Source organism: Podarcis raffonei, chromosome 2 (genome assembly GCF_027172205.1).
Source record: "Podarcis raffonei isolate rPodRaf1 chromosome 2, rPodRaf1.pri, whole genome shotgun sequence".
Classification (NCBI taxonomy): Eukaryota; Metazoa; Chordata; class Lepidosauria; order Squamata; family Lacertidae; genus Podarcis; species Podarcis raffonei.
Genome location: NC_070603.1, coordinates 41,476,422 through 41,538,014, shown reverse-complemented (window position 1 = coordinate 41,538,014; position 61,593 = coordinate 41,476,422). Strand labels below are relative to the sequence as shown.

The following is a 61,593-nucleotide window of genomic DNA, read 5'->3' as shown; positions in this document are numbered from 1 at the left end:
ACAGTTCACTAAATGTGGGTCAGGAATAGGGAGTATGCAAGAAGGTCCTTAACATGTACCATATGGCACCAGTCTAGTTAAACTTTGATGAGTCCCCAAATGCTTTGTAGAAGAAAGGAGGAGAGTTGATGATTTCAGAAAGGCAGTAGGAGTGCCACTTCCACCCTCCTCCCAGTCCCCCTCTTGTTGACAATAGCCTAACTTTACTTTATCTCCTGCTCAATTTATGTACATCAAGCTGTTATCAAAGGCACTGTTGTTGTTTTTTACAGTGATAATACCAGGCAGAAGAAATGCTTACAAGGATTATTTGATGCTCATGCATCAAAAGAATAAACAGATTTATTGCTTCAAACACAGCCAGTATGTTGTGCATTAACAGTGGTTAACATCCAGATATCACTGAAGGCTGAAATCCTATGTATACTTACTTGGGATTAAATCCCATTGAACTCTAGGACTGGCATCTATGAAAACATGCACAGGTTAGAGATACAGGAGAGGATTGCACAATTCATTAGTTGCAAATAGCATACCCTACTCTGATCATTTGAAGTTTCAGAATCACTGCTATGGACTTAGACTAGGGAGACTTGGATTCAGATCCCCACACAACCAGAAAATTTACAGGGTGGATTATATCCCAACCTACCTTACATTACAACAGAGGTTTCGTTAGGCCACAGCAACCTTTTCCTGTGTCTGATGTCATTTATGTCCCTAGCTGTAGGAAACTTCAAGCAACAGCTGTAATGAAGAATCAAGAGCACACACTCTGCTCCCAATTCTTCCTGTGAATAAAAAAATCTGCTTCTTTTTCAATTCAGTACCTTTTCATGTTGCCCTGTATGGGACACTCCTGGGTTACCAGGTTGTTGTGAGGGTAAAAAGGGGAGAACCATGTATGCCATCCTGAGCTCCTTTGATGAAGGCTGGGTTAAATAATAATATTGGCGTTCCTTAATAATTCTGCAATAAGAGTTTTCAACACATATAAACTTAACATTTACAGCCTGTTACCAGAAAAATCCGAGGGCTCCCTTGGACAAAAAGCAAAGACACCAACCAGAGTAAATTGAAGCAAATCAGCAGCCTGTAGGCTTGGTCTTTATTGAAGAAAGACTGTCGCGACAGGGTGCTCCCCTCACTTGCAGGTGAGAGGAAAGACCCAGAAAAATGGTGTGCAAGACCTTATAAAAACTTTTGAAATTCCCACCCTGTAGGTCAAGCCCACCCCCAGAAACATCATGCATACATTACAGAAAGGAGGGGTTGAGGGAGGAGTTGTGGTGGTAACCTGAGTGTCCTGTCACCTGGCTGATTCCCTTCTCTCCCCCTCCCCACGAGTCACTTCCAGGAGACAAAGGGGAGTTGGCAGTTTCCTGCCCCCCAGAGGGAAGATCTGATCATTGTCCTTTGTTTCAGTCCATGCTGAATCCACTCCCATATGCAAGTTCTTTGTGATCTTGATTGTCTTCTGTCTAGGACCATCAGGGTTGGCATAGCAACTGGGCAGGGCTCCTGTGGATGTGCAGGGATGGTGAAGGGATTATGGCTGGCCTGTATCAAACCTTCCCCATTTTGTAGTCCTTCCTTCATGGAGTAAAATAAAAGTGGAACAGTGCAAATACGATGTATGGTTGATTTTCTATGAATTTATAACAGAAGCGTAGCGTATGTAGTGTGTGAGTGTGAGTGTGTGTGAAGTTTGTACAAACTGAATGATGGGGGGGGGGGGTTTCCTGCTACAAGCCATCCATGGCAGAGCAAAGACCTTAGCTCCATGTGAAAAGGGGGAACAGTAGGCCATGGAGGGGGATGTACACTGAAAAAGGTTCCTGTTGTGTGTGTTCAGAGTAGAGTGTGTAGTCCTCATGGTGGATGGAAGTGGTGCATTATGCCAGTCACTGAGCACAGAAAAGGGTTAAACAAGCATAAATGGATACCTATTAAATCATGGGTGTCAAATACCCTTTGTATGTGAAACTCTCACACCTTATCTTCAGTAAGCCTCCTGTTTCAGCTTGATCGTATCATCATGTGGCAGTCTGCTTAAGTACATTCATGACAATCAAGAAGTTAATAATCATTAACAGGGCATTTTGGCATCTCTCTGGTGCTTGAAAGCAACCAGTTAAGAGTTTAACAGCAGCAATGTTTACAGAAGTGAACTATATCCTCAGTTCACATTTTTTGGCATCTGTTGCCTTGCAACATTCCCATCCCATTGCTCATTTCCTGTAGTAAGGTAAATCTATGTTATTTTGCTGATGCTTTAGAAATAGGTAAACAAGTGAAAGCAACTGCTTTAGGGTGTACAGTACAAAGTATTTTACACTTACAGCCACACTCCATGTTACAGTAAATGAGTTGTTGCACTGGGGGGGGGGAGCTGCCAAGAGGACCTCTGATCAGGATCATGGCCTGAGAAAGGGAAAGGGACCTTAACTCTCCCTCCCCGTCATGGTCTCAACAAAACTTACTCATCTGAAGCTGCTACTTGTATTGAGAGGGAAGGCTGTAGCTCAGGGATAGAGCACCTACTTTACATGCCGAAGGCCCCAGGTTCAAATCCTGATATTTCCCGGTAGGGTTGGGAAAGACTTCTTTCTGAAGCTATGGAGAGCGTCTGCCAGTCATAGTGAAGATCTTTCTGCACCCATTTACCCACAGGACAAGTCTATAGGGCGAGGAGGCTTGCAGCTAATGGTAAGGTAAAGGTAAAGGTACCCCTGCCCGTACGGGCCAGTCGTGTCCGACTCTGGGGTTGCGCGCCCATCTCGCTTAAGAGGCCGGGCGCCAGCGCTGTCCGAAAACACTTCCGGGTCACGTGGCCAGCGTGACAAGCTGCATCTGGCGAGCCAGCGCAGCACATGGAAACGCCGTTTACCTTCCCACTAGTAAGCGGTCCCTATTTATCTACTTGCACCCGGGGGTGCTTTCAAACTGCTAGGTTGGCAGGTGCTGGGACCGAGCAACGGGAGTGCACCCCACCGCGGGGATTCGAACCACCGACCTGACGATCGGCAAGTCCTAGGCGCTGAGGTTTTACCCACAGCGCCACCCGCGTCCCAGCTAATGGTAGGTGCAACCAAAACCCAAAGAGGGCAGAGCCGGCAAGCTTGTAACTCTTTTACTTCTTTCTCCCTCTTGCTCAGTGTGGTCCAGAGATGAAGAGTGGGGCCACAGCATCTGCTGGGCCACTTGAAATGAGTCAGGGGGGTGTAACTGGTTACCCATCACTAGTGTAGACAATGCTGAGCCATAGCTGTCAACTTACAGATTTGAAAATAAGGGACCAGCAGCCTCGAAAATAAGGGATTTTCAGAGCACAGGTATGTTCAACTTCTGAGCCCCTCCGAGCCAAAGGCAGAAAGCCCAGCCAGCAGCCAAACAAAGCGTCAAGCGGTGGTTCCCACAGCGCAGCAACCCAGCAAAGGGGATACAGCAAGGAAATCCACAGTCACCTCTCCGCTGGGAAGCACTGAGCAAAGGCGAGTCCCCAGGCAACACGGCTGATTTGATCGGCACAAGGCACGCAAGCTCCACCCCCCAGTCGTTCTTAGACTCCTTATTGGGTGAGCAACGCAGCCAAGCAACACAGTTGGAGCCTCCCTCCTCCCTGGCCAGCAGGGAGGGAGAGGAGCTGCTTCCTTTGAAACCCGGGAAATTTAAGGGACATCATCAATATGGGACAGCAGCGGGACACGGCGCTCGGATAAGGGACTTTCCTGCCAAATAAGGGACAGTTGACAGCTATGTGTTGAGCTAGATGACAAAAGGTGGTTGATATTATCCAACAAGCCTTCTATGAGCTGCCTCCTAGATGTAAATAGCACTGCACAGCACCTCTTTCAAGAAGGAGGCTAGGCTTATTGACCTGATGGCTGACAACAGATCGTTTGAACGAGCATCTCCCAGTTTGACAATTGAAGCCCAGCAATCTTAATCCACTTCCCTTACCTGATCCTCCCTCTGAACTGAATTCATGACTGTTCCTATTCTTCCATGTATTTATAAACAACCTTTATTTTGTTTTATTTAGGCATTTCTGCACCACACAATCGGCTGTGTGCTCTGGACGGTTCACAATTGAAAATCAATAAAATGCAAGTACAGGATTAAGAACAATCCATGCAGAAAAGCACTGCCAGCTCAAAGTTAATAAAAAGCAGCATGAAACCACCCAACAGCATAAAATCAGTAAGCAGCACTTAGGAAATAGCAAGCGGAAGGCAAAATAGTTCTAAGGACTAAAATAATGGGATGTAATATTTATCTGGAGAGCCATTCCATAATGGGAGACTTGATTTGAAAATTCTCTTGTCTTCTTAGCATAGGAGAATACTGTTTACTGGCTTTGGTAAGGAGCTCTTTCTGGTCAGTCTATTTTTGGACTTCCCTGCTCTTCCTCATTAATTCTTCAATAAACGATTTTTCCTCACACTCACACCCTGGAATCACAGAAACAGTGAAGCTTTTCCTTTGCGTGTCCATCATAATTTACAGAATGCAGGATGATTTGTTTTGGTAAACAAAGGGCAGGATGCTGATTAAGCTTCACAGGACAGGAGAGGCATGATTAATCCAGAATGAGTGTTTGCTCACTTGACAGTAACATCAACCACAAGAAGAAAAATATTTAGTGCCCTTTTCATGAGTTAAATGACAGTATTTATTTTACTCATCAGTTTTTACATTGAAAGCTGAACCTGAGAGATTATGACACACCCAAGGTCACACAATGGTTTGCACATAGTGATGTAAACCATGGTCCATTAATCTATGGTTTATTAAGCCATGGCTTAGTGCTCTGTGTAAATCCAGCCCAGCAGAGTAACTATTGTTTATTAACTATGTTTAAAGGTTGCCCATTAAAGAATGTTTGTAGTTGGTTCATAAACCTTCATTAATGTTAATCATAGCTTAGCGTTACATGTAACCACCTCTTTAAAAAGGAAATTATAGAAGGCATAAAAAGTATACATTTCCTACTGAGCCACCACTACCCATAAGCTACAGAACTGTGACTAAAGGGTGGTGAAATTTTTTTCAAACCCTCCCAAGGCTCAGCTGTTATCATTGGTGCTTTTAATTGCTCTATGATGTAATAAACAATATTTAAGTGACTGAGGCCTCAGCTTTAACTATGGTTACCATTAAAACCATGGTTTAGTATTCTGTGCAAACCAACTCAATGAATCCATGCTGAGCATGATTTATTCATTCTATTTTTATCCCTCCATTACTTTAAGCTGTGCAAGCCCACAGAAAAAGGTACCATATTCAAAAAGACCAACACGACAATGCAACAACAGGAAGCACTGGTTCTTCCTTTTAGCCTTGGCTTGAAAATTTGAGCAGTGGCTTGAACTTTCATGTGCCTGATTTAATATGTGATGTCAGGTCAGGAAAGCTGCAAGGCATTTGCCTAAAACAGTTTGGTGGGCCAACCTTCAAGGCCTGATGGATGACTAAGAATTTGAACCTAGATCTCCTTGGTCCTAGTCCAACACTCTAAACACTACAGCACAGTATTATGGTATCATTCAAGGCTCTTGTCCCAAGCTAGCTACCCAACCTTATTTTACCCAGAAGTTAAGTCTCACTGAATTCAATAAGATAAGCAGATCCTTAACCCAGTGTGCACTGGACTTTGTGGGGAGGGGGCTTTGCTGCTGCAGAAGCCTACACTGGACCCATAGGAAGCATGGTAGAGCACACACTATTATTGCTGTTGGCCATAATCATTGTGGGGTCCTGAAAGAGCAGGGGCAATTGTGGAAACAACATACCCAACTATGCCCCCTCCTGGCTTCCACCCTGGCCAGGCTGCATATGTCCCTGTTAGGCTTGCTTCGTTACTTTCCATAAATGTGCATTGAACTGTATCCTACCTACAACCAAGCCCACTGGATTCTCCATGCTACTGTCAGGACACGTACATCATGAAACACTGATCAACTGATTACTCTGCTAGTGGCAGTAGTGTCTTCTCTCTCTCTCTCTCTCTCTCTCTCTCTCTCTCTCTCTCTCTCTCTCTCCTTGTAGTAGAATTGGTCTTAACACACCATGCAGCAGTTTTCTGTTTCCGCTTCACTTTTCTGAACCCTTTAGCAAAGTGGATTGAAGAAGATGCTGGGCTCAATTCCTGTCTTTGCACATTTGACATGAAGTAATCATGAAATATTCATCATGTTCAGCTGCATTCCTCATTGGGAGGGAATGGGGCCTCTGCATATTTCATTTCTTCCCCATTAAATTTTAAGAAAGAGTGATCCCTTGCTCACAATTCTTTAATTAGTTCTTTTTATCCACCTCCATTTGGCTTGCTTCGATTCATCTAGAAGAAGGCAACCTTCCAGATTGCTGCATGTCAAGAATATGCGAGGAAGAATGCATTTTGGCACTCTTCTCAATGTAGGCTTGGTCAGTGGCACTTACTTCTGAGTAAACATGCAACACATCAGGATGCACATGATGCAAACAGCAAGAACGTGTGGGGCAGATATTAGTTTCATTGTTTGGGGCCATTAGGTAGCAACAGGTGCTACTTTTATTTAACTAGTCTCATTCCTGTTCTCTTAAAATCAGCTTAATCTATAAAAATTAGTAGATGATAATGTTTATCTCTACAGGCTGTGAAATGCTCAGCCAATTAACATGCTGTTAAAGGCACAGACATATACCAGACTGTGTTTTTCTGATCAGCTCTAGGGCTAGAAATGAATGGTTTGAAAATGTTTGCAGGGAGAAGGTTGTGCTGTGATTAGGAGGGATGGAATACTGTTGCATACCACCCTAATCCAGATTCCAGGGGTTCCATGCAAGTACCCAGGGATTGGGTTTCCTCAGAATGAGGGATAGCAGGGACTGTGGTATCTCTATGATACATGGTTTATTTATGCATATATACAACCTGCAGATTGATGTATTACACACATTAGCAGCAGGAGGGCACTCTGATGGCGAATAATTCCCAATCATTATATTCCCATCCTATCAGTCCCACCTTCTTTCTCAGTGCAGGTATAGCAGTCACTTCAGAACTTGTCCTGCTTTCCTAGGTTAGACAAAACTCAAACAACAGCCCTGTGCTTATTATATTCCACTCAAAATTAAAACTGTTTATACATGTACCTTTAAAGAACATTGAAATTACATTCTTTGCCTTGGAGAATTCTGGGCACCGTAGTTTACCTCTCACAGAGTTACAATTCCCAGCAACCCTTAACAAATTACAGTGCCCAGAATTCTTTGAGGGAAGGCATGAGCTTTGAATGTGCTTTAAAGGTGTAGTGTGTATGCAGCCTGTGTAAACAAAAGGCCTCCCCAGTGTAGCTCTGTGGTACATTTATAACAGCTTTCCCCTTTGTTTTTATACACTCTGAACCTCACAGCTTCGTCAGTTAAAACACTTGGCATTCACTGTTCACATGATTCTATTTCTATCTTCAAGTAGAAACAAAGGAACCAGCAGGAAGCAGTTGGAGAGCCAGTTTTGTTGTTTATGTTCTATCCTTTCAAGGACGTTTAAACAAGGACAGAAATCGAGAGACACCCCTACTTCCCCTCCCCTCTCCTCTGTATATTGGTATGTTTGTTTTTCTGGTACACATGGGACTCGTTTTCTTGTGATATTGCAAGGACCACACAGGGAAATAAAGTTTACCCTTGGAAAAATAAATGAGCCTTTTTAATGGTCCTGATGATATTTTGATCAGTATCTTGCCTATTTACATCCTGCTTGTCAGAGAGGCATATGGCAGGCATGAATGAGTGAGTAGGTGGGGGAACGTTTTACTAGTGTTTACACCAAATAAGCATCTCCTTCGGGGAGGAGCTGGCTGCACAGGAGGCCTCGGGCCCAATAAATGAGGCACAGGAGCAAAGCTTCAACCAGGTCATTCGAGCAAGGACAAGGGATGCTGCAGATTGGGCTGAGTTATACCAGCCCCACTGGGGCCCCCAGAGCAGATGTCCCTCTGGACAAAGCAAGGGCAAGGAAAACAGCAAACACCCTGATGGGTGAGCTAAAGGAAGGCAACCTGGAGACCACACAAGGTAAGACATCTCCAATCAACCTTGCAGATCATCAGGGAACAAAAGTATAGAGTCAGCTTGGATTTTACTTGTATCTATATACCAGAAGGTGGCTTGAGCAGCCCAGGCTAGCAAGCTGTTCACCTGGATGGAAGTGTTATTTGCTCTTAACGAGTAGGTAGTTGTAATAGTGCATTAGATCCAAGTGTTGCAGGGTTTTGCATTTGGCTGGGGTAGACCCGATGTCTGTTCTCTTCCTAGGGCTAGTACACAAACTGTGTGGCCACAGGTTTTCCACACCTGAACTACATACAGCAACTACATACAGCTTTAAAGCTCTAGGCCCTCAATTTAGCATGCTCCCTGAGATGTGCTGGACAGAGGGAAGCATGCATTTACAGGCTGTTTCTGTTTCATTTCGTTCTTTTATTATGCATGTTTTATTTGCATAATAGGGTTACAATGTACTGTACTAAAGAAAGCAAGACTTTCAGCAATTCAGCTTGTGTATGCATTATCAGTTTAAAATGCTAGTCGTTCTTTTTTGTAATTCAGATTGAAGCTGGTTTGGAGGAAATGAATCAAATCGCAGCAGTTCTCAAGAAATGACAGTGTGTACACAGCTTCAGTCTAACCAGGCCCTTATTTCTGGATAGAGGCAAGGCATGTAGATATCACAAGCAGGAAGCTTTCTGTTGTATAAGCTAGCTTTACTAACATAGTTTAAAAATCCTAACTACAGAACAGCACAAGCTGCAGAACATAATGTTATCTGAGATATATTTATTTATCCATGTGCTGTTAAAAGACAACAACACTTCCTAAAAACACTTAACCACAAGTTTCAGTACTGATGAAGCCACAATTTTTCAGCAATTGCAAAACATTCCTTCCAACTACTCTTAGGTCATCATTAACTAACTCTTTTCAGCAATTGCACAGTATTTCCCCCAGGGGGACTAAACTTCAACAGCAGGGCTAAAGAACTTGCCCACAGCACACATTTAATTTCAGAGGTTTTCATCTAATGCAGGAGTTTTAGGCACACCTCAGGTCTGTAGACAACTATAATGACCTTCCCTGGCACAGTTTAGCCTCTCCAGTTGTCCCTTTTATCTCTTGATCCATTTTCTCCAACATGTTTTGTATATGTTTTCCCTTGCCATGTAACTCCTTTGTTCCCAGGACTTTCTATATGGTTTATCCCAGCAATGCGTAAGGACACCCCCCCACACACTCTCTAGATCATTCCCACCACAGCTGCAAGCCTTTCTTCTTCATTTCTTTCTTGCTCTCTGTTCTTTGGTTTCTATATTCTGAGCTGCTCCCTGCTTTCCAAGTGGTAAGAACACGGCCAGCCCCATTATAATGCAAAGTAGATCTAGCCAATTAGGGAAAGAGAATGTGACATACTCCTTGGTTCATTTTAAGGTGTGTCTGTGTGTGTCTTCCCTGGTGAAAATGTCATTGCTGCCCCACAGAATGAAGCTCAGAAATCCAGGGTGATAGCGTAACTGCATTTATGAATTTTCTAACTCCAGCTTGTTTGTTTTAAATTTGTATACCATCCATAAGTGCTGACTTATGTGGAACCCTGGTGCCCAAGTACCCACAAATTTTTAATGAAGCTCCCCCCCTCAAGGTTCCACTCCACGGAGTGAGCATACCACAGGGCAGGTGCATGTGACTTTGGCACGCCCCCACTACATATGTGAGTAATGTCAGCATGCTTCTGGGCATGCTGATGTCTTGTACTCATGCCACAGGGCATGCTGACACTACACAGGCACACTGCGATGGTGTCAGCATGTCCCAGGCACCCACTGTTTTGGGGCCAAGGTGGCGCGCCTGATACCACCCTTCATCCGAAGATCTCAGGGCAGTTCACAGCATAAAATGCGTATTTAAGACGTGATTCTCCCCTTCCCCGAAACTTGTAAGAACGAAAGAGAAAACCTTCCCAATGCAGAGAAATCCATCATTATTATACCCATACAGTGGTACCTCGGGTTACAGATGCTTCAGGTTACAGATGCTTCAGGTTAGACTCCGCTAACCCAGAAACAGTACCTCGGGTTAAGAACTTTACCTCAGGATGAGAACAGAAATCATGCGGCGGCAGTGGGAGGCCCCATTAGCTAAAGTGGTACCTCAGGTTAAGAACAGTTTCAGGTTAAGAACCGACCTCCAGAACGAATTAAGTTCTTAACCCGAGGTACCACTGTATTTCTGGGTGTGGGGAGGTTGAGAGGATATGGTTTGTATCAGTCCTGCACCCAGTGTTGCTTTACCCACTTTACTGGAGGGACAGCGAAGTTAAGAGTGTTGTATGACAACCCTGCTGTTGTTATTCTGGTTTGTTGCTGCTGTTGTTAAAGGGAAATGCAGGATGGACTGTGAAATTGGTTGTAGCAGCTGAAAAATTAATTAAAGGTACAGGGGTGAAGGGAGCTAGGGGAAAAAGTTTCAGTTCTGGGTGGAAGGACGTTATGTAGATACCAGACATAGACAGAAAGGCTAGCCATTTAGAGAGCAAGATGGGCGTAGACATGGTGCATAAGTTTCTTAGAGGCCAGGCCTATCCAGCTTTGATGACTATTTTTCACCAGATCTATCAGAAATGGTAGACATGTTCTTTGGTGTTAGTTCTGTATGCATGTATACACCCCCCAGCACCTAAAATATTCCTGCAGACACCAGTGAACTGGAGTGTGTCACTTTCCCAGACCCTGAAGGATATTACATCCCCAGGCTAGAAATAAAAAGCCAGGGATCAAATACATTAACATTATTTTGTTAAGTGCCTGAGACCCATCATTTGGGGGAAACCATAGCTACAGACTCTGTAACTGCAATCAGGGCCTCCAAACTAACACCACCCTCTTCAGCTCTGAGGAGAGCAACAACTTCAAGATGGTTTTTTGCATTTGATTGTCACTCGCTACTCTCCCCCCCCCTTCTTTCCCCAAGCAATGAGCCATTGCAGCTGACACCCGTGTTTCTGTTCTGGCATTTCTATTTCTGTAGCATCTCTGCAGTACAAATTAATAATATAACAATGCTATAAATTGTTAGGCGACAGGTGTTAACTGAATGCTAAGCATTAGCACAGTTTAACTTGCAGCCATTATGAAGGATTCTGGGAAAACAGTTCTGGACCTTATCAGCTCCAAACCTACAACAGCAAGTGTGCACCCAACTGTTATCTCTCCTCCCTGCAGGACCATGCAAAATCACAGTGATATCACTCCCAGTATATTTCAGCTTTAACTATTCAGCCTCTAAGGTGCTCTTCCCAATGTATCTTCTAAACCTAATGCAGGGATGAATAGCATTAGGATCTGGGCAGCCATTCTTGGAGGCATGCTATTCGGAACAGATTTTGGTAAAAAACTTGCAAGTTCTTATTTTATCATGTTATCAGAGATGTCAACAGGATTTCCTGTAAACAGTAAACTGTATAGGGATTAGGGTCCCTGCATCCCAACCCCCAATCTATTGACAAGAACTGCTGCTTTGGCAGATAGATTAATGTAACCTAGCCTAATTTAGAGGGCTGTTGCAAATGTAAAATGGGGAGGGGAGGAAAACATACACAATCTTGTGCTCTTGGGTAGAAAAGCAAAATGCAAATATATGCTACACAGCACATAGTTATCTGAAGAAGTGTGCATACACACGAAAGCTTATACCCAGAACAAACTTAGTTGGTCTCTAAGGTATCTGAAGAAGTGTGCATGCACACGAAAGCTTATACAGTGGTACCTTGGGTTACAGACGCTTCAGGTTACATACGCTTCAGGTTACAGACTCTGCTAACCCAGAAACAGTACCTCTGGTTAAGAACTTTGCTTCAGGATGAGAACAGGAATCGCACGGCGGTGGCACGGCGGCAGTGGGAGGCCCCATTAGCTAAAGTGGTACCTCAGGTTAAGAACAGTTTCAGATTGAGAATGGACCTCCAGAACAAATTAAGTTCTTAACCCGAGGTACCACTGTACCCAGAACAAACTTAGTTGGTCTCTAAGGTACCTGAAGAAGTGTGCATGCACACGAAAGCTTATGCCCAGAACAAACTTAGTTGGTCTCTAAGGTGCTACTGGACATTCTTATTTTTTATTTCTTATTTTAACTGCATCAGATCAACATGGCTACGTACCTGAATCTAGAAGCACATAGTTAAATTATGGAATAAACGCCCATGGGAAGCAGTGTTGGGATGTAGATGGCCATCAACTTAGATGGAAATAAAAAGAGGATTAGATAAATTGATGGAACATAAAGCTACTAGCCACAATGACTAGGATATGCTTTCATTGTATCCTTCGGAATACTAGTTACTTGAAACCATAGGAGGGGAGAGTGCTGCTGCATTTAGGTCTTGTGTTTAGCTTCCCACAGGCATCTGGCTGGCCACTGTAAAAACAGGATGCTGGACTAGATGGGCCATTGGCCTGAACTGGCAGGGCTCTTATGTTCTTACATCATTGCATTCACACACATCACATAAATACTGTAACACTATAAAAGTAGCCTCCTTGCTCTAACTGCAATGTTTCACAATCCAGATATTTACAGCAAGATACCCAGGCAAACAAAATGTTTGACAAACCTGATAGCTAACACAGAAAGCTGTATACATTATTTAACAATACATTGCATGGGACATTCCAACCTAAATTTTATTTTATTACTTATGTTTTAGCAGATCAGGAAGCAGGATCAATTAAGTATTAAACACACTGTGATTAATGTGACCTATATTCACCATGATTTCTAACGTTTCACCAGTTTTACGTTCTGTCTTCTATTTTAGAAAGCCCTAAACTCCACCATGGGGAGAATGAGCAAAGTAACCCATCTGTTTATTTTATGGCTGTCATCTGCAGCTGCAGGCATGGCATCTCTTTTCTCCTGAGGAGGCCTTCGCAGGAAGTGGTTATTAATTGCCTGCCTGCCTGCCTGTCCCCACCTCTCTCTCATTTAAATGATAATCTACCTTGTTACTTGAAGAAGATGCAGTTGCCTGGCTCAGATTGCATGATGTTATTCACGCCTTGATTGGCTTTTCACAAGCCTGCCTCTGGAACATTGAACGGCCCATATCATCAAGCAGGTGGATACCCTTTTGCCCATGCCAACAATTTCACATTAGGAGATTCTGATTTCAGATCTAAATGGAGTTGAAGCTTTCTGAAGGAAGCTTATGGAATACTTCCTAGGTTCCTGACCTCCTTACTCCCTCAGAGAATATGTGCTTGGGTGATTTTAGGCTCCAAATACAGTCTGGGAAAATGCACTTTGAAAATCCTGTTGCTATGCAAATAGTTCATTTTGCCTTTTCGTACCACTTTAAGATAAAGTGTGGTTTATAAATCAGTTTTAGAATACCATTTATTCATTCTAACAATGCCTAATGATTTTGATTTCCTGACCAACAAGCCTCTGTTTATATGTTGCATAATGTGTACATGGATCTACATTCTCTGTGCCAGGGATTGGAAACCCCTTTTCAGCCCAAGGGCCACATCCCCTTCTGGGGGCCACATGCCATTGCTGAGCAAGGCCAGAGGCAAGCATGGGTGGGGCAATGAATGGAAGTTTTACCCTTGGGCAGTAGGCTAGTTTCTACACATGCTCTCACACCCTTTATCTCTGCTCCACCCAAGGAAGTAAGAGTTAAAAGACACATTCCAGCTTGGCAAAAACACTCAAGGAGGGTGAGAAGCAAGGCTAATGGTGGGTATGGCTTTGAGAGAGTCCCAGGGACCAGACAGAGAGACTTGAAGGGCCACATTCAGCCCGCCAGGCCTGAGGTCCACCACCCTTGCTCTATGCTTAAAGGTAAAGGTAAAGGGACCCCTGACCATTATGTCCAGTCGTGACCGACTCTGGGGTTGCGGCGCTCATCTGGCTTTATTGGCCGAGGGAGCCAGCGTATAGCTTCCGGGTCATGTGGCCAGCATGACTAAGCTGCTTCTGGCGAACCAGAGCAGCACATGGAAACGCCGTTTACCTTCCCGCCGGAGTGGTACCTATTTATCTACTTGCACTTTGATGTGCTTTCAAACTGCTAGGTTGGCAGGAGCAGGGACCGAGCAATGGGAGCTCACCCCGTCATGGGGATTCGAACCACCGACCTTCTGATCGGCAATTCCTAGGCTCTGTGGTTTAACCCACAGCGCCACCCGCGTCCCTGTGTTCTATGCTTACTCAAATTTAAATATTTTGTTGTTCTACCTTTTTAACTAATGATGAGCAGATAGCTTTTATTTACATGAGAGATGGAAGCATCCCCAAATACTGTACCTGGTAAATGAAAGTTTATGAGGTGACAAGTGATAACTATGACTGGTGCTTGTGTTTAAATTTTAAGTGGGAATTGTCTGTGGTTGCAATTCCCAAGAGACTGGATAAAATCCCAGTGCTTTTCACCCACGGTTGTCAGGAACAGTTTAAGCAATCTGCCCAATGGTGAGATGTGAGTCGTGCTGAACCATGGTGCTTTTGCTCCACAGAGACCACCGATCTATCTAAGGCCTCCTTGCAAATCCCTTCGGTAGTTGCGATGGACATGGACGCAGCCTCCTGCTTACGCTGTAGCGAATTTGTGGACCAGAACAAGATGCCCAAGCTGAACGAGCAGCAGGACAGTCAGGAGCACCTGTTTGGCAAGTCTATGAAGGAGCTCAAAAAGCTGGCGAGGGAAGGGCGCTGGGCAGGAAGTCACGCTCTGAGGGCGCAGGCTTATCAGCATGTAATCCAGCACATACCGTGCAGGCTCATGACCCCTGACGCCGAAGTCTACAGAGATGTTGCCAGCAAGCTGTTTGAAGCCCCGAACGAGAGCTTCGACCCATTACCTGAATTCCTGGAAGGAAGCATCATGCCCGAATACTGCCTCTCTGAAGAAGGGGTAATTGCAGTGAAAAGGATACTCATCTGCATTTCCAGCTTGTACCCCGACATCACCTACTGCCCCCTGCTTCCCGCTGTGACTGCCCTGATGCTCCATTACAGCCAAGGCGAGGCCCAGTGCTTTGAGGACACTTGCCGGCTCCTCTACTGCAATGCTCCCCACACCTCCTACATTGACCACTCCTTCCTCACCCACGAGGCTTCGTGCATGACCTTTGGGGACCTGGCCAACAAACACTGCCCAGCTGCCCACCGCCTGATAGCGAGCTCATCGGACAACATCTTTGAGGTGTATTCTGACTGGCTGGTCTGGCTTTTCGATGGCCTCCCGTTCGATTATGTCATCCGCATTTTTGACGTGTACCTTCTGGAGGGGCAGAAAGTCCTCTACCGGATCGCGCTGGCCCTGCTCAAGCAGTTCCAGCTGTCTGTGGCTTCACAAGGCTTGGATGTGGTAGATATCAAAGGGAGCTTGTGGGGTTTCATGCGGGGCATTCGTGAGCATATGACCACCGACAAGCTTCTGGAAAAGGCGTTCAGCATCCGGCTTTTCTCCCGCAAAGAAATCTGGCTCCTTCAAATGGCTAACAGGAAGGCATTAGTGGAGAAAGGAGTGACCGCAGTGCAGCACAGGTACAAAAGGCCATGAGGCACCATCCAGTAGATCAGTCAGTAGAACATGAGACTCTTAATCTCAAGGTTGTGGGTTCAAAAGATTCCTGCATTGCAGGGGGTTGGACTAGAGGACCCTCATGGTCCCTTCCAACTCTACTTTAGATATTGCACATTCTCTTTTGGGAAGCACTCCACCAAACACTATGGCTAAGTCAATTACAGAGCACTCTACAGTACAGCTACAGATGACCAGAGACATTCAATCTCCATAGGATAATCTCATACAGATTTTTTTCCTGCTAGCACTATGGTTCCCACTTTAAACAGTCATGACCTGCAACTAAAGAATTCTGGGAGCTGTAGTTTGTTAAAGGTGCTGAAAGTTGAAAGCAGCCCCCTGTTCCCTTCCTAGAATTATAATTTGCAGAGTTCCCCGGGGATTGATTGTTAAACTACTCTGGAAATAGTAGCTCTGGGAGAGGAACAGGACTCTCCCAACAACTCTCAGCACCTTTAACTAATTACAGCTCCCATAATCCTTTGGGGGGATCATGACTGATAGTGCTTCAAATGTGTGATTGTGGCCTCAGTATAGAAGCACAAAAAGGACCAGGATTGTCCCAAGTGACAAAGGGATTTAGGAAGCACAAAGGCACATGGCATTGGTAAAGTGATATTTCTGGATCAGCTGCTTTAGAATTAATCTATACCACATTGCCAATTGTTGCATTAGTTCTCTCCAACGGTAGGAAAAAGTAATTGCCTTGACTAATTTTGAATCTCATTCTTTGGAACTGACACAACATTCTGTTATGTCTACTACCATTGGACATAACATATGACGAGCTGACTGTGTGTTTGGTTAGTAGTATCTTTGGAAGAAAAATCTTTGTCCTCAGGATCAGGATCTATGGAGCTCTTTACAGTACAGGATTAATTATTTTTCCCTTCTCTCCTCTACTGTACAGGCAACCATTTCACCTCACTGTGAATGCCCACAATTTCTCTTCCACCATTGTTACTGCTCAGGAAATGCGTGTTGTCTGGTCCTGGATCCCTGAACGATTTTCTTTGTTCTCACCTGTTCAGATATTCTCAACTTCGGAAAATGGATACAGCTTGCAGAGGTAAGTTGGCATCTGCACAGTGAGTTTCAAACCATCAGAATTCTCAACAGGATAAAAAGGTTAAAACATTTGGGGCTTTTTAGTTTAGTTATAAGGCAAGTAATGGGAGACATGATAAGGTTTTATCAAATTATGCATGGTGAGAAGCAAAACTTTTTTTCATCTCTCCTAATACTAGAACCTGGGGCCATACAGTGAAGCTGAATGTGGGAAGTTTCAAGATGCATAAAAGGAAATATATAGTACATAGCTAAACCAGTGGAGAGAGATTTTTCTCCCTCTTCCATAATACTAGAACTTGGGACTATCCAGTGAAGACTCAGGGCAGTCCTTTGCACAGTGCATAGCTAACCTATGGAATGACCACTAATTTGGATGGCTTTAGAAGGAAATGAGAAAAAAAATCATGGATATGGGTATCAATAGTTACGAGCCACAACAGGGCTAGTTCATTCAGGGAGGCTTGGGGAATAATTCAAGGTTGTGCAGGAAATGAGGTAATATCCTGTGAAGTGTTAGTGTGCCTTGGAATGGTGCGTTGCTTCTGGGTTTGGGTTTATTATGTATTTTGTGTTCTCACTTTGTATTTTTATGTTGTGAACCACCCCGTGACCTTCAGATGAACAGAGCAGTGCCAGATTTATGTATAAGCTAAACAAGCTATAGCTTAGGGCCCCACTCTCTTGCCCCCCCCCCGAAAATGTAAAGTGAAAAAACTGGATGTACATTTCCAAAATATAAGATAAAAAACAAATAAAATAAAACCTACATACAGCAACAGTGTTTTGTGTTGTGTAGGCTCCTATGATGTGTAAGTAATGGGCCCTGCCTGCCAGCCTGCTCCCTAAAATATTCAACACAAAAAACAGTGCAATTTGTTGTTGACAAAGGACAGCTGGACATATAAAGGGCCCCATTACCTTCAGTAGCTTAAAAGGTAAAGGGACCCCTGAATGTTAGGTCCAGTTGCGGACGACTCTGGGGTTGCAGTGCTCATCTCATTTTACTGGCTGAGGGAGCTGGCATACAGCTTCTGGGTCATGTGGCCAGCATGACTAAGCCTCTTCTGGTGAACCAGAGCAGCGCACGGAAATGCCGTTTACCTTCCTGCCAGAGTGGTACCTATTTATCTACTTGCACTTCATGCTTTTGAATTGCTAGATTGGCAGGAGCTGACACCGAGCAATGGGAGCTCACCCCGTCACGGGGATTCAAACCATGACCTTCTGATCGGCAAGCCCTAGACTCTGTGGTTCAACCCACAGCGCCACCCTTGTCCCTTCAGTAGTTAGGGCCTCATCAAACCTAAATCTGGCCCTGGAAGGAAGGCACACAAATTTAATAAATAACAACAAGTTATCTGTTGGAGGCAGTATGCCTCTCAATGCCAGTTTCTGGGAATCACAAGTGTGGAGCCTACTGTTGCACTCAGCTTTTGCTTGTGAGCTTCCCTGAAGCAACTAGTTGGCTACTGTGAGAACAGGCTGCTGGACTATTGCTTATTATTCAGGGAATTTATCTAGGCTTAAGAATTAATTTGAGAACGTACCCCAATGAATTATTATTATTATTTTGCATAGGAATTGCCACAGTGGTAATGTTTGTTTGAAATATTTTTTCAGCCAAAAGGGCTCCCAGGGTAGCTGACATGAGATCAATAATAGTGTGTGCCCTCAGACTAGCATGGCACAATGTGATAAAAAGGGAATAAGAAAACTCCAGGAGCAGTTTTTAAAGTTTGTATAAGGATCAGTTGGGATGGAAACAGCTGAGGAAGAGAAGGAGCAAAATGGAGCTGATCTCTCTGGAGTGGCCTTGCTTCCCTTCTCTTCTTCTGCTGCAGGCTGATGGAAAGGAAGTGGTCCTATGCTTCTGACCCATAACATTTATGTTGCTTGGAGAGAAGCCTTCTGGAAACAGGACTGACTAAAAGCAAAAGGCAAAAAAACTGTACAATATCATGTTAGGATTCCAATGCAACACACAAATAAGCGAGGGGAAATACTACTTAAATTTGCTGCATGGATCATTTGGATGCCAGTGTTGTCCCCGCCCCCCCTGCTGTTTTGAAAATGTGCATGCAGAAGCGGCTATAGGGATGCAGCCTGCTAACGTCAGAAGGGTCAACCATGAATTTGTGATGACTACCTTGGAAAGTTCCCAGGACTCGCTTTACAGGCCATGCATCTCATACTAGCACCTGGCCATTCTGTCATTACAAAGAGATGGGCCTCGAGCTATTTTCTATTGACATTTCCAAATAAAATAACGTCAATATTGAAGTCTGGCCAGGTACACTGGGACACATGTAACAACAGCAAATCTTGTTAGAAAACAGCCCTGATGGTCTGCTTGGTAGAAGTGTGAAAGCTCCCCCTGCCCTCTCAGAAGATATATAGTAGGATCTGATCAGTGTCACAGTCCTGGGGCAAATAATAGTTAAGACACACCCACATCCAAAGAAATATACTTTCACAATCACAATTAAGTTGCCTGATTTCAGACCTAGGAATCGTATGTCAAGATCCTGCATGTACCCCTGAGATTATGTTGTGCTTAAAATTTTATCTGAGCAATTACCTGCACCACTGAGCAAAAATTCTGGCTTCAAATTCCACATAGCATGCCAACTTTGCCTGTTATTACACATCCCTAAACAATACTGAAAATGAACGAAGGAGTGTTTTTGCCACCTCTCCTTTATGAGTTTGCAAAGGCTGCCTGTTTAACACAGCAATGGTAAGCACAAGAAGATTGATGACCGTCACTACGTACTGCTATTCCTCCAGGTATTTAAACTAGTAACGTCCAGACCTATCGAAAGAGATGCACAGACAGATTTCTCAGTGATGCATGAAAACACCAAAGGGATGAAGTTACGTCCAACTTCTGCAGAGACCTTGCAGTATCAGTGTTGCAACTCAGAGCTATCCCATCTCCTCCCTGCGTTACTTCTTCTTGCACCAGCCGTGGACTTAATCCAGAAAATCCTCCCCCAAACCCAGGCAGGAGGATGCAAAGCATCATGGGGTCCAGCCCAAGAAGAAACAGAAGAGCATAGAGTGCAACAGGCAGTTTGGGTGGATTACATGAGACTTTGGCCTGATCCAGCACGACTTTTGTTCTTAATGTGGAAAGCATGCAGTGGATCTGGATGATTATGCAGGAAGCCTCTTTTGCTTGCACCTTGATGCTTTCATTGCCCCAGGCTTCCTAGTAATGCACTAAAGTAGAAAGTACTGTGCTGACAGGTCACAGTCCATTCAACTTCCACCTCAGTGCTATAATGGGATTGCTTTCCCTGACATTAGCTCATCCTTCTTCCATCTTTGTTTCTTGCAGGTTTTATTCCTGCTGTGAAGGCTACGAACCAACGGTACTGCTGTTAAAAACCACACTGGGGGAAGTAAGTCTCTTCTGAGCATCCGAGAGACCTGCGGGTCGGGCCTTTCTTCTATGGGTCTAGGCTGAAAACGCAAATAACAAATGTCAGAAACCATCGGCAGAGTACTCTGTACATGCTGCCTGGACTAGCAACAAGTTCCAAAGTTCTCTGTTGAAGGATGCTCGCTGAATAGTGAACACAAGCATTTGTTCGTTCATATCTGTAACTCACTCTAATGCTTGCCAAATCGGGAAGAGTGGGGATGGTGGAGGCAAATTGAGATCTGGGTCAGAATGGTTAGTAAGGCTATAAAGAGCATCTGTTTCAAGACACGGGACAGTACAGGTTCCCTTACCCCCAGGTGAAAGGGATGCTTCCAAACAGTACTGTTCTTTCAGAATTGATAGAAGGCACTATTACGTTTCTTGGGTCACTCTTAAGGACAGCAATACTGGGCAGGCAAAGCTATTTTGTCGTAACAAATGAATGAGTGTATTTATTTGTAACCGTGCTACTTTGGATGTCACTTACATGCCAGTTGCATATCTATTTCACTCCTGAGAAAGGAAAAAGAACCACAACTGAGTTCTGTTCCACCAAGTTTTCATACTCGATAGGGAGCTGGAGCCAAGGACAATGCATTGCTTTCCACTCACAATCTTAAGTGTACACTTCAAAATGTAACACATGAAATGGTCCAGGCTTTCCTTTAACTAGATTAAAGTGACATTGACACATTGTGGGTGGTGCTTATCTTCATGGCTGGGTACCTGAAGGAACACTTGCTTCCACCTCAACCTGCTCAGGCCCCCCTCTCTGTCTAGGTCAGCCTTTCTCAACCTGTGGGTCCCCAGATGTTGTTGAACTACAACTCCTATCACCCCTACCTAGCAAGGCCAGAGCTCAGGGATGATAGGAGTTGTAGTCCAACAACATCTGAGGACCCACAGGTTGAGAACCACTGGCCTAGGTGATCAGAGGTGAGTGAGGAGAGGCCTTTTCTGTTGTGGTGCTTTGCCTCTACAATCTTCTCTCCAAGAAGGCTCAGCCTTCAGAACTTTTCTGGAGAATTTTATGGTGCTCTTTAAAGTTTTTAACTTTTTAATGTTCTGGTTTCATGCTGTTTAGCTTAAAACTTTTTAAAAGAAGGCTTGAATTATAGCGTGTAATTCATGTTTCTTTGATTTGTTAGACACCCCAGATCTGCATGTCATTGAAGGGAAGACACATTTTAAAATTTAGTTTAATTAACAGCGAGAGATCACAAATTACAAACCTTAAGCTCTCTGTCAATCCAAAGTCCCTATCCTAATATTTGCTCCAGTTTTATCTGCTTATTATGCTGTCATAAAATGGCTAAAAGACTGTGATAGTATCTCATTTTGTGACACTACTCTATTTGGTACATAGCCATATCCAATTATGGCTGTGCTGCTCCAATTAAAGCGTTCGAAGGGAGTGACCCTATCAATCTTCTGTGATAAAATATATATATTTGGCTCCTCAGCTTTTTCTGAGATCCTCTAGGAATGACAAATGACAGAATTCATTGCTTCTTGCCTCTTCCTTCCATGCAGGTGTGTGGAGCATTTCTGTCCTCCGACTGGAGCGAAAGGAAAAAAAGTGGGGGGACATCAAGTTTCTTTGGCACAGGAGAATGCTTTGTTTTCACAGTGAGTCTAAAATTTATTCCCGCAATGGAGATTGGGTTGATTTTTACAATTTTTAAAGTCCTTTTATTCATTGGCCTTCAACTGGTAGGTCACAGCCTGACCAATACTGGATCACAGTTCGAACTAAAGTGGATCCCACCAGCAGCACCAACACCATATAAATAAGCAGTAAAAATTAAATGTGGGCCTCAAAATGCATTTTCAGGCTTAAGTTGAAGCCCACTCTGCCTATCCCAAAATGTAGCTGTGAGTCTCAACACCCCTAACTAGGTAAGGCGGCCAGCCGGCTGTAGAAGAGTTGCAATTTCCTCTTCCTTGTTCTGAAAGTGCAGCATGGCATGTGAACACAGTGAGCTTCCTGCATGTACAGAAGTTGCCAGAGCAGCTTCACCAAGTAGTGAACCAACCAATTCACTACTAGGAGTCTGGGTGCTGCAGCCAACTACAACCACTGCTTAATAACTGTGACATACCCTCCTTCATTGGTAGTATTTAAGCAGAGGCTGGATGGCTATCTATGCCCTGGCTTCCCTTCTCAGACACAGTACATGGACACTGGGCTTCATTGCTACCAAAGGCTTCATTCCACAGTTCACTGCATGGCCTAAACATAAATCAGGGTGCAGGTTACACAGTTCATAAGCAGAGTTCTAAGTTCATGGCCAGGTGGTCTCAACCCCTGTCATGCCTCCTTGGCTTTCTGTTTGAAGAATAGGGCAGGCACAGCCATTTGTGTGGATCCAAGTAACACAACTGGGCAAGCAAGTAGGCACTCCTGTGAGCAGGCTGTGTCTGCTCACAGTAGCATTCATGTTGGGAGATGGGAGATGGAGTCTGGTTCACTGCCTGGCCAAAATTCAGGCACCTCCCTGGTTTCTGGGGAATTGTCATTAGCTGGAAGTGGGTTGGGGGCTGAGTTGGGCAGCTCCCCCTCTTCAGTTCAGATATCTGCCACTTTCAGGGTAGGAATGACTCCAAAATAATGACTCAGTCCTGTCCCCACCAGGTCCTGCTTGGCACCTCCTAGACCACTTGGCCCCTTCCCAGGACCCAGCTCAACCATCATATCTCAACCCTCCTCCAAGCAGCCCTGCCAAGAAGTCTCCTCAGGGCTCATGACAACCTGAAATTGCAACATTCCACTTGCGCTAATCAGGGAGCTGGTCTACGTCAGGGTTTCCCAAACTTGCTTCATCAGCTCTTTTTGGACTACAACTCCTATCTTCCCTAGCTAGCAGGACCAGTGGTCAAGGCTGACTGGGACTGTAGTCCAAAATCAGCTGGAGACCCAAGTTTGGAAAACCCTAGTCTATATTATCTTGAAGTTTCCCTCCAAGCCTTAAATTCTATGTGCACTATGTTCATATTGAGGTTACCAGGAGCTCAGTTGAACCAGTTCCCTCAAGGAGTCATGCCCTAGGGCAGAGCTTTCCAAACTCTGTGTCGTGACACTTTAGTGTGTTGCCTCCAGTGTGTAGGTGTGGCACATGAAACTCCCTGTGCACCTCCCAGGGCTGGAAAGGGGTTAGTTTGACCTCCAGTTTGCTAGTAAAACTAAATTACTGTATCATGAAATGATACATGTCGAAAAAGTGTGTCACTAACATGAAAAGTTTGGAAAGCTCTGTCCTAGGGGAAGGGCCACAGCTCAGAGCAGCACATCTGCTTAGCATGCAAATAGTGCCAAGTTCAATCTTTGGCACCTCCAGGGCTAGGAGAGACCCCTGCCTGAAACCCTGAGGAGCTGTTGCCAGTCAGATGGGCTCAGGCAACTTTCCTATGTGCCCTCCTGTTCATGTGCTGCCCTAGCAGAGCAACCACAATGGAAAAATATACTTGATTTATGTTGTTTTGCTTCGAAAGGTACACCCAGAAATGGAGCGATATGAGTGGGTGTTCATCAAGAAGCCTGAACAAGCTAAAGCTCTGCCTCGATCCCCACGCCCGCGCTCTCCGTCTCCCTTCTCTTCCGAGGGTCACTCAACAACCAGCTCAAACCACCTCACTGTGCCAGTGCTGGACATGATTAAATACCGCCTCTCTCCATTCCTGGCAATTCGACACTTCAAGCTGCCTTCCAAAACAGCCTCCATGTTCATGTCTGGAACTCAGAAAGAGATCATCATAGGTAGCTATGCTTCTACTATGATACTATAGCTGTCACAGAGACCATAGTGCTGCAGACATTTCTGGCACCCAGGACTGGCCCTATTGTTAGAGCGGGGAAGCTGCCTCAAGCAGCAGTTGCTGGCAGGGAAGGGAGGCAGCAGTGGCATGGTGTTGTTGGGGTAGAACTGAATGTGCCATGTGACCTGTCCTGAACAAACACCTAAACATTGACCATGCTGGTTGGGTCTGATGGGAGTTGCAGTTTAGCAACAGATCCCGCATCCCTGCTGTTAGGGGTAAAGGATAAACCAAAACATTTCATAGAGGAACTGAGTGATGAGAAGCCTTGCACTGGTATCAGGTACAGCTCTATGTAAGGTAGCACAAATAATATCAGCTTGACAGCCTACCAGTGATGGTACAATGAGGCCTGACTGCTTGCATGCAGCAATACACACCTATGGACTACACTGTTTGCATGCAGAATGAGACATTAATCTAAACTGAGAGACCTTTGTGCTCATATATAATGCAGGGGTGCTGTGCTATACGTGAGGAACCTAGCAGCACACGCAGCCTGAGAATACTATGGCTACTGATGACAGCCACTAGGAGGCTACATGATCACATTAGCACAGAAAATATTCCCAAGTACTTTGGCGTAAGATAGGCATATGCCTTTCCAGTTTAAAAGCTTATTTTGGAGCTCCTTGCAAACCGTGTTGAAATTTAGGTCAGGTTTAGTCCCTGGAAATGCAAGATTAATCCCTTCACTGTCTTTCACCAGTTCAATTATTTAGATGAAGCCATTTGAATGGTTGTTACTATGTTTCAGCAGGTGGTTTGCTCACAGAGTAACTATAATGAAAAGGAACTAGTTTTGCAAAATACCAAATTTGGGGCCAATATACCGTACACACATTTCTTTTCTGTGTCCCTGCATATGCTGCTGTCCTCCAATCAGTGTTTCAGATTTAACTTCACAGCAATGAAATCTGCTTCTGATCATACAACAGAGGACAACATTTCAGTTTGCTTTTCATAGCCAGCAACAGCCCACAACAAATCTCTGTTCGTTTCCCCCCAGGTGGTGGAGGAGGCCAAGCTCTGTTTATTGACGCTGATCTGCATCATGGGAGAACGGAGCACTGCGAAACATTTGACAACCCTCCTCTCTGCCAAGAAAACTTCCAGGTGCAGCTTCTAGAAGTCTGGGGCTTTCAAAACTCCTGATAGTGCCAATGAGGTGCAATATTTCAGGCTGACATTCGTCTCCACAGCACTGGGCATGACAACTGGTAGTGAAAGAAATGACACAAGGTGGTATATGGAGATGTCAGGAGCAGAACATTTTCACACATTTTGGAAACTGTCCACTAATGCAAGACTTTTGGCACTATACTTTCTAGTGAACAATACGAACAAAGGGAAATAGTCCCAACCAACTATAAATAAGCTGAGGGGAAATGGGATAAAAATGTGAATAAACTGATGTAGTAGCTATAGTACAGTAGTACCTTGGGTTACAGACGCTTCAGGTTACAGACGCTTCAGGTTACAGACTCCGCTAACCCAGAGATATTACCTCAGGTTAAGAACTTTGCTTCAGGATGAGAACCGAAATGGCACGGCAGCAGTGGGAGGCCCCATTAGCTAAAGTGGAGTCTCAGGTTAAGAACATTTTCAGGTTAAAAACGGACCTCCAGAACGAATTAAGTTCTTAACCCGAGGTACTACTGTATATGAAAAGTATTTTAATAAGATGGAATACCAGCTAAAACGGGGGTCGGCAACCTAAGGCCCATGAGCCACAAGCAGCCCACAGGGGTCATTTAACCAGCCCACGAGCTGCCCCTGAACTGAGCTGTCTGCTTGGCAAGCCCCTGCGTGCTGTGCTAAACTGGCACAGTGTGGCGACTCGCTTCCGCAGCGCCAAAAATCGCATCAGTGCATGCAGAGATGCTGAAAATTGCAGGTGCATGCACTATCCGCCCACGGAGGGATCTCTGCTGGAGTGAACTGGCCCAGGTGAGGTAAACCTTGCTGACCCCTGAGCTAAAACCAATGTATGTCTCTAAGGCTTTCTGGTGATAATAATAAAATATATTATTTTACCACAGCGATGAGAAACCTGTGACCCTCCAACCTGTTGTTGGGCTCCATCTCCTGCAACCACGACCACTGGCTATGTTGTTAGGGCTGATGGGAGCTGGGAGGCCACATCTTCCCAACCTCTGCTTTTGTCATTTGCTCTGAAAACTGTTCTACTTAGATGTTTGAAAGGTTTAATTTTAATGAAGATACAGAAGCGATCACATTCTGCTCACTTTTATTAGACAAAACGAATGGAAATTTCCAAGAAGTCCTTTTATATTGGATTGTTTGGGGCAAAGATAGATGGTAGCTTAATAATAATAATAATGTCATATACTAGAGCAAAAGAACAAAATAATAATAATAATGTCATATACTAGAGCAAAAGAACAAAAAAGTTTTTTGCTTTTTTAAAATGAGCGTATAAATCATTGAAATAATAAATTCTAAGGTAATGTATATCAATCTAATTTTTTGTGTATGATGCATTTTCCTTCAGGTATCTTTATATTTTGAGATATGTACTGTTTTTCAAATTTTGTTATAATAAATAATGCTTTTGAAGCATGTTCCCACATGTGAAATGTTGCTGCCATGTGCTCCATTTAACATATCCTCTTTTTTCCATTTTCACTTCTCCACACTGAGTGGGGAAGGGAGGCTCTTAAGATAATATTTAATCTTCATATACAACTCAGAACCAAATCCTTTGTTTCCCAGCTATTTTATTTTATTCTTGATTGGGGTTTTTTTGGTCACCCTACAAACTTTACATAGTTCCCATCCCAACTGCAGCCAACCCGTGTAATATAAACTTTGTTACAGTGACTTAATGATTACTGTCTGGATCTCTCTTTCTTGCCCCATAAGATTATGATACTATTAAGCAGAGGGATGAGCAACTGTTTTTAAAATCACCTGACTCTATGAGAAACAGTATACATTGGCTTAACTGTTGTGCAGGGTGGCTGATTTTGCCAGCAGAGAGAGAGAGAGAGAGCGCAACCAACATTGTTCCCTTGGCCCTTAATTCTTGCCTCTCTTTTTAAAATGTAATTCTGGAGAATAAAAGGCCACATTTGTAAAGCTCCTGTTACATTCAGCAGCACTTGTTATGCACACCTGTGTTGTTCTGCATCTGTACGACAGACTCAGACAGACAAGCAGGTAGCCTCTCCCTATGGCCAAAACAAGAGTTCAGAATGCCCTTGAGCCACCACAGACCTTCTCAAGAAAAAGGCAGGAGACATCTGGTGACTGGGCTGCTCTCTGGACTACCTCCCACCGCACCAACACTTCAAAACAGTTCTGCAGTTCCTCTTGGCATCATGCTGGATATAATTAAGAAATGTCAGCAAAAGATTTGCCATAAAATGGCCCTTTCCTCTTAAAGAGTGGATACTTTTAGACGAGGGATGGAAACGGGGAACCTACTTTCCCAATTCACCTACATCCTAAAGATGAAAGGAAATAAAATTGTCTCTGCCCTTCAGGGCTGCCAATCATTCCACATTTCTTCCTGTGCTGATGAATAAACAATGCTATGTGCCATCTCACTGTCATCAAAGATGTATATTTACAACAAAGAGATTGGTAGCATGGTTGACACCAGACACCAGCAAGAATCATTGTTGTTCAAAATATAAAAGTATATAGCACATTCATTAAGGCGCAGAGTCTATATATATGGATAGCATTGAGAAACACAACACTTAGTGTAGGTTTTAGAGCCTATCTGTTAAACCAGATGCTTTCTGGGATGGCAAACAAGAAGAGTACCTGAGGATAAGGCTTGTTGCATCTGAGGAGGTGGACTCTAATCCATAGAGCTTTGTGCCTTAATAAATGGTTTAGAGCTTAAAGTGTAACAACAAGACCCTTTCCAGTTGTTTTCAAGCAATTACCACAACTACCGTTTTGGAAAATGTGTTCAGTATATATGTTCCTGATTGCACCTCTGTTTTCTTGCTCTTATTTTCTTTATCTTTTGAACACATAACTGATCAATATACCCAAGGTAGCATAAAAAGGCTATGGCAGTGTAAGGTAAAACGACAAAGAGCACAAATAAATGTAATGAAGGTCATAACTGAGGCCATGTAGTTTTTAAAACTATGTGACTATGGTCAGGGGACAGATACAGATATAATAATTCCATCATAGATCATCTAAAAAGGAGTTCCAGCACACTGATAACCAGAGAGAGAAAGGAGCAGGAAACCTTGGGGGTGAACATGGGTGACAGAGTACTGATGGGGAATGTCTCTTGCAGGGATATATCAGAATAAAGGACCAAAATAGCAGGGTAGGGGAATGCCATGAAAATACTACTAAGTAAATAAGTTTTGCATTGAATGTGAATGGCAGCCAATAGAGAGAAGTGAAGATCTGACATGATCACTTTAACTCAGCATTCAGCCACTTGAAAAAAATTGTTGCGCACATGGTAACTAGAACTTGCATCTCCTGGAAGAGTATAATTTAGACAACACATGTTAACTACTTAATGTACTATTGGGATACTTTAATACATTCTAATGCAAGCAGACAAAAACAAGTGTCTAGATGGACTCAGTGTCTGAATGCTTGGGAATAAGCTGTTTAAAGGGATTGTTCCAAACTGCACATTTTTCTGTGCACAGTTGTAAGATATGGTTGACTTAGGCTGTTTCCAATGGGGGAGTGTGTTGTTGGGTTTCCTGGGTGTACCAGAAAGACTTCTTAAAATAAAATTGATCTGGTTCAGAATCAAGAAATGAAGCAGGGTAGTTGTTAGGAATTTAGTGGGAATAAAGTTCTAAAAATGTTTAGTTAATGCCTAGGAATTGGTGCGTTGTAGTATATGCTCTGGGGGACAGATGAACTACATCCATAACGTTGACTAGAAGCAGCATTGGCATTACCTGACCCTCTTACTGGATGCCCAGAGTGCAGGACAGAAAAGGCCACATAGATTTGCCTGTGCTTAATAGCATTCCCAGAAGAGTTAGCCTGTTTCCCTACACTCTAATTCAGTAGAACTATAAATGTATAGAATTTACCCTAGCATAAATCCAGCAAACAGATATATTCCTATCCATTTATTCTACACCTATTGCCAGTGAGGAACTTCAGATGTTACAGTATATGCACATTGTTGCAATTACTCCAGAATGTGTCTGTTCACCAGCTTCCCACACACATCTTCTGACATTTTATGCAACACCAAAAGGCAGTGTCCTTAGAAATGACAGGTACCTTTTCTGCCAGGGGACCTCCCTCCCTATGCAGTGAAGGTGATGTTGCAGGCTTCTGCATGTACCCCCATTACCTGAAATATAAGCCTGGCAGAAGAAACTGGGACATGATGTGGACTCTGGGGATCAGATAGGGCGATTAAAGGCTGACAGTCATTTAAAGCACTTATAGTCAACTTATTCAGCTTGGGGAGCAAAAGTTCCCAATTGTGCCGAATTCCTTCTCTAATGTTAGACCAGACAATGTCTAAAATGTGAGCCCCAAATCCTCAGAATAAATCCTAACGGCCAAGAACTTCTGGTGAAAGGCCAGAATTTTGCAAAGATAGCTAGAAAAGGTAGCATGAAGTTTAAAAATGGAAGCCAATTTGGAATGTCTCTGCCTGTGAGAGGTGCTTAAGGGATAATGTTCTTTACAAAGGTCACTGTGGCAGACCAGTTTGAGTTCAGCACTGAGCAACGTGGGGGAAATGTATGTTCAAATGCCCACTCAGCAATGAAAATGCAGATTCAACTATTTAGCCATCTCTCAATCTAAGTAAACTCAGAACTGATATCCAATGATATCCCAGGCATAAATGCGGCAAGATTCGAAAGACTGGTAGGAATGAAAGACTTTGCACCTGTCCTGTGGAAAGCAGGCATGATCAATGTGACAGATTGACAGAGGCAGGCAGTAGCCACCAATCAATAACTAACCACACCATCTCAGTTTAATGTGGCATGAACTGAGACCCAGTTGAGGTAAGTACACATGGGCAGATAAGCACATGGCTAAGTGTCAGCTCCAGATTTTGGGAGGCCCTTGGGCAAGATGCCCCCAGTGAGGTCTCTTATCCTGAGTGGGTCGCTCTTCTTGCCACTGTCCTGAGGAGCAGAAATAGGTTGTCTGACCCATTAGAGCTGAAATGCCCATCTGCATGTTTCCCTATTCACCTGCTTGTGTGTGGATATCTGTTTGTCTTGTCTGCATGTGTGTGTGCATGCACAAACATTGTCCACACCCACTTTTGCCTTGGTCACGGTCACTACTGGCGTGCAGCCCTTGGAGGGTTTGCCAACAGCAAATACAGAAATTTCAAAACACCTTAATAAATATGCAGTGAGAACAGTGATGTATGTTGATGATTAGACTGTGTTTCAGGAGTCCCCTAATGAGTAACTGTCATGTTGCACATTTCTTTTGCATCATGAAGCTGACAACTAGTAATCTAAAATGATGCAAAACTCTGTGCAGCTGAAGAGGAAAAGGTAAAGGAGTGGTGCTTCTAGGAATAAGGTGAAACTGTGAAGCTCCCTTGTTATTTTTACTGTTGTATGCTGCATGTTGTTATAGTTCTATTTATAATATCAGGTTTTTTTGTATATTTGCTATTGTTTTGCTAAATTATGATTAAATTGTTACTATGTTACTTCTTTGCTGTTATTGACGCGCTGTGTTGTTTGCTATGTTATTATGAAATTGTTTTTGTAGTGTTTGCTTGAAATGCATCCATTTCTTTGTTGTAAGCAGCTTTGAGCATGATGATCTTTTTTTGTGGAAAAGCAGCATACAAATATAATGAATGAATGAATGAGGTTGTCTTAAAAACCCAACCTTTGCCTTTCTTGACTCTGCTGTGCTTATAAAATTAAAACAAAGCTGCATTTATCCACATTGTTGTTGTTGTTGTTTGGTTGTTTAGTCGTGTCCGACTCTTCATGACCCCATGGACCAGAGCACGCTAGGCACTCCTGTCTTCCACTGCCTCCCGCAGTTTGGTCAGACTCATGTTTGTAGCTTTGAGAACACTGTCCAACCATCTCGTCCTCTGTCATCCCCTTCTCCTTGTGCCCTCAACCTTTCCCAACATCAGGGTCTTTTCTAGGGAGTCTTCTCTTCTCACGAGGTGGCCAAAGTATTGGACCCTCAGCTTCACGATCTGTCCTTCCAGTGAGCACTCAGGGCTGATTTCCTTAAGAATGCATACGTATCCATTTATCCACATAGGGGATAAAAACTACAGATGTGCTACATGAAATTCAAAGCTCAATAGTACAGCATCTGCTTTGCATGCAGAAGGTCCCTGATTCATCATCATCATCATAAATTTTATTGCACTAGCCAAAGGTCATGGCATCATTCACAAAGGAAACAAAAAGAAAAACAACAAATAACCATAAAAACCATAAAACATCAGGCACTGCAAACACAGTGAACCACGGTCACGTCTCTTGGAAATTATTTGTTGCAAACGATATAATAGCAGGGGGTTCTCAGATAGAATGTGCCAGCTTAAATGTCCAAATCACTTTTGCAATTGACCGCTATTTTAACTAGTTCTTTTCTCCTGATCTTTTTAGCTGCCAACACATATAGTACTACTTTATAAGTTACGAAGTCATCAGTATCATTCAGCAGCCATTTGATAAGTGGGAACCATGGTGAACTTTTGGTAGAGGCAATCGTGGTTAAATCCCTTTCTGCATTGGACCTGAAGAGACAATCTTTTAGGTGCCTCTTACCCTGATTCAATCCTGGCATCTGCCGGTAGAGACGGAAATGCCCCATCTGGAAATCTAGGGAGTCAAACAAAACTAAGCTACAAAGAACAATGGTCGGACTCAGAGTAAGGCAGCTTCCTATGTTCATACATTTTGTCAGCTATTAGAAATGCCAGTTAACTTTCAACTACTATTTGGTTCCAATTCTTATTTTTTACGTAGGACTCAATTCTGACAAACAAACAAACCATGTCTGAAAAGGAAATACTTCAGTCCAGCTCTGTTCGTGTTCATTTCACTTCAAGACAATATACACTGTTAAAGTAGGTGAGATGCCTCATTCATATTTTGCATATGTCCGGCGCGCTGTGAACACATATGAGCAACTATATAAGGCCAATATGACCACTAGCTTGGTCATATTCAGGCCAGGTGGACTGTGGGACCCATCCATCTTCTGATGCTGTCAAGATATTCTAGTCCGTAGCCAGTTGTTCTACTGAGTGCCAGGAAGGAATGGTTTCATGCTGTCCTAAATGGCAGTGGCGAGGCATGTACACCTTCTTTGTGTTATTGCCTTTCAGTTAAAATGTGGCATTAATTATTACTGACAATAGATTTCATCACAGGTGGAATAGTGAGGGAAGGGAGATTAAGGCTCATTGATGCTGAAGCAAGAAACCTGTGCTAACATGCTAGGCAGCTGTAAACAAGTTGGGGTAGCTGAGGACCACTCTGCAGGTTCTAGGCAGCTGTGGGAACCAGAATGTGCTGTGGTTGAACTATGTGCTCCACCAGAGAGGGCCAGATTCAGCCAACTTGGTACAGTAGTGAAAGCCTGTGCAAGGACTTCCACTAGTGCAATGAGCCTTTTCTCCTTCCCCAAATCTATTCTGGAGGTTTGGGAGAACCCCCAGAACAATGCACAGGGAAGGAGAGATTTGTTTCATCTGGCAAGCAGAAATGTTTGCACTGATGGAACAATCATAATAGCACGGCATTGAATTCCACTGAATTGTGACCCCTCTCACAACACACACAGAGCTTCTTTGTTGAATATATGTACATCGGAAGAGCCCTGCTGGATCAGACCAAAAGTCAATCTAGTTCAGCATTCTGTTTCCAGTGGTCAACTAGATGCTTATGGCAAACAGGACACTGATTCCCATCAACTGGTATAGTCAATAGGCTTGAAGGCAATTGTGCCATGGAAAGCCAGGCCAGTCATGCAGGCAGCACAGACATCAAACTCCTTGCCTGCCCCATCCTTTTTTCTTTCACACAGACACTGACATAAATTGATTTTTCTGTAGTTAATCAGATAAAAGCAGTGGCCTGCTGTATTCCAGGACTACTGTTTGTCTCCTTCTTGCCTGACACTAATGTGCTCAATTTCTCATAGGTATGACCAGTGCTCTGTGAATTGAGAAACACACCAGCTCCTTAACCAGGCTTAGAAGGCAGAGTCAGGGCAGATACAGGCTGTTCAATCTCCACAAAGCACACAGACTCCTGATGAGAAAAAGTGTTCCTTTAGTCGGAACAGGTACAGATGCCTGATAAAATAGGACACACAGATACACACACCAGCACTTGCCAAAGATAGCATAATTGGCTGCCTGTCCTACCTTAGGAAAAAACTAAAATAGTGGCAGCTTGCCTGAAAGTAGGGCAGCCCCTATCAAAAGCAGGATTCTCTACCCTACAGTAGCTAGAAGGAAAGGAAGCAAGTCAACTGGAAGAGAGGGGGGCGGGAAGCAGATTGATTCAAGACACTTTAGTTTATAAAAATGATTGCTTTGCTCCATGCAAAAGGAAAAGCTCCCAGAATGTGCATTTGACAATGAACCACCCAATCCAGCTAAGAGCCTTGCCACGTTCCAGGGAACCCTTAATGACACTTTGGGTGAATTTGTTAGCAGTGCCCCTATAAATATTTAATCCTGGCATTACTCTCTCAACAGAATCCTAAAAATATGGAAAAAGGCAGAAGCTTACACATTTTTGTCCATTTACAGCTTGAGTATAGTGGCAGCCCTAAGAAGCTGCAGAGATCCCAACAATCATTGCTACGGCCTGAGGAGAAGAGTGGTTCTCCCTCAAAAGATTACTTGACATTGGAGCATTTTTCAAACAGTTGAGTGAGCAAGGTGTCCTGCGGCATCAGTGAGCAGAAATAAGAACTTGTCTGGGACCTGATTCCAGCCAGGATTTAGCTTCTAGCATGTCAGGCTTTATTTTATTTAATTTGTTTTAATTTAAATTTTGACATTTATATACCACCCATTAAAACAAGGCCTCTGGGCAATTCACAAAACAATATAACAGCATGTTCAAACACATCAAAGCATAATTGAAAACCAGATTAATACAACCAAGATGAAAACATATAAAGCATCAAAAGAAGTCAAAATCCACATAAAAAACCAGCACAGAACATTAAAAAAATAAACATAAAGAGATTTACACTGTCCCTATGGCATTCTCATATCTCCTAATTGTTCTCCTCTCCCTGTGGTAGCTAAGGAGATTAAAACTTAGTATATTGATACAATGGCATCTTCTAAGAAACAAGTCATCTTCACTAGGCCTTAGCAGAGAAGTGCATATGAGGCTCCTTATTGTTTCATTGGGAGTGATGGGGCCCTGGAATTTCCCTGAAAGGCAAGATTTAGCTCCTCCAGATCCTATCTCAGAAAATGTTGAATCTTGTTATCAGTGCCTGCAATATTCTATTTATGCTTTGTTCAGTTATTCAACGTTCTGAAACCATTTGGAAGCGGTTTGGACAGACCACGGAGGATGAAGATGAGCTTTCTAAGGCTGTAACCCTCTATCACTCACCTGGAAATAAGGTCCCATTGAACAGGTCTGGATACACATAGGATTGCACTGTAAGTCCCAGACTTCTAGTTTCAGTGGAGTTGAGGGGGAACATACCTCCAATTCAGCTTCCTGAGAGGGACCAGGCTCCCCCATGATACGAGTAGGTGAATTTGAACAGGTGAGAGGAAGCACACATCAATTATGTTTCTTTGGAGCTATGAAGTTTGTATAGGTTATGTATTCTACTCCACATTTCTACATGGCAACATTATAAACGAAGATCTTCAAAGAACTGCAAGAAACCCATTATTTTCCCCTAAACAGAATCTTAGTGCTATTGAACTCAATGGGGCTTACTTCTGAGCAAACATGTATTCATTGCACTGTAAATCTCCCTGTCTGTATAGCTGATCAACATTTAGTCATAATTATGCCATAGAAAAGAGGAGACTTTTGCTTCCATATGTATTGGGGAGGTGACTGGGAGCATGACTCTGAGCCCTTCTGCTTCACACATCAACAGATGTCATAGTACATAGACAAAACAAAAACACAAAAAACACAAAGTGCTGCACCAACAAGTACAAAATAACCCCTCTGCAGCACCACAGATCCAACTCAGTGGTGTAACGTTGGAAAATGTCGATCACTTCTGCTACCTGGGCAGTTATCTTTCCACAAGGGCTGACATTAATGCCAAAATCCAGCACCGCCTGAGCTCTGCGAGTGCAGCTTTCTCCCAAATGAAGTGCAGAGTGTTTGAGGACTGGGACATTCTCAGGGAAACCAAAATGCTTGTTTACAGAGCTATTGTACTACCAACCTTACTGTATGCTTGTGAAACATGGACCACTTATAAATGCCATCTCCAACTCCTCGAAATATTCTATCAACGATGCCTCCGAAAAATTTTACACATCACTTGGAAAGACAGGCAAACTAATACCAGTGTACTGGAAGAAGCAAAGATCACCAGTGTTGAAGCAATGGTTCTTCAACATCAACTTTGTTGGACTGGTCATGATGTGTGGATGCCTGATTATCATCTTCCAAAGCAACTATTACTGTATTCTGAACTTAAAAATGGAAAGAGTAATGCTGGTGGTCAACAAAAGAGGTTTAAAGACTGTCTCAAGGCTATTTTAAAAAAATGTAGTATAAACACTAACAATTGGGAAACACTTGCCTGCGAGCACTCCAGTTGGAGAACAGCCTTTATCAAAGGTGTCATGGGCTTTGAAGACACTCAAACTCAGGACGCAAGGGAAAAAAGTGCTAAGAGGAAGGCATGCTTGGCAAATCCACATCGTGATCAACTCCCACCTGGAAACCAATGTCCCCACTTTGGAAGGATGTGTGGATCCAGAATTGGCCTCCACAGTCACTTATGGACTCATTGTTAAAACTGTGTTTATGGAAGACAATCTTACTCGGCTACGAATGATTGCCAAAGAAGAAGGCATAGACAGGAAAGCACTGTTTAGGGAATGAATAACCCATTCCATTCTTCAGACTATGCATATGTATTCAGGAGCACCTGAATATGTGGTTATTATGTGGTGTAAAAAAGATGTAACCATAGCAACCTTTCAAAAAGCTTTTAAAAGCAGCCTTTTTAAAAGGTCTCCTTAAGCAGTTATTTTATGCATCCTGCTCTCCTGTTTTGAATTTTGAGGACGGTTTTAACTGCTGCTGTCCTTCATAACTGGATGCCTATTTTAATTTGTTTGTTAGACAGTATTGTTCAGTGATATTGATTGTTTACATATGATTTCTTTTTAGCACCGATTGTAAACTTCCTGGAGAGCCATTTGGTGGCAGAAAAGCAGCACAGAAACACAGAAATAAACAAAAACAACCAGAGAGTTGGGAAGGAGGCGGGAGAGGCTTGGAGGCCATTTAATTCAACACCTTGTTTTAAGCAGAAAATCTAGAGGGGAAACCATGTCCAGCCTCTGCTTGATGACATCCAGTCATGAAGTCTTCTGATCTCTCCAGGTAATTGATCCCATTGTTGAACTGCCCTTGTTATAAACAACTGTCTCCTACTGTTCAACTGAAATTCACCTTAGGTCTGTTGCTCTCTGTGGCAGCAAAGAACAAGTCCATTTGCTCTTCTCTACACGGCAGGGGCATCTGAAGAGTGGCATCACATCTCAACTCTGGGCTAAGCATACCCAGTTCCTCCAACCTTCCCATATACTACTCTATGCATAGTTTCCTGGCCACAAGCCCCATAAAACACAACTCCACTAACTTCTGAGTAAACGTGCATAGGATCAAACAGTTTTTAAACTGACAAAGAACGCTTTTGGAGAGGGGGGAGGATTTGAGGAGAACGTAGAGAAAAGCTGGACTTTCCCACTCTTTCTATGAATCCTTCGGTGAGATTTGCAGCTTCTCCTCAAGGAGCTGAGGGCATCGCCTCATAGCAGTCACGGGGAACCCTGCAGTCGCCCATATATATTCCTGTACTCCAACTCCCACCATCCCTCTCCATGGGCCATTGGCGAAAGGCGCTGTTGCTGGGAACTGAAGTCCAACTAGGGTTGCCACCTTTGTTCTGACAAAATACAGGACAAGGTGAAGCAGGGCGGTTGGGATTTTATTTCCATCTGGTGTTGAAGTGACTTCAAAGCAATCCATTGCAACCTATCGCAGCCTAACCATAGCTGTCAAGTGTCCCTTATTTGAAGGGACAGTCCCTTATTCCAGCGCCATGTCCCGCTGCTGTCCCTTATTGATGGATGTCCCTTAAATGATGTCCCTTAAATTTCAAAGGAAGCAGCTCCTCTCCCTCCCTCCCTGCCGGCCAGGGAGGAGGGAGGCTCCAACTGTGTTGCTTGGCTGTGTTGCTCACCCAATAAGAAGTCTAAGAATGACTGGGGTGGAGCTTGCATGCCTTGTGTGTGGCTAGTTAATGCAAGCTGAGGGGTTTTTTGAATGCTGGACGCCATTTTGTTGCACGTGCTGTTGCAAACTTTGCAGTGCAAAGCCAGGCCAGGGAGCCATCTTAAGTTGAGGCTGCATAGGCCTTGTGGTGCATGTGATTCAGATTCTATTCAGTTGAATCTCTGGTTACAAACTTGGTTGGACAGTGCTCTGGAAGCTACCAGCATGAGTTTGACCAGACTGCAGGAGGACAGGAAGACTGGAGTGCCTGGAACAGGTGAGGCTGCAGGTCCCTTATTTTGGCTGCTGGTCCCTTATTTTCAAGGCTGTTGGTCCCTTATTTTCAAATCTGTAAGTTGACAGCTATGAGCCTAACAGGACGGCGCCTCTGGAATTTGTCACACACGTGTGTGCGTGCACACACACGTGAATTTGTAACTCTGCCTGTGCTTTGCAACCCAGAGCTTAAATCCGTGACCTTTCAAACATATGTATTTGGAGAGGAGTGAGAGAGGGGAGACCTGAAATACAGGACGAACTGTATCAAGCCAGGGGTGCGGGGCAGGTGGCCACTGGGAGCCTGGAGAGCCCCTTCCGCACCCGCGTCTTAACAGAGTGCTTGGGGTTATTATGATCTGGTCAGAAGGAGCCCTCGTGGTCCCCACTTAGGCGTCTGCAGGAGGAAGGAACCTGCTGCCCCACACAGCTCAGAATGATGCCCCCTCTCGCCCGCCGACCGAGTAGCTTTCCGGCCCCTCAAAAGGAGGAGGAACCAAGAGACGCGTCTCCTCCCGTGGACCGAAGCCACGCTCTGCTTCCTTTGCTTTCCGCCAAAGAGGCGCCCCCGCGCGCGCAGAGGTCCCGGGGTAGAGGCGTGTGAGAGCGCGCGGGCCTCCTGCGCGCCTGCGCGGTTTCCTTGGCGACGGCCGTACACAGCCCCTGAGCGCTGGAGGAGGCCATGGCGGCCGTCCCGAACGGGGAGAGCGGGTCCACTAACGAAGAGCTGGAAGGCCTCCAGCTGGAGGCGATCATCGGCTTCAATGGTACCAGGCGAGAAGAGGGTTGGGGAGGTTGTCGGCTGTGCCTGAGTGAGGTGAAGGGGGCAGGGGCGCTGAGTGCTCTCGCTCGCTGGAAGAAAAGGTGCCGGGGCTCAAAGCCGGGTGCCTGGAGAAGTGGGACGCCCCGGTTTCGGAAGCTGGAGATGCTCAAGGGCACCTGCCTTCTTTCCCAGCTGTGGCTTTCAAAACCGCCTCTCAGAACTGTGGAATGGCGGGATATAAGTATTAAAAAAAATACCTTTGCACATGCATATACCGTACTTTACCCGCCAGTTGTGGGGAAGGGGGGGTAGTGCTAATAAATCTAGCGTTCCCATTTCCATGCCTACATTTCTCATTTCCATTCTTGCTGCAGCAGCAAGACGTATAATTGACAGCGGCCGAGAGAAGTGGCCAAATCCAGTTTTTCTAAGTCTCTCAATCAAGAAAGCTTGTGCCTCTTATGATTTTCTACCAAACTGATGTAACTGTTTTGTGCAATGGTTATTTTGTTAGTTGCTCTGAGCATACCAAGGGGAAAGTCTAACCAACACACAAAAATAAAATAATGTTCTGGGATGTAACCTCGGTGAGCTTTGTTTACAGTCTAGTGGAGTCTTTAGGGTGCAGTACCAAGAAATGGGAACGTAGGTGGCGCTGTGGGTTAAACCACGGAGCCTAGGACTTGCCGATCAGAAGGTCAGTGCTTCGAATCCCCGCGACGGGGTGAGCTCCCGTTGCTCGGTCCCAGCTCCTGCCAACCTAGCAGTTTGAAAGCACGTCAAAGTGCAAGTAGATAAATAGGTACCGCTCCAGCAGGAAGGTAAATACCATTTCCGTGTGCTGCTCTGGTTCGCCAGAAGCGGCTTAGTCATGCTGGCCACATGACCTGGAAGCTGTACGCTGGCTCCCTCGGCCAATAAAGCGAGGTGAGCACCGCAACCCCAGAGTCGGTCACGACTGGACCTAATGGTCAGGGGTCCCTTTACCTTTACCAAGAAATGAGAAGTGAGTTGGTTCAGGGGTCTGGATATGGAGGAGTGATCAGTTGCTGGGCTTTATTTGGTGTGCTTTTAAAGTCCTCATGGAAGCAAACCAGATGCCCTCTCTGGCTGAAGGCATTCTCTGTAAGTCTGTAATATATTAAAGGAGGAGCTTCAGTTCAGAATACTTGCTCACCTTGGGCAATTTTCCATGAAAAGCAAACAATGGAAAACCAGCATTGGCGACTGGGCATTTTTTTTTAATGGAAAGTGAGTACAATAGTTGCATTTTAAAGGGTTTAGTGGGAACATAAAATGTAGAGTTCTGTTCACAGAGTGAGTGAGACTTGTGAGTTTTGATTTGGAGGAAGCACAGAGTTGCAGGAAAAGATTTGAGCATCTATGTTTTTCAGCAATCCCGTTGCGGTTCAGACTGTGGAATGGGAGCTGCTTCAGCATTCTCCCAAAAGCCACAACTGGAAAAAAAAATGGGTTAAATATTTAAAGCAACTGACAACCACAACCTTCTATCTCTTAGATCTCTGCCCAAAGGTAGGGCGGACTGGGAGCCAATCTGTATGGATCAAAAAGGGTCTGAGCACAGAGTTCTGCCTTAAAACTTTAGGCTAGATCAAACTCTGTATTCAGTTCAGTATATTCCCTAATGCCTGGGAAGAGCAGAGTGGAATGAGAGATTGGGAGAAAATCTGAGTGGCAGGAAGCATTATCAAACACTGAAGTGCAGAGCAGTCTGTATGCTGAGCAGCGTGGGTTAGCATGGAACAGACATCCTGTGCTCATACGGTTTTATCACGAACTGTCATTTACTGCATGTGGAAAGCAAAGTAGAAGGTATCTAAGAAGAACCCTCCCTCACCTCAGTGTAGCTAACTAATGCTCAGAGTTCCCTAGAGCATGATTCTGACTTTCTCTTTCATGTCCTTCCTTTTCTTACAGGGCATGTACCCTTTGGCCTCATCTGCCACCCAGATCGAGAGCACCTCATCTATCCTTTGGGCTGCACAGTCATTGTCCAAGGCATAAATATTCGCACTCAGGCTTTTCTACATGGTCACACCAACAATGTCTCCTGTGTCACGGTTTCTTCAAGTGGATCCTATGTGGCTTCTGGACAGATCACATTCATGGGATTCAAGGTGGATAAAAGGACACCTTTTAAAAAATGTATTGGACACCCAGTGGATGCTGCAAAGAAAGACCTAGCAAAAGCATGGTTCTGATATCTGGTTTCTCAATACTGGCCTGGTTGTTTAGCCTTTAGGCTGTGTCGTGTCTACTGGTTTAGGTCTCATAACATTACACCCATGAGCAATACCTCTGAATAACCTTGTTTTATTTACTTTCATGTGGGCCCAGTGCAGTTGTAAACATGCAATTCGGAGGGGGATGCAGCAAGCCAAATTTTAAACAACAAGGAAGATGTTGAATTTCTGATTTACTTCATAGCATACCATGTGGCCCTGAGCAAATCACTTCAAGCAAGAGTGTCTAACCTGTGGTTCTCCATGTTGGCTTACAGCTCCCAGCATTCCTGACCATGCTGCCTGCAGCTGATGAGAGTTGGACCTCTAAAAATATCTGGAGGCCCACAGGTTAGCCATCTCTGCCTTAGAAACTTTTACTTATATGGAAGCCAACAGTGTTGCTTAATTACTGTGTAAACACCTAGACTGAAGACTGAATAGAAACTTGACAATGCTTTAAAAATATGGATCACGTCAAACCATTCGTGTTTTTCAGCACTTCTGCCTTGTGTTGGTACATTCTTCTTGGCCCTGCCATTTGCCTTTAAAGTGAGATATGCTTGTGTTAGGTAACTGATTCAGCAAGCTCTCTTACTAAGTAAGCCTGTAGCTGATCCGTAGGGCTGTTTAAGATGAGTTGTTTATGGCTTTTTAAATTTCATGTTTTGTTTTGTTCCAGTATCTTTCACATCACATATTTTGGAACTGACCTAAGTGTTGTTACTATGCTGATACTTTTGTGTGTGTGTTCCAGGCTGATATAATTTTATGGGATTACCAGAAAAAAGAGATGTTGACTCGGCTATCACTTCACAAGGGTAAAATTGAAAGTCTAGCATTCTCTCCAAATGACCTTTACCTAGTATCGCTGGGAGGTCAGGATGATGGAAGGTAACATTAATTGAAAAGTGGCTTTCTTTTTCCTTTTTCATTATATAAACCAGGAATCAAATGTGAAGTAGATGACAACCCCTGTCTATGCCTGTCTGTCTATGTCTGTTTCCATTTATTTGCTTTGAGTTCTTTTCAGAACAACTCCAACATTACTTTTCCCTACTCATGTGTTTCCCAAAGATGCATGTGTGGAAGCTGGGAGAAATTAGCAGATGATGTATTTGTAATTTTGAAATGAGGCTGATATGCACAAGTGACAAAGCTGCTGCAAACTGGTCTGTCAATTAAATAAGTCAAAATCATGTCTGACTTATCTAGTTTTGCCGTTTACACTGTTGGCCTTTCTATCTCTAACTCTTCACACAAATGTAAGAGAAATAGAAAAATAAGGGTTAAGAGAATCAGCCTTCAATCTTTGTGAGTTAAGTAATAAAGCAGACTAAAATACAATGCAATGGTGGGCGGGCTCCTGGAAGCCTGGACACACACACACACACACACACACACACAAACACATACACTTCACAATCATGCTTGTTCTACCCTAACACTCCTGATTGACTCCAGCAAGTCTCATAACATCTGACTACTAAGTACTGTACATTGATACAGCAAAATAAGTTAGGCTGGACACCCCCCCCTTGATCTTAGTCCCAGTAAAGTGTATCTTCCCCCACCATGTTTGGGTCCTGGTAACAGTTTATCTGCTTGCAACACCTGAAATATTGGCATCAATATGTTTTGTGATGTTGTGGAGATGTTGTAGTCAATAGCCTCAGTCCTATTCACTGGCAAAGTTAAATTTACAGTCTAATTCTAAGGTACTCATGTCCCAAGGAATAGTCCAGATGAGATTCACTTCTACCCAACTATCTTTTGAGTGTTGGACTTAACTTGGGGAGGGGGAGTGTTTCAAAATGGAAAAATCAGTTTCTTTAGAACAGCTATGTAACAAATGATGTCAAATGATGGTTTAGTGATCAATGAGGAGTCAAGGGAGCTGCGGGTTTTGTGTGCTCCTTTCTCTTGTTCTCCATGATTTTCTGCCTATCTTCCTGATTTGAAACATTTTATCTGAACTGGCAACCTATAGTTTGTGCCTGCCCTGTAAATGGGAATCAGAAACCAGCATTTGAAGATAGGAAAGCAGCAGGTGCAAGGGGAGGAGGATGGAGCATGCAAGACTGAGCAGCTCCTTGACTGCTTGTTTTTGTAATGCCATGCCATGGTTTGTTGTTATGGCTGAACCCAATTCTACGTGTCACGCTTCTAAGATTCTGATTTTGTGCATACTTACATTGGAGCCATAATTCAGCGGGAAGTTCTTCATTGTATTTTATCACGTTATTCTGTAAGCTGACTGGAGAACAATGTTAAATGAATGGATGACTGGCTAAAAATTATTTCCCCTTTTTGGCAGCGTGGTGGTGTGGAGCATCCCAAAGAAAGAGGCCATTTGTGGTAGCCCTGCTGCTGCACGTAGTGCTGGGAACCCCACCACATTGGTGTGTTCCAACTGCAGGGATGAAATGTTCATTACTGCTGGAAGGTATGGCTTTGTTTGTGACAAAGGCACCCATTTCATTTTAGAACTTCAAACTCTGCAAATCTATTTCATTGTACAAAAGTGAATGTCAGGAATGCTGAATGAGCAAGAGAGTGGCTTCTCCTTCAGTGTTCCTGAGTACAGTGGTACCTTGGTTCCCAAACTTAATCTGTTCCAGAAGTCTGTTTCAAAACCTGTCTCTCTCTAAAACCAAGGCGTTCTTTCCCATAGAAAGTAATGCAAAATGGATTAATCTGTTCCAGACTTTTAAAAACAACCCCTAAAGCAGAAATTTAACATGAATTTAAATATCTAACGAGACCATTGATCCATAAAATGAAAGCAATAATCAATGTACTGTACTATAAAATAAATAAGACAGGATTGTAGGTGATAAAAAATAATTTAAAAATTCTTTACGTGCACTGATGATAGTCATTGTTTTTACGGGGGGCTTTTATCCATTTCTGCAGTCATACAATCAATCAATCGATCAATCAATCAATCAATCAATCAATCAGTAGCTGAACTGGGTTCCACACAGTCACAAAAACAAGTCACAAAAATGAAATCATAAGCCACAGTCACCAAGTCAATCCCATAAAACGAAGAACAAATCACAGTCAAAAAAATGAAAAAGCCACACAAACAAAAACACAAAAAATAACAAAAACAAAAGCTCCAAATATCACCTCTGTGTTGCATGGGTGCTTGGGACTCAGCAGCTGACAGACTCAACAGGAAGCCTCTGATTAGCAGCGGGGGGGGGGGGGGACTCAATTTACAAACGGAACACACTCAACAGGAAGCGGAACATGTTCAGCTTCCACAGCAAAGTTCACAAACTGGAACACCATCGATCTATTTCCAAGTTGTTAATAAACTAAGCTGTTCTAAAACCAAGGTACCACTGTAGTAGTAATGATGGAATGGTTTTGGATTCCTGACAGGCATTTCCACCAGTTTTAAACTTACCAGTGTATTGAGAAAGAGCTAAATCTTCAAATTTTGCGATTAACAAGAGGTTGTACAGCAGACACCTCCTATAACGTTTACAATGGCCGGGCAATGTAAAATTGCTCTGCACTGTGGCCTTTTAATACTGGAAGGAGGGTGTTTTTGAAATTGCTGGTTTCTTTCTTTCATCACCCATGGTATGCAATCATCTGCTTTAATAGAGAGTGAGGCAGAGGAATCAGTCACCTGCCTTTTTGTTGGGGCTTGCTGTATCTTGAATGATTACTACTTATAGCCAATTGCAGGCAGTTTCCATAGAAAATAATGTAGTATGTGGGAGCTTTATGTTATGGTCAGAAAATATATTTATTTTCTCTGAAATGATCTAATCAACCAACCAGTTCCGCCTTCTGTCCCTGGATAACAAGAGAATAGAATGAGTTTGTGTTTAGCTTCTTATTACACTGCAGTGACACATCGTTAGTTGGCATATACTTTTCGAAAGCTGCCAGGCATTGGTAGGTGGAAGACAAATAGTAGATTCACCTTTGAATACTATGATCAAGAAATTTGTGTGACATTTTTTTCTATTTAGAATCAATTTTGAAATATGTTTTTTGGCTGCAGTGGAACCATTCGCGTATGGGAATTGGATTTACCCAACAGAAAAATCCGACCAACTGAGTGTCAAACAGGGCAGCTGAAAAGAATAGTTACATGTGCTATGGTAAGCAAGCTGCTGATCTAATAGTTGGATTGCTTTAGTGAACTCCGCTGTTGTGTTTTACTTTGCTATCGCTTGTTTTCATTGCTTGCTAATATTTTTTGGCAATTTAGTCTTTTTTTAATTGTGCCAAGTAAAAATATTTTTAGGTGTGGGGTACAATTTAATAAAATAAGTAAATTGGTTGGCATCCATCTGTCTCCGAATGTGTAAATAAATAAGCTGAACAGCAGTAGTGTTTGAGACATAAAGACACAGAAGAACTTTCTCCCTGTGATTTCCAGGTCCTATGTGAGATGGCATCAAATTTCTATCCTATATCACTCAAAAGAAATTATGACAATGAATTTAGGATTACTTGTCATCTTAAAAGGTGTGGCGTGTGCTTCTAATCTTTCTCCTCTTCATTCTTCCCCAGATGACTGATGATGACAGTTATTTTTATATTGGGACATCCACTGGTGATGTCCTCAAACTCAATACAAAAAGCACATTGATGAGTACCTTTGGCCCAGTGAAGGAGAAATTCAGCCTGGTAAGTGGCTGCTGTGCTCCACCTCTCACTAGCAGAGAGTGTAGTCATGCAGATAGTATAGCAACAACCAACCACTGTAACCAGTGCTCTATTTCTAGAAAAAGAGGTGCCAGAACCATGAACGTCTCCCTTGTTCTCTTATAATGGCAATGGTGCCCACCTAAGAGGTGCCAGAGTTGAGTTCCTGCTGAGCAAAATCTCTGGTTGTAACAAACATTTAGCAGGTGTCAGGTGACAAAGTGCCAATATAGCTGCATCTGATCCTGTGTAAAACTCCTGACTTTGGGTGCACCCTTCATTCTGAGCAACTTGTTATTTGGGTGCAGACTGAGCTTACCTCCACCTTGCCTTTTGGTGTGTATCTGCAGGGAAGTTTTAACCACTTACCTAGCTTCTTTTCTCTGGACTACCTGATAGTTGGGCATGGACTTGTTCACATCTCCAGTAAACTATGATATGTCTAAGTGTCTGTGGGCAAATCTCTCCCAACCTTCGTTTCCCACTGTAAAATGGGATCCCTAACAGTAAGTATTAGGAATATAGTAAACTGCCATATACAAAGTCAGACAGTTTGTCTACCTAGTTCAGTACTGTCATGCTAAGTGGTGCTAGCTGCTACTTGATCCTTTTAATTGTTGATGCCAGGGTTAGACATGGGTCCTTCTGCATGAAAGACGTAACCCAAAGTTAATATCTCAGAACTGTTGTTAGGAGGAATGACAAAAGCACTAGTATTATGTACAGTAGAGTACAGGAATCTGGGCATGGGTTTCCTGACATAACATCTAGTAGGGTGCTAAATTTGTTCATATTTCTAACTGCTTCTCTGCCTACCTGACCAAATGTTAGCATCTTTGTGTGGGCAATTTTGAATACCTGGTGAAATTAATCTGTCCTTCCCAACACTCTCATAATTATATCAGCTCTTTTCCTCATTACATACACTGACTCTTGGCTATGTATCAGAATTCTAGTCTTTACTTGTTTTCTGTTTGCTCTCTGTTGACAATTTTTCTCAATCATATCTGTCCTCCCACTCAATTTTTCCTATGCATCCCCTTCATCCTAAGTCAGAATTGCTCCAGATCTGCTCTTGGCTTCCCTTTCCCCATTCTCCCATTCCTATCTTTGTGTCTTGTGCTATGCTGATCCTGTGATTAGGAAAGCTTTCCCCTTCTCTCCTCTGTTCCTCCTGAAAAACCTACTTCATTAGCAAAGCTTTCCCTGAGTTACTCTAGACTCACCCTGATTTGATATTTCACTCACTGCTCTATGATACTTGCCTTTACATCATGTGCCTTTTGTAGATTATAAGCCTTCTAACTATGACTGTACAGCATCTGCATTGACTGGTACTGAATATTAAATGGCGAGAGGAGCAGCATTTCTTCTCTACAGAAGGGAGAAGGAAAATACCATGTGGCTAGCAGTGTGATTCTCTCCCCTCTTCATTCTAGTCTAATAAATTATGTCAACGATTTGGATGTGGACTGCTCACCTGTAGCACTCTTCCCTCAACTTGTACTCTCCAGATGTTTTTGGACTACAGCCCCCATCACTCTTAACCAATTGTCTATGCTGGTTGGTGCTGATGGGGGTTGTAGTCCAACAACATCTGGAGAGCACCAGCTTGTGGAATGCTGACCTAGAGGAGTCTTGCTAACATAATCTATATGTGCTTTGCTCTATATCTCTTTGTGTGTGTGTTGCAGGATATGACTCTTGAGGCATTTTAAGATTAAACACATATTTCTATATGTTTATAGAGGATTAAACATGTAAGCTTTTGTGGACTAGAGCTTTGTTACATACATGAAGTAATAACTTGAAGGAAGGTACATTATTCTCTCTGCTATATTCATGGTATTTCATATAGATCTAGCCACAAAAATGTGTATGATGAAGTAGGCTCTATCCAACAAAAGCCTATGCCACAATGTTTGTTTTAGCTTCTAAGATGTCCTAAGACTCTTTTTAAAAATGGTATCAGGATTCATTCCTTTATCTTTTTCATCCCATCTTGCAAATAATTACAGTGGTACAGTGGTGCCTCACAAGACGAAATTAATCCGTTCCGCGAGTCTCTTCGTCTTGCGGTTTTTTCGTCTTGCGAAGCACGGCTATTAGCGGCTTAGCGGCTATTAGCGGCTTAGCGGCTATTAGCGGGTTAGTGGCTTAGCGGCTATTAACGGCTTAGGGGCTTTAAGAAAACAAGGAAACAAAGGAACAAAGGAAACAAACTCGCAAGAACTCGCAAGACATTTCGTCTTGCGAAGCAAGCCCATAGGGAAAATCGTCTAGCGAAGCGACGCAAAAACCGAAAAACTCTTTCGTCTTGCGCGTTTTTCGTTTTGCGAGGCATTCGTCTTGCGGGGCACCACTGTACCTCGGGTTAAGTACTTAATACGTTTCCGGAGGTCCGTACTTAACCTGAAACTGTTCTTAACCTGAAGCACCACTTTAGCTAATGGGGCCTCCTGCTGCTGCTGCGCCGCCGGGGCACAATTTCTGTTCTCATCCTGAAGCAAAGTTCTTAACCTGAAGCACTATTTCTGGGTTAACGGAGTCTGTAACCTGAAGCGTATGTAACCTGAGGCGTATGTAACCTGAGGTACCACTGTATCCCCTCCTGGGCCTGTGCTCATATCGTCATCGTCGTCATCATCATCATCTTCATCAAGCAGCTTTGAGACAGCTTCCAGTCATAAAATAAGAAAATAATAAAAAAATTCAAAATCACAATGGCAAGCACAGTAAAACAACTGCAGTGTACTCAGACAGAATACAATACATGATCCAATCAACAAAGTCAACAATACCCAATCACTTGAAGTCAGTGGTGCTCAATGTGCATGACATCACACTAGGGACAATTACTTTTTGTAGTGAGTAAATCAGTCATAATCTTTATTCAAAGGGAGATACATATTTGTTCACCAACTGTAATTTAGGAGCCTCATGTTCTGTTTGTTCTTTATAGGTCTTTTGCATAAGTGACGTTGATGACAGATGCAGAGCTTGGATGGTTCTTGACAGTTTGAGATGTGCAAGTTAATTCTTACTCGTTTGCACAGACTAGATAGAAAAAGTATACTGTCCTTCAAATATTCTTTATTCTAGAGCCAGACAGTAGTTTTCTAGAGCCAACAAAAACATTAGAAAGAGATTCTATTTCATGATAGTGTACTCCATTAACCTAATGTCTGAATGACCCAGGATATGCTGCCTGTTAATGTATGACACACATGGGCCAGAGGCATGTTAATGGTTGATTTGATATCATAGGCCTATAAAACTGGAGCAGAACATCACAATCCAAATATATGACATGAAGCAAAATCTCCAGTCAGCAAACACCTGTTAAAGATTATTTATTTGCTATATCTTCACCTCTTCTTTCTCTAGTTTTCAGACTTATGAGAGATTCAGCCATATCATCAGAAGCACAAGACAGGAAATTGGTTTAATTAACAAAAAAACCCTCAGCTTTCAGATACAATGTACATGAAAACATGTTTTCTATAAAACATTGTAAATAGCACACAAGGAGACTCTCATGCTGGTTTCTGGAGCTCAGTACTGTATCAAATTTGTATCTCATTAGCAGAGCTTCCTAATTCATTTTAAATATAATAAACTGCAGTAACATCTACTGAATGAAATGCTACAAAAAATAAAAAGGTAAATAAAAAGTAAAGCAAGTAACCCCATTCACATAAATCCCTTTATTTATTTAAGTTTTGAATATATTCCCCCATTAAATATGTAGCTGATTGTTTCCAGACTCCAAGTCCAGTCTTTAAGATCTTCAGGATAGGCCCTTCTTTCTGACCCTTCACCAGGGTAGCTGTTTCTTGAAGTAATGTGTGAAAGGGCCTCCTTTGTGGTGACCCCCACTTACGGAATGTCCTTCCCTTCTGAAATATAGCTGGTACCAGCCTTGCTTACTTAATGGTGTTCAGCTGATCTCTTAAACAATGGGGGTCAACTATAGTAGGTTTAAGACAGTTTAGAATAATATGTGATGGTTTGGACTATTATCTTTTATCTGCTTTCATTCTTTGACTGGGATCTTTTTAAAAATCTTTTCATGCTGTAACCTGCCCCGGGATCATTAACTCGATGAAGGGTGGGCTTCAGATTTAAAAGAAATAAAATAGAACAATTATATTGGCATTTAAATCATTGGGATTTTTTATAGTTGGTTTAATGGGAAATGCATTGAAGCAGGCAGCAGAGATGTTCTCTACCGAGTTATCAATACTGTAACTATCTGGATATGGTTTTATTTTCAACTGACGATGAAAGATGCTTTGAAAGCAAAGTAAGGAAAAAGGCATTTCATTATAGACACATTGCAGCCTGAGTTATTCAAGTAAAAAGAAAGAAGTGTGTGTCTTGGAAAGGGGTTATCAGAGATATTGGGATGTTTACATTTGAAAGCAATTAGGATGGATGCAGAGCTTCATTTTCCTGCAGGGAAATAAGGGAGCTTTATTTGGCTTGGAAGTTATCTCTTGTAATCGGAATCAGTCATGGCTGTGATTTCTTTGTGTTACAAGTAAATAATAAAAGAAATGTTAAGCCATCCAGCAGCCTTTGTGTTTAGCTCACAAGGGAAATGGCAGGGTGTAAAGCGGAGTATTGCATCATTAATATGAACTACTGAGCATTATGAATAACAAGTGTGGATTATAAAGCTATCTGCTTTCTCACTGTGATTCAAGGGACAGTCATCATAGGCAGGCCTTGTCTGTCTGAAGGTTCTCTTTTTTGGTAGCTGTTAGTTGGTTTCTGATATGATTCCGTTGCAGTAATTGGAACTTGCTTCCAAGTCAAGCTGTTTAGGACTGAGTGATGTCAGCAGTCTATCCAGGAAAATTAAAGCCCTGACAGGATCGTGTTAACACCACACATTACCTTGCAAGGTAGTGAAAACCTGTCATCATGAAACTTCTCAGATGTAAGAGAGCTTCGATGTAATTGTGCCAACTGTGTTTTTTTCCTTCTTCAAACCAAGTCCTGTCTTAGGAAGTACCATATTTTTCGCCCTATAGGGCGCACCGGCCCATAGGGCGCACCTAGTTTTTTTGAGGGGGGAATAAAGAAAAAAAATTCCCCCCCCAGGCGTGGGGCTGGGGCGGGGGAAGCCCGAGCTTCCCCCGACCCCAGCCCCCAGAACAGGCTGCTATCCACAAGCCTTGGGAGCCGGCAGGAACTCCCGCTGGGCTCCCCAGGCTTGCGGAGAGCTGCCTGAAGCCCGGGGTGCGCCCCACTGTGCTCCCTGGGTTTCGGGCTGCAGGCTGCTGTCCGCAAGCCTTGGGAGCCTGGCGGGAAATCCCGCCGGGCTCCCAAGGCTTGCGGATAGCTTCCTGAAGCCTGGAGAGTGAGAGGGGCGCACCGACCCCTTTCGCTCTCCAGGCTTCAGTGAAAGCCTGCATTTGCCCCATAGGACACACACACATTTCCCCTTCATTTTTGGAGGAGAAAAAGTGTGTCCTATAGGGCATAAAATACGGTAGTATCCTGCAACATATCAAAAAACAGAGCTGATGCAGATTTGATATTTGGACACTTGTAAAGTCCTGTTGACTCCCCTAAGAAATATTTGTGTTTAAAAGTAATCCTGCTTTTGGATAATAATTTATAGAGAGAAGGAACACCTACCGTTTGGCTAATAATTTGTTCCACACCATTCACATATGTTTCTTCTATGCCTCTTTGTTTTAGAAGGGCAGGTAATTCGGTGGGAATTTCTGGAAGGCAGCAGAAATCACGTTTTGGGGGCGTTTTCCTAAAAAAAAACCTGAACAATTTTTTGGGATGTCTGGATTTTTACTTCTTGAAAAATGGCAACCCTACATCTTGGAACACTGAAACAATATGACATTTTCCAAACTGTTGCCCCCCCCCATATGTTTTTGACTATAACTCCCATCGACCCCAGGCAGCAAACTTAATGGTCTGGGATAATGGGAGCTGTGTCTTCCAGATGTTTTGGACTGTCAGTTTGAGGAAGACTATGAGGTTGTGTTTGCATGGTTAAAATTTACCCAGACTTCACAAGAGCTCTGCTCATAAATGTTCATGTGATTGGCTGCATATATGACAGGGGTGATGAACCTGTTATCTTCAAGATGATTTTGGACTACAATTCCCTGATCATTGGCCATTCTGACTGGTGCTGATGGGAGCTGAAATTCAACTGTCTTAACTACAATAGCTCAAGGTTCATGGAACGTGCAGCAGTGCCCCACCAAGATGCCAAAGGCAGGAACTGAAAGCACTCGGAACACTTGCAGGACCTTGGATAGTTCCAGTATCCTGCTATGGTATCTTTGCAGCCTGCTGGTTTTTGAGGGACCTTGTTCTGCAGCCTTTTACCCCTATGGAGCTGGAAAGACAATGGTGCACTGGGGGTCTCCTTCAAATTGGAAGAGACTGGCAAGGCTCTGTCCCTTAGCTGGGGCTGTGCTGTCCTGGAAGTTCTTCTGTCAAGGACAAAGATGAAGCCTTGTTCTTCTCTGCCACACAACTCATAGTCTCTGTGATTGTGGGTCATTATACCAACAACATCTGGTGGGCCTCAGGCTAGCTACCTCTGTGATATGAATCAGACCTAAGATTGCTGAGGGTGTCCCATAGTGTTTGGCAGTAAAAACCTGGAAATAATCAAGGGAGGAGGAGAATCATCCACTGGTGCCCTATGCTGAAATAAATGCAGAAATGACAAAAGGAGACATTTTGGGAAGAAGATAGAGGGCTGCATAAACTATTAATCTGGTTCAGGAAGGAAGTTCTTATGTGACTGCTAAATGAGCAATGAAACACCCAGAGAGCACTCTCTTATCATGTAAATAATCTTAATGAAGACTTCTTGTCGTGATCTTCCTCTTACCTGCTTCACAGTCCTCCCTTCTTCATTGTCATTCAGCATTCTACAAGTCCTGTCTATCCATTCTCAAAAGCTCATCCTGTTAATGTCCATCTCCTAAATGGACTATATGTCTATATTTTCATGAATTAGATCTTTAACTCTAAGAGGCACTTCACATTTTATGCGACTTCTCAGGAAAAGGCTGACCTAAGTGCATGCAGTGTGAAGGGGAGACACACCACCACCACCACCACCACCACCACCACCACCCAGAAAAAGATTCAGGAAGAGCCTGCTGAACCTGAACACTGTGAAGCTCCCACTTCCTGCAGATACACACTTTGTGTTGGGGAATGCACATCATATTTTATGTGCTTACCACAAATACTAGTGGACCACATAAAATGAATGTGCTTGTCTGTCCAGGGAGGTGGTGTTCAACCTGATATGAATAGAGCTGTAAAAGGTGTTTCTTTCCTTGGTTATTTTTACATTGCGAGATAACAACAACTTTCCCCCTTTTGATAAGTCAGCACTGGTAAAAGAGTAATCTTAATTGCATACACACCACCTCAGATTGCAAGGCAAATACTCTGATCTGTCCAATCATCCTGCACTGCAAATACAGTGATTTGGCTAGCATATAAGTGTCTTAATCCTGCTTTTTCCCCCCCTACAGGGAGTGACATCATTGCTATTGCTGAAGACAGGAGACTTAGTCATTGGTACAGGAGCTGGAATTGTAGCTCTTTGTTCAGAATCGAACTATAAAGTAATAAAGTGAGTTTCTGAGCATTCATTAGCAAGGATATTAGTGCACCCTGGTAGTTGCATTCAACATGGAAATAATGTGAAACATACATTGCACAAAATGGTACAGCAATTCACAGTTGTTTAGCGTGAGTTTAAGTTAGATGGTGCTGGACTTCAGATCGGCTGAGTTCAATGGGACTTTCTTCCAATAGGACAGCAGGCTTAATGATCAGAATATATAGGACAATGAACTAAATGTATGATTACATTATGCCACCTACTTTTCCATGGGGTGAAGTGAGTCAGTTTTGAATTTATTAAAACAAAATTTGAATTTTATTTTGAATGTCAAATACATTTTGTTGCTACTTTGTAAGCAAAGAAACTAGAGAATAGAGTGTTGGTGCTCTTAGCTAGACCACTAGAAAAGAGAGCTTTTGACTGGAAAATGAAATTAGAAGTTCCATTTTGTCAATAGAACTTCAGACCAAAATCACTAAATATGGATCTTCACACAACAGTTGCTAGCTTAATTTGATGGCTTTCAGTTCACAAAATCCAATGCAGAACTATAGATTTGTTAAAGTGTATTCTTGTCATCCAGTTGTGCTCAAAAAAATTTTCAGCCAATTTCAGTTAATAGATTATGGAAAATATCCACAGCTTTTTCCCGGAACATGATTTTAAAAAAATCACAAAGAAGCATTAATAACAACAACAACAACACAAAACAAACATTAACTTAAACAAGCAAGGCCTGGGTAGGATGAATGGTCTTTTAAAAAAGTCATTTTCAGTGCCAAACTTTCTTTTGGCTTTACAGAAAAGTTCAGTTGGAAGGTGCCGTCACATCCATCACGCCACGAGGGCAGGGGCACCAGTTTTTTGTGGGCACTGAGGAGGCACAGATTTATCGGTTCTCGTATTCGGACTTTAGGGATGAGCTCATAGCCACCTGCCACAATGAGGCCATCCATGATATCATTTTCCCATAGTAAGTATGATCCAAAGAATCTTGTTGATCCTGCATATATGTACAAGGTACGGTGGGTTTGGTAGACCGCAATCTTAATCTTTTGGATGGTCCTGTATGTTCACTGATTTGCAAAGGGGGGCACTTACTTAGGGTTAACAAAACCAACTAGTAAACTCTAGCCTGCAGGAAATTCCAGGAAGCAGGACAGACAAGAAAGCAACGGAATGGGGTTGGAGGGTTGTAGTCTTAAACATCTGGTGTGCACCAGGTTGTGGTTTTACTATCTGATTCTTTGTAGGTTTTCTCTCTGCTTCCTCTGCATGGTTACAATAGCTCTGCCTTGGAGCTTTGGATAAGACGCCCTATGCTGACAGTGCACAGAGACTTATCATAGCATTTCTGCTTGTGTTATTTTCAAAAACATCGGCATGCAAACCAATGTGTTAAGATGCATGGGAAAACATAATGCACACATATGTTTTCCCAGAAAAGATGTGAGCACACCTAGCAAAGAAATAATGTTGGAAGCAATCCTCAAGTTGGTGGCTCTTTCTAATAAGCCCAAGGTCTGTTCAATCCCAGTGCTCTGGGTTTGGCACATTCTGGGGAAAAGAAGAGAATTTAGAGAATAGAATACTTTGGGCAAGGATGAATGGAAAGAATCAGCTGAATACTCACATAATAGGAGCTTGGGGGGGGGGGTTATACTCTCGCCAGTGCTGCTCTCCAATAAAATTTGCTTTGCTCATTGATGTTTCAGCAAATATGGCCCTCACATTCTCTTACCTTTCTGTGATGACTAGACACCTGCCAAATTCTGCACTGCAAGTAGATTTATACACAGTGTTAACAAAAATAGGCACAGTCTTCTTCATGTTCTTTCTGGGTCTGCAAGGCCTTTGGAGCATTTCTGTGAAAAGATTCCATTTCATTTCTAAGGTGTCCTTTACATGCAGCCCCAGCTTCATGGAAGCTATTTTTCCATGAAAAGTTCCCTTATAATTGGGGTTGTATGTAATTGATACAGTCAGGTGTGCAGAATCACACTGATCCCATGAGAAAGACCCACTTAAATTGCCCGCACCATGTGGCCAATCTGTTCATGGAAATGTGGGAGCCGCATTGGGGAAAATCTGATCCCATATAGCTGGGACAATCATTCATTCACTCATTTTATTTGTATGCCATTTTTCCACCCAAAATTCATGCTGAAAGCAGCTTACAACAAAGAAACAGGAATACGTTTCAGCCAGTTGAATGGCATTTTATTTATTGTTGCAAGTCTGACTGCCCTCTTTTCCACCTCTAAAGTGCTGAACGTAAACTAATCCATGGCTAGCACTGCAGTGGCAATGTTGTGTTTCACAAGGTGGTTTGCTTGGTTAGATTCTGGGTGTGCCATATGCTGTGCTGTCTGTCCTTGCTCATCATCTGTTTGAATTCCCCTCTTGAACAGGCAGGTGAATTCCCATTTGCTGTCAGTACTGAGACCGTGACATTTCTTCGAAATGATGGTTCAGTTGCTGTCTCCTGCAAATGGAGCCTGGCAGTATGGTGCAGAAAGACACGGCGGGTTTTGTAGGCCACAGCTGTCTCCCTTGCCCTACCTTTCATGCAATGTCAAACATTTTGCTAAGTTACATCAAGACAAGTGCTGGGAACAATTGCAGGTCGCCCTTGTCATCGGAGTGCCAACAGACATATCTTCTGTTTAATGAGACAGCCCTGTGAGGTTTACAGTAATCTGACGCTTGCGTGTGATTCATGCCTCCTGTGTGAGAGCTGTTCAGATGAGCTTGATGGCATGGCTATTGTTTGCTTTCACTTGAATTACTCATCTCTTTTCTCTTTCTGAGCAGGATACAGTGCAACCTGTGAACTATTCTTTTCTGTCTTGACTTATTCTGAAATACTTCAAAGTGATTGTAGTATTCTACTGTTCTATGTACAGAGGATGGACTGCTTGGCTCTAGTATGAGATTGACAGAATAATGTTCTTTTAAGCAAAGATTATGAGGGGTTATTTATTTGTTTAAGGCATTTATATACCACTCGATCATTATTATTCTGCTGGAAGCCATCCAGAGTGGCTGGGGAATCCCAGCCAGATGGGCGGGGTATAAATATTATTATTATTATTATTATTATTATTATTATTATTATTATTATTATTAATTATTATTTCTATTTGGAATGGAAGAAAAGAGCCCATGGGAGTGATGAATTTGTGGCCCTACAAATGTTGTTGCACTGCAATTCCTATCATCCCTGACCATTGGCCATGCTGGCTGTGGTTGATGGGAAGTGGAGCTCAACAGCATCGGGAGGGCAACAGGTTCCTCATCCCTGCTGTAAGGGCTTTTGATCCAAGTCCAGCATTAGGAAAGGGTTTGCCCTACCCCAGATCCAACAACTCCTCTGAGCAGTCAACCTGGAGGTTTTGAACATGTGGAGGGGGAAATGTGACAAGTCCCTTACCTTGGAGGGAGCCCCTTTTCCTACTCACACCTGCTCCCTAGAGCTGCTGCTCTGGTTTCCATCAGAATTGCCCAGAACTATTAATACACCAGGAGCACCAGTCAAAGTGGCAAGTGATAAGCTCACCCATTGTTTCATGGTATTCCACATGCTTCATATCTATTATCTTCTCTCACTGGGCAAATCACTAGATCTGTGACATTCAAGTTCTCATCCATTTCTGAATTACCTTGAGAGCCAGTTTGAAAGTGGTTAGATCTTGTTTTCCATTATTGGTCACTTAATTATCACTGTGTGGATTTGCTATAATGTAATTATAACATTCACTTTTGAGCTGGACTTAGACACGTCAAGTTTCTTCTCAAAATGACTATGTTGGGTGTTCTGAATGAGAAAGGCCTTCAGGGGAATATGGCCCAGTGGCTCAGCTCTGGCATTTTAATACTGTGGTTATTGAGAGTTAGCAGCAATTCTGTTTGAATCTTCCTAAGCCAGATTCTCTGCCTCCCATAGTGGTACATCTGACTTGTTTGCCACCTGCTCCAAGAATGATATCCGTGTGTGGTATACACCTGAAAACAGGGAGCTGCTACGGATAACAGTCCCCAACATGACCTGCCATGCCATAGATTTTATGAGGGATGGCAAGAGCATCATTTCAGGTAAAAACATTTTGCATGTTCCAGTTTACTGTAGAATTGTATCCACAGCCAGTTGCCCTCTGTTTTAAATTGTCCTTCTGTCATTAGCCTAATGACCCTTCCGTCATTAGAGTCTGCCCAGTGCTTTCTAAGGTCTTTGTAGAACAACTGCTGTTGCATTATAGGTAATTGAGCTACAATTGTCCACTGCATAATTTGGAATCATGGAACGGAGAGAGAGTAGTTTTGTTGAATCCCCACAGACCTAAACTCTGTGTCCGTGGCTTCTTACACAGAAATCACCTGCTGAAGAGTGATGCTGTGAGTGCCATATCTTTTCCTTAGCATTTTCCTTGGCGAGAGCAGGTCATCAAAGCCATGTGATCTGGACATTGGCGAGCTCTGTAGCAGAACTGTGCGTTTTCTTGCTGCTTCCAGCCATAATGACCGTGAAAGTAGCAAAACACCAGGTGAAGGAAGGAAAAGTAGAAGAGACTTAGCAAAATCTTTCTATATTATTTTAGCATGGAATGATGGGAAGATCCGTGCCTTCACCCCAGAAACTGGGCGGCTAATGTACGTGATCGAACATGCTCATAGCATGGGTGTGACGGCTGTGGCTACCACAAGTGACGGCAAAAGAATCATCAGTGGTGGAGGCGAAGGCCAGGTAATTAGCCCTCAAAGTCCTTGGATCTCCTTTGCAAATTTCCCCAACTTTTGTACTGATTGATTCCTACCTACAACACATTTCTTTTTAATGAGACACATGGCCAGTTGTGCGCCATTGCATGCTGAATAACTATGTAGTGTATATATCCTGTGGCAGAGCAGACCCAAGAGCCTATGAAGCTCAAGCCCCACGTTGAAATTTCATTTCAACCATGAATGCTTTTTCCCAAGTAGCCTTAAGCAGACCAATTCCTCAACTATAGTCCACATTATAACAGGGGATAATGATACTGGCCCCAAAATATACGGGATATTTATAGATTGCCAAGATAAAGCACTTAGAGAAAGACACTATATAAATGCATTTTCTGAAGATTCCGCTTTTGGGTTACAGGTGAGAGTATGGGAGGTTGGCAAGGAGACGCGCAAACTGGAAGAGGTCATGAAAGAGCACATCTCTTCTATTTCATGCATCAAGATCAAGAAAAATAACCAGGAGTGTGTCACGGCCAGTATCGATGGAACATGCATTATCTGGGATCTTGTGTAAGGCCATTCTTGCTTGGAATCGTGGCTGTCTGCAGCCACAGTATTGTGCTAATTTCTTCTTTCAACTAAGAGGGTTATCTTGAAGAGACAAAAAAGGGGGGGAAAGCAGGGGGGACTCCAGGGACTTCTGGGATTTCAGTGCATGCCTCTGCAGCTGAAGGGGACTTGGCTATTTTATAAATCACAGATCAGGTCTGAAAAGAGTTATTGGTGGAGGGCTCTGCTTAAACATAACAATATGTAACCTCAGAAACACTGGGTGTTTTTCCCCCATCCCCAGTCGCTTCATGAGGCGTCAGATGATCTTGGCCAACACCTTGTTCAAATGTGTGTGTTACCATCCTGATGAGCACCAGCTTATTACAAGTGGCACAGACCGGAAGGTGAGTAAAGGAAACACTGGGACATGAGCCCAGCAAGACGGGTTACTGCCTAAGTACCCGGCTGCATGTCTCAGACATCTCTTGGAGTAAATGTATGAAATAGGTTACTTGTTGCTGCACAGAGGAAGGCTCTCACAGGTTTTCTTCTGGTTTCTAGATTGGTTACTGGGAGGTGTTTGATGGGTCCCCAATCAGAGACCTGGAAGGCTCCCTGTCTGGTTCTATCAATGGGATGGATATTACATCGGATGGAATCTTCTTTGTCACTGGTAAGTTGAATTTTAAAAAATGAACCTTATACTGGAGATGCATTGTTCTCCTTCTGCAGAGATACTTGCTCCTTTTTTCATTCATTGCTGACAAGATCTTGTGCTATTGAGAACTGAAACTAAAGAAATCAGATATACTCTGTAAAGGCCAGAAAGAAAATGAGATTTGACTTTGAAAAATGTGGTGGTGGGCGACTTCTGAAAGGCTGCAATCCTATACTCATTTACCTGGGAATAAGCTCAGTTGAATTCAATGGTGCTTAATTTTGAGTAGACTTGTATAGGCTTCTGTGATAATCATTATCGTGAATGACTGCGCTCTGAGGTCCCTGTTGAAATCCATTGTTGGATTAGGGAGTTGCTCCCCATAGTCTTCATTCATGTATCATGCTCGTGGCTCCCTTCCTCCATTCATGTTGTACAACTTACACTTCTGACTACCATTTTCCAGCCCATTTTAGCCCCAAAATTCATTCTATATATACTCTTTCTCTGAGTATGGATCCTTTTGTTTCCAAAATGGCACCACCCACCCACAAAACAAAGGTATCAGCAGCCTTGGGGGAAGTCAAAGGTTTGCATAACTCTTTGGAAAATATCCCAAGGGGAGAGGAAACCCAAAGCAACTCACTGAGGGCTGAGTAGACTTAACTGGCTCAGAGTGCTGACTGTTAGAGGGGACGAAGTGGTGCAGATGACTTAATGATGGTGCAGATGGTTCTCCAACCTTTTGGGGTCCGGGAGTACGTTGGGAAAGCTAAGAACCTCAGCCTGCACCACAAAATAATTGATCACACAAATGAAAGACGCAATGCTCAGAATCACCTCCTCTCCCCAAAACCCAGCCAAAACATCCACACCCTCCCAAAACAAAAACATGGACAAGGAAAGCAGTTCCTCCCAACAAAATACCCCCAACCTTTTAAAAATAAAAATTGGGAGAGCCTTGGTAAGCATGAAGGGTTGTGTGTTGCTGAGGACACGTTGGTGCTGATGGATTAGGGACTCCTGAAATACATTGCCGTGGGCAGGCTGCCTGGAACCTTGAGCAGGAGGTCTCCAAACAGCATGCATTTTGTTGCAGCTGCCCCTTTTCTTTGCTTATTCCTTCAGTGGATTGCTGGCAGCCTTTCACAAAGTCTAACCTTCCTTCCTTCTCTCCCCTTCAGGAGGTGATGACCACCTAGTGAAAGTGTGGGATTACAACGAGGGTGAAGTGACGTTTGTTGGGGTTGGCCACAGTGGCAGCATCACCCGCCTGAAGATCTGCCCTAACAACAAATACATTGTGAGCGTGAGCGCTGATGGTGCCATCCTTCGCTGGAAGTACCCCCATGTCCACTAATGCCTAATAGCAGCTGCCGCTAGACAAAGATTCCAGTTCTGAACTGTTCTTTTTTAAGTTGATGTGCTTTTCAAAGCTTAGAAGCCCTTGCTGCTCCTGAGGGAGATAATAGTTAATTTTGTTTGAAGTAGTCAGACCTTCCCGTAGTATTATTGTCCATAGATCCAAGTGCCTATTGTCTGCATTGGTTTCAGTTGGTGCTTAGTCACATGGTGCTGTGAACCCCAGGCCTGGCACATTCGTATTTATGTTTGTGATGTATTCTGTTTGAAATTTCAGTTCAGAAAACTGTGTCATGTCCCCCTCCTTCACAATGTATTCTGTGTTGTGCAACTCTACCGCTCTGTGTGCATCTTTAATTCGCCTCTGCTAAAAAGACAAAAAGCTTAGAATCATAGCAGCAATTCCACATTTGGAAAGGCTTTCGAAAGCTATTGTGTTCAAGGATGCAGTGATGCATTGGGATGCTAGCCCCAGCAGTCCCTGGCAAGATCAGAGTGTAGGAATCTGCCTTATGTGGAGACAGAAGATCGGTCCCTCCAGCTCAGGAGTGTCTACATGGACAAGCAGCAGCTCTCCAGGTTGCAGATAGGAATTCTTCCTGGCCTTGCTTGCAAGCTTCTGCATGTGCTCCAACACCACTGGCGGACCTCCATTTTTGGAGCCCTGAAGCTTGGGCAAATCACAACCCCTTTACAACATCTGTGCTACTGACTCTCAAACTTTGGGATTGTTGAAATATAGACAACAACAAAAATAATCACTTTCAGTTGTGTGACTCAAACTGGGTCTACTAGACCCCAAACTTTTAAGCAGTGTGGACTAAAGTTTCTTCTGAGACCCCTCCAGAATTAAGGGGCCCTGAAGCTTAAGCTTCATTAGTTCATAGTAGATGCGCCCCTGTCTACCACTAAGCTACAGTCCTTCCCCTTTGTTAAGATACTTGTCTCCTCTTGAGATTTTGAGGAGAGGGCTAAGACCTTCAGAAACTTATTACTGAGTTTGTTTATTGTAGCCATAATCCAGAACAATTATGATTAGGAAGCTTTTCCTAATATTATCTTTGTAAAACTATCCCACTTAATTTTTCATATGTTTGAATTCAGAAACCCAACTGGATAGGAAAGGGGACTGGAACAACATGCCCTGCTGTTGCCAGTCCTAGTAGTTGGGGGTGGGGGTGGTGGGGGTTGCAGGGTTCCCACCCCTGTTTTCCACCAAACAACTCTTTCTGAGCATTTTTTCTACCTCCTATGGAGTCGTGAAATGACCAACAATCCTGGTGTGATAGGAATTGGCAGCAAGTT

At 43.3% G+C, this 61,593-nt stretch overlaps 2 protein-coding genes across 2 annotated transcripts; both read left to right on the top strand.

The window, feature by feature from the left end:
* Positions 1-7,852: 7,852 nt before the first annotated feature.
* LOC128407613 (TBC1 domain family member 24-like) lies at positions 7,853-26,310 on the top strand. Its single transcript, XM_053376165.1, has 7 exons — positions 7,853-8,064; positions 14,562-15,594; positions 16,545-16,703; positions 20,046-20,109; positions 21,666-21,761; positions 23,625-23,889; positions 24,958-26,310. The coding sequence occupies exons 1-7, from the start codon at positions 7,875-7,877 to the stop codon at positions 25,101-25,103; spliced, it is 1,953 nt and encodes a 650-aa protein (XP_053232140.1). The 5' UTR covers positions 7,853-7,874; the 3' UTR covers positions 25,104-26,310.
* An 11,997-nt stretch (positions 26,311-38,307) lies between these two features.
* CFAP52 (cilia and flagella associated protein 52) lies at positions 38,308-60,624 on the top strand. Its single transcript, XM_053376166.1, has 14 exons — positions 38,308-38,445; positions 40,380-40,579; positions 41,442-41,578; positions 43,002-43,130; positions 44,712-44,811; positions 45,227-45,343; positions 52,900-53,000; positions 53,797-53,967; positions 56,941-57,089; positions 57,593-57,738; positions 58,135-58,286; positions 58,570-58,672; positions 58,830-58,941; positions 60,111-60,624. Exons 1-14 carry the CDS (start codon positions 38,361-38,363, stop codon positions 60,284-60,286), a joined length of 1,878 nt encoding a protein of 625 aa, XP_053232141.1. The 5' UTR covers positions 38,308-38,360; the 3' UTR covers positions 60,287-60,624.
* The last annotated feature ends 969 nt before the right edge of the window (positions 60,625-61,593 follow it).

Coding starts and splice junctions, on each gene's coding strand:
- CFAP52 (XM_053376166.1), top strand. CDS start 38,361: ATGGCGGCCGTCCCGAACGGGGAGAGCGGGTCCACTAACGAAGAGCTG. Junction 41,579..43,001: donor GGAGGTCAGGATGATGGAAG/GTAACATTAATT, acceptor CCTTTTTGGCAG/CGTGGTGGTGTGGAGCATCC. Junction 57,090..57,592: donor TGGCAAGAGCATCATTTCAG/GTAAAAACATTT, acceptor ATATTATTTTAG/CATGGAATGATGGGAAGATC.
- LOC128407613 (XM_053376165.1), top strand. CDS start 7,875: ATGAGGCACAGGAGCAAAGCTTCAACCAGGTCATTCGAGCAAGGACAA. Junction 15,595..16,544: donor GTGACCGCAGTGCAGCACAG/GTACAAAAGGCC, acceptor TCTACTGTACAG/GCAACCATTTCACCTCACTG. Junction 23,890..24,957: donor TCAGAAAGAGATCATCATAG/GTAGCTATGCTT, acceptor GTTTCCCCCCAG/GTGGTGGAGGAGGCCAAGCT.